General features: G+C 45.1%; 1 protein-coding gene across 1 annotated transcript; it reads left to right on the top strand.

Annotated features, from left to right (window-relative positions):
- Window positions 1-18,880: 18,880 nt before the first annotated feature.
- Window positions 18,881-66,920, top strand: LOC147737381 (uncharacterized). The gene is given in 8 exon segments (XM_086923775.1): window positions 18,881-19,106; window positions 19,109-21,128; window positions 21,130-21,400; window positions 21,449-21,623; window positions 56,044-56,919; window positions 57,084-58,528; window positions 65,555-66,678; window positions 66,680-66,920. Coding segments are annotated over 8 exon segments (6,321 nt in total). The 3' UTR covers window positions 66,864-66,920.
- Window positions 66,921-72,089: the final 5,169 nt, after the last annotated feature.

Below are 72,089 nucleotides of genomic sequence, written 5' to 3'. Positions count from 1 at the left end.
AGGCGGCTGGGCCAGCAGAGGTAGAAGTCATCTATACTGCCACTATGGATCAGATTGGTAAGTTGTTTACGGTCCCAGCCAAAAAGAGTCTGGCAACTATCAAACCAGCCCAGAATTGGTTTGATAGTAACTGTAGAAGGAGGAAAAACAATCTAATTATTGCCATCAAATCTTCTAATCCAGTATCTGTCCGGTTGGCCAGACTGTACTATAGACAGGCTATAATAGCCGCCAGAAGGGCTTGGGAAGAATCCCATTGGGTAAACCTCAGAGATGCAAGCCAAACTAAGAATGGTAATTTATTCTGGGGATTAGTCAGAAAATCGACTGGCTGCGACTCGAACCAAATTCCAAATCATATTACAGATAGTGAATGGTTTGAACATTTTGCTAAACTCTATGGTGGGAATGAGCTGCCCGGAGTCCCAGGGCATTTGAGCGGTGCTCTGGATGTTGGTTCCCGGCGGCTCATACCCACTAGGGTTGCCAAAAAAGAGGTCCTTACGGCAATAGCTAAAATAGTATCTGCTAAAGCCCCAGGACAGGACGGTGTGCCAGGTGACCTTTTTAAAGCCAATCCTGACGGTTGGGCAACTTATTTTACTACTTTGATAAATGCACTGCTAGCAGGTTCACCTGTTCCTAGTTCATGGAAGGCGGCTGAGGTGATCCCTATCTACAAGAAGGGCCCTAGGAAGGATCCTGCCAACTATCGTCCAATTAGTCTTATAGACGCTGGGCAGAAATTGGTTGGCAGGGTTCTCCTCGAGAGGATCCTCTTGTGGGTAGAGGAGAATAACATCATCTCTCCTTTTCAGGCAGGCTTCTGGGCATGCACAGGTACGGTGGATCAAGCATTTAGGTTGTTACTCCTTCACTGGAAGGTAGTTACAATTGGCAAAGGCGGTCTTTATTTGGCATTTATTGACTTAAAGACCGCCTTTGACCTGGTCCCCCGAGACCGCCTGTGGTTAATCTTGGAGGGGATGGGGATCCCCCTACCAATCTTAAATCTTTTGGCCCGCGTGCACGATGGCACTTATGCCCGTATTAGATGGGGATCCCAAGGGCAAAAAACGGATCGAATACCCGTGAACCGAGGGGTACGCCAGGGCTGCGTGTTAGCCCCAACACTTTTTTCATTATTTGTGAATGGTGTGGTCTCTTTTTTGCTTGAAATAGACTCAGATGCTCCGGTTCTGGCGGGTGATAAAGTGCCCACCCTACTCTTTGCAGACCACCGTTGTTGGTCTCAAAAACTCCTGTGGGTCTGCAAAAGTTGTTGAATCGCTTCTGTTTGTTTTGTAAGCTTAGGGGCCTTGTCCTAAACACCATGAAAACTAAGCTCCTTTACTTTAACCCAAGTAAGTCTTCCAGATCCACCCTCTCCCTTGATAGAGAATCACTGGAGCGTGTAAAAGAATTTGACTACCTGGGAATTAGAATTTCACAAATCTTAAAGTGGCAGCCTCACATTGATAAAATGGTTTTAAATCATAAAAGGGTGGTAGGTGCATTAGGGCGAGAACATCGTATGTCCATCTCCAAGCCCATTGCTCCTGCCCTGGATATTTATGCTGCAAAAGCTGTGGGCAGCGCCCTTTATGGTGCAGAGTTGTGGGGTTTCGATTGCATCAACAGCCTGACCACCTCTGAGAATAAGTTCCTTAGGGAGCTGGTATCTCTTCCAAGGGGCACCCCCATTAAACCATTATTGAGTGATCTGGGTCGCCGCTCCATACAGGACCTAGCCAGGTTACGGCCTCTTTTATACTGGGCTAGGTTATGGCGGACCCCAGAGCTCTCAAAGTACCTAGATGGTTTGCAAGAGGTCATGAATCTTAATGGTTCCCATAAAATTAACTGGATCCGCAATATAAAGAAGCTTCTGCATGAAACTGGCTTGCCAATTGATTGGGAGCTCGGAGTTGCTTTATCTGAGGCCGAAACTAAGCGAGTTTACTGGAATTGGGTTGATGAGCAAGACCTAAGGGACCCAAATCAAGGAAGGTTGACTGAAGCGTTTAAACAGCACAAACCTAAGCCTCGCTTGGAGCCTTACTTGGATTTTATCAAGAAACCAAGAGACAGATCCCTATTCATTCAGTTCAGGTTGGGAAACCTCCCCCTCCATGATTATACCTGTAAGTGGAAGCCCCTGTACCAAACTTCACCTGACTGCCCAATTTGTGAAGGTGTCACTGAAAGTATCGCTCACGTCTTCTTTGTATGCCCAGCCTATGTAAATCCCAGACAGAAATGGCTAAAACCCGTATGTTTATTGCTCGGAACTTGGGACCATTCCTCAGCACTTAGAATATTGAAGGCTGACACTAGCACAAGCGTGGGGTTGCCAAATTTCTGAGCTGGGCTTGGATAATCAGATCAAAGGCTACGAGATGACCTTAGTTTTAGCTAAATTATTAATATTCACAAAGCTGCTAATGTTTAATATGCCTTTTAAACTATTTATTGTAATATGAATGTTTCTATTGTAACTTACTTTGTAAAATGTAATACCTATGAATTGTGGTTTTTATACTTTGTATGTGCTTTTATGATATTTTGTATATCGAAATAAAGCTTTGATGATGATGAATCACAGACCCAGAAACCAATCAGAACCCTCAAATACCCAACCAATGAAGACACTAACCCTAATCCAATAGAAACATCAGATACAACCACCAATCAGTGTACACATGTACCAAACATTATCAGACTATATTAGGTCCCAGATACCTCAGACAAGGTTTGCTGGCCAGGGAGTTAGAAGCTGCTCCTCTATTCAGAAATCTCCTAGGAGACAGACAGGCTCAATCCACACGTTGTACTTCTGCAGGTAAGGCCCTAACAAACTTGTCCTCTAACAACACTATTTGTATAAAACTTTACTCCCTCTCCTGGCCAAAAAACGAAGTGCACAGTCCCTATTAAACACAGTTTAAACATCTTACGGCAGATTACTGCTGTCTCATGGGGGAAGGGGGGCTGGTTTCACTTACTTGTTATCACAAAATGGTTACGGGGGGTGCACTGCTTAAAATGCTGGTCTTAGCACAGAGCAAAGGAGACATTTGGAGGGAAAAACTGATAGTCACAGGGAATGAGAGGGAAATACTACAGAGCTTGGACTGCAAATCCCACAATTGAACAGGTTAAATGCTTCTAGTCACAGGCAGGAAAAACCACAAGCATTGCGGGACACCTGGTTCACAAGCACCCTCACAGACATGCGGGATCTGCCTATGTCAAGCGGATCGGTCACAAGACACTAAAGAACACTACAAGATGACATGCCAAAAATTATTTTGATGGTGAGGGGGAAATAAGGAAGGGACTATAGTTGTAATTCACAGATACAAGTGGAACACTGCCCTCAAACATGTTATGATTTCACTCCATTAATGGCACACTCAAAATGATACACAGGACTGACCCAGGAAAGACAAACATGTGGCAAAATCATGCCTTGGCATGGGCTATGTTCTTCTATACAGTATGGTCATGTCCACGGATAATGAAGTACTGGGAGAACGCATCTGACAGCTAAATAAAACAGACCTGTAGATTTCATAACGTAGCTTCCAAACAAAATGAAATCCTGCCTTTTTTATTCGGGAACTTGTATTCTGTGCCCTAATATAAGAGGGTATAACTTTTATGTGATAAATATACTTTGTTTTGTGGTATCGGAAACGCACAATCTGTTGATTACTCATCTGAAGCAAAACACAAGCTGTTGAATGAATTACTTTATTTATTTAACTATTGATGATTAGTGTTGAATTAGTATAGTGATTTATTTAACTTGACTCCCCAAGCCACGAGACAAATACACTGCACTCCCAATTCCAATTGAAAAGAAATCCCATTCAGTATTATTATGAAATAAAGAAAGGGAAACACTTAAACACGAGTGCATTATATGTTGTTTTACTTATCAAATGAATGGAAAGTGCCTGTTAGAGGAGGCTGTTTGCAGGGTGGGTGTTTTTGTTGTTGTTATTAATAATCAGTCTGGGCTGGTTTTAAATCATATGCAGACCCTGTGCTCTATTATTCGCCCCCCTTTCAGAGGCCATGCCTCTTCCATTGCAGGGTGGGTGTTTTTGTTGTTGTTATTAATAATCAGTCTGGCTGGTTTTAAATCATATGCAGACCCTGTGCTCTATTGTTCGCCCCCTTTCAGAGGCCATGCCTCTTCCATTGCAGGGTGGGTGTTTTTGTTGTTGTTATTAATAATCAGTCTCGGCCGGTTTAAAATCATATGCAGACCCTGTGCTCTATTGTTCGCCTCTTTCAGAGACCATGCCTCTTCCATTGCAGGGTGGGTGTTTTTGTTGTTGTTATTAATAATCAGTCTCGGCTGGTTTAAAATCATATGGAGACCCTGTGCTCTATTGTTCGCCCCCCTTTCAGAGACCCTGCCTCTTCCATTGCAGGGTGGGTGTTTTTGTTGTTGTTATTAATAATCAGTCTCGGCCGGTTTAAAATCATATGCAGACCCTGTGCTCTATTGTTCGCCTCTTTCAGAGACCATGCCTCTTCCATTGTCTGGCCTAGGGTTGTTTTCTAAACAACACAAATATCCATGGGTCTGATAAGCAAGATAAATGCAAGAAACTAGCAACAGGACTAATCTGGTTTCTACAACTCAGTGAAGGAAAATTCTATTAAAAGGACGGATTCCCATAAATCACTAGTGGTGACATGCTTCATCATCTGGGTCTCCTCCTAATGCCACACTAGGGGCACTAAGGGCTGCAACCCATGCTTCAAGAAAGGGGAGCTCATAGATGTTTTGACCTATTTCGATAAAACACGCTGTATTTGGACCTCTAGATGCGAGTACTCGATTATGTGGGAATCGTGAAAGCAGTGCAGTAGTGTGCATGTGATGTGAATTAAAATTACCAATGGGAAGCAAAATTATTTATTCGTGCCTCTCAGAGATCAAGACATAAAAACAGTGGAAAACGACAGTCTTAAACAAGTAACTGTCTAGATGTGAAGGGTCAACATGTTTCAGCAAGTAATGGATAACGTGTCCTATGCCTTCGTCAGGACCTTAAGTATTGCTACTGCAAGTGAGTGTTATAAATACACAATATATAATGTGTGTAAAGAGTTGGAACTGATACAACATCTTTACCTGTAAATAAGGATAACAGTTCCTCTGTAAATGACGATTTCCTGTCTTTTGAGAGGATCAGACCTCGCCTCACCTGGCCACTGATCAGGACATAGGAGGCACCGCTCTCTCCGTCGGTACCTCTGACGGATCCAAAAGCCCCAGACGGCTTTTGGGACCGCCAGAGGTACTGACAGAGAGCAGTAGCAATACTTAAGGTCCTGATGAAGCCATAGGATAAGTTATCCATTAATTGGGCAATTGTGCCCGCTTGTTTGCATTTGCAGCGGGCCCTGCACGCCCCCACTGCAAGAACAGCCCCCGCCCCACACAGCACTTGCAGGACACGCATGCTGTGTGGGGCGGCAGCCGCTCCCAAAGTGAAATCCTGCATGGCGCTGCAAATACAAACAAGCGGCGTCCCACGAGTGCTGTGTGGGCTGCATTTCAAATAAGCGACAGGCGTTATTAAAGTGGAAGGGCTCATGGCACGCTGCTGCAAATACAAAGAAGAAGGGCGCCAATGCTGTGCACTTTGCCGTGCCTGCTTTAGCAAGACTTGAATTAATATGTGAGAAGTTGGCCTGGCATATGCTGTCCACTATTCTAGTGGGCACCTTGCACCAGTCCAAACAACCCTTATTGATGATAGTTTACATGCAACCTTTATTGAAAGCTATCCTTGAGGTAACTATGGAGCAGCCTTCAGGCTATGTATTGGAGGAATGTGAAGCAGCTTGTTTTACCAGTCTATAATCTCGTGAATGACCAAATGAAAGGAGGACCACTCAAGGAATATATATAAAATATATGTATTTATTCTAAACACATCTCTCTAGTCTCTTTATGAGGCTAGAGGCAAAAGTACATACAGAAAACTTAATAGCACACAGTAAATTAACACAATATATGTTGAGCCCTAGGGGCGTACCAAACCATATATCAATAAAGTCGTATAAGAACCACGACTTTGATAGACACAAGGACTAGAGCCTGTAGAAGTGCTGGGGCCACCAGGAACCACCCAAGGTAGTGACGCAGGGGACCCACAGGGGACACGCTTTCAGTGTCTGAACACAGCCGCGGATCACCGTTAAACTTCAATTGGGAATGTCGCGGTTGGAAAATTAAAGAAAATGTACACTTAGGGGAGGACTTTGAGCAAACCCCTTTAGACTTAAGGGGTTCTAGAGCCAACACCCACAGGAGCAATGTAGTACTCGAGTTACCTCACCCAGGGAAGCCGGGTGCATAGGTGTCTTTTGGTGTTGGGAATCGTCGCTGTATCCAACGGCGATCTGCTGCAAAGTGCTACTGCTGTCGAAGTGGAAAGTGTCCGCATTGATCCAAGCCTGGATTGAAGATGAGAAGAACCTGAAAGAAGAGGGGACAGAGTCTGGGTCACTTGCTAGTGACCAGGGGTACGATAGGCAGATGCCCACCGATGTCGGGTGATTTCAGGTGAAGGAGGTGAAGATTGACTCTTCAGCCACGAGGACCAGGAGGCGTCGACGACAACCAGGAGCTAGATTCGAGCTGACCCACGAAGTATGCAGAGTGCTGCAGTATCGGTGCCCGGATTAGACCCATCAAGCCTTGGCAACAGCAACCCATGCAGAAAGGAGAAAGATGCTTGGGTGTGGGCCAGCAAGGTCCGAGGGACTCACCACTTGGTGGGGAGTCAGGGCACATCTAAAGCAAGAGGTGTCAAGAAGTCAATGCACTTGCAAATGTGCAGGGTGTCCAGGAGTTCTAGTTCCACGTCACTCACTAGGGCTGTGGGTCTCAGCTTTGCTGGGGACTCGGGTCAACCTCTGAGAAGTCTGGAAATCCTCTTCCTGGGCTGCAGATACTCCAGAGTTCGTCGGGAGCTTCGGAGATGCAGACCAGCAAATGCTTTGTTGGTGACTGCCAAGCAGGGGAGTTACTCCTTGACCCCAAGGGAGATTTCTTTAGTCCTCTAGTCTTGAGTAGAGCATCAAAGTTCCAGGATTCAGTTTCAGAGTTTCCTCCAGGGATATCTAAAGTCCTGTTGCCAGGGGTTCCTTACTTATACCTCAGAAAGGGGTTGGACTAACTCTGGGGACCCACCTATGGGAGGGTTTGGAAAGAGGGATGGCTACACCCATTTCCTTTGTCCAGTTTCGTGCCAGAGCAGGGGCTGGTAGCCCCTGCAACTGGTTTGAGCTGGACTATGCACATGGACACCAAATGTGCCCCCAGTGCAGACTTCAAAGCACTCCTGGAGTGTAACCACCCAGCCCCAATACACTAAAGCCTGTCTGAGAGGTGGTTACGCCTCCCTGTGACAGGAAACCTATTGTCCAGGCCTCCCCTGCCGGAGTTTCGGTCAGCAGCAAGAGGCCAGACTTGTGTCTGTGGCTGCAGCATCCATTTTGTGATGCCAGAGCTCTCTAAACTGGTTACCGGGTAGACCGGTGTGTAAATGTCTCTCCCTCAAGAAGGGTGGAATTCTACCCCCGCCACCAGGACTGGAGGGGGGTAGGATTCCAAAGTGTTTGACACCAAACACAACATGTTTCCGTACAACCATCCCAAAGTTAGCATTTACCGCGAGGATATAATGCAGAGTATATGGTCAGGCTGCATCACAGAACAGCCCCAGAGAATGGTTCCGAAAGCTGCAGAGGGGCTCTGCTCATACATGGGCACCCTCTCACATGAAACCAAGCACCCTGCCTTCAAGATTGATAAGGCCTGACATAGGGGTGACTGATAGGTCTCTATGTGTAGTGATTTAAGGTAGATATAGGTAACCTATATCTCAGTAAGGGGTGCATGTCATTTTGGAAGGCTTCTCAGGGGTGGCATAATACATGCTGCAGCCCCTGGTATGCCTCTGGGGTACCTATTCCCTTAGTACCTAGTCTACTATGTACTAGGGACTCACAAGGGTACCACAGTAACCAAACTGGAGTGTACCTATTGTACATGGAATCAATTTTAGGGAGAAGGCAGATAGGCTGGGGTCCTGAATAGCAGGATCCCAGCCAAACTAAGTCGAAAACCAGCAAAACACCAGGAAAAAAGTGGGGGAAACCATGCAGTCAGATGACACCTTCCTACAATAATGTTCAAGAGTGAGGGGCTCAAAAGTCACATTAAAATCCACCAGAATCAGAATGTTTGAACCACGGTAGATCTAATAAGTTTTCTAAAGCCGCTATAACTTTAGACTTCTTCCCCTTTGAGCCCCTGGCATAAACGTTAGAAACGTCCACAGCCCCTTGTTGGCCCCACTTCAACCTGATCGCACCGATATCATTACTCTGTGTATCAAGGACCCAACATTAAAACCGCCAACTTGGCGCACCCAGATTACCAATTCACCTGAGGGTCGACCCTTACTCCCACATGTTGCAGGGGTATAGTAACTTAAGCAACCTAAGCAGTATAGGGGGTCTATTGCCCAGGTTTCTTGAAAACAACAGACATCAAACTGATCAATAAAAGTGAACCAATCAGGGAAGACGGTCTTCGTCTTAAATCCTGCTACATTCCAGGATAACATGGATGTCCCATGGGCAGCAGGTGAACGTAGCCGCAGTCCGCTTGTAACATCAATAAGTACATCATTTGGGCCCGATACTCCTACAGGTAAGGAGGGTGCTTCCCGAGAGGCAGTAGCCTCACGTCCTGGATGAAGACAAGGGAGTTGAGTACCAGCTAAGGGTAAGAGAGCGGATTTCTTAATCATATGGGGAGCAAAAAGACCATCTAGTTTGTTCTGGGTATTACAAAGCAGTCAATCATTAGCCTCAAGAGAGGAAAAACCTCTTAACCTAGAAAGTGTATTTTCTAGTGTTTAGTGGCACGTACTTGTTCTGTAAGAACCGTCTGAATGGGATCAAGGAACTTTCTGGGGGAAAGTACGATATTCCAGGGAAAGAAGATTTTCTGCAACATCAATCTCATTCAGTGTAAGCTCGATACAATCTAGTGATTAGGTTCAGAAGGTAAACCTAGAAGCCCTTGAGATGTCTTTGCGAATTACAGAGCGACAGCCGCTAACATGGCGTATCCAGTGTATGACCTTGTTGGTCAGGGAATCATTATTTTCATGGCCCTTGCTTGGGTCATATTTGGGTACGTTAATCATGTAAATTTTGGGAGGAAAATGGATATTAGACTGCGCGGGCAGTCGTGCGTTATGGTTTTGTGTAAAGCGCTGAGATGGGGGTGGTTCGGTGGGTCCAGTGGCTAGTGGGTGTGCCAACTTTGGGGGTATACTACTGCAATTTGCATGTATTGGGCATGACTAGGGGCTATTGGGCGCTCGGTCCTGGAGGGTGCTGGAACCACTATATGGTTGAGGGGGCTAGCTTGCAAAAAGATGCCAACTTGGGAGCTTTACCTACAGTGGGTATCTCCCGCTTTGGATAAACCACCTGATGAGATGTAGAGTCAGTGGGTACGGGGCGAGAAGGACAGGAAGGGTCCTTATTCAATATCTGATTTGCCAGGGAAGTAAGACCCTCAATCATGGTTCTCATATCCTTGACTTCTAGTCAGAGAGTATTAATGTGGCTAAGTATTTCTTGGGGAACATTGGTAGATCTACAATCTGGCTCTCGGTTTCATGTCTCGGGATGCTGTGTTTGATGAGGGGGGTGACACCTAGCCCCCGTTTCGGTGTCCTCCTCCAGCAACTCCACCAGTGGTAGAAACCTATTAGTGTACGGGATTTCCGACCCTGTCTTCTTTATGTCACTCCCAGATGACTTATTTGAGGATCGGCTGTCGCTTCCAGGATCTAGGTTTCCCTCACCGCCTATGTCTGGGCACCCTTTTTAGGTCAAGCCTAGAGCAGCGCATGTGCTGCTCTAGGAAAACGACCTTTTGGAATTGCTGTGGACTTTTCACACGCTTGTGCGTGAGAAAAGGCCTACGGCTTGCGGTGGCGCGCAGTGTGCCATCTGTTTTGTGTCTGATTTCACACAGCGCACGCGCACCACTTGCAATAGACTCGCAACAGCAATGTCTGGTAAGTGAGACCTAAAATGGAAAGTGCCCCCTTCAAACATCTACAACTTTCACTTTTCTGTACTTTAAATCCATTAAAATTGTATATTTGAAGTGTAGGGATACATTGTAAGGGAGTATTTGGTTGATACCGATTTTTACTTTATTAGCTGAACCTTTTGAAATGTAATTCACTAAAAGGGCAACCTGAGCCAGAGTCTCGGAAGAAAACAAACACAAAGGATAGTGCCTGAAGTGCTGATGTGGAAGAGGCTATCCGCAGCCTTCTGTGAATGGAAATGGGGCAGGACAGTGAGTCGGCGTTCATCCTCTGGTGGCCAATAATTTGTTTACTAATTTGCCCTTACCTACATGGGGATTATCCCTTTGGCTGGTGGAGGGTGATTTTTGCTTGCCCTTTCCTCCTGTTCTGCTTGCTGGATTGACAAACTTGGAAGTGATTGTCCGGGCATCATTAGGCCATCAAGTATTTCGGAGCTTCTTCCTCTGATGTTGCCCATGAGCCAAGAGCATGGAATGAGATCAGGCCCTGGTGGCAGCCAATGTGCTTCATTCCGTTCTCTTTTTATCTAAAATTCTGGTGCCAGTCACATCCTTTGTTTTCTTTCTAGAGTTTGACTTAAGGTGTTTCTTATTCACTATTTTCAAAGTCAGTAGAGTGTGATAGAAAAAGTTGCTTCAAGCAAGCCTTCACAGCTTATTTGATCATCCGAGTAATACGCACCATTATGTTCAGGGATATCTCATGTTGTTCCCTACTTAAATTAAAGTATCAAACAGTGATGTGCAAAGGGGAATAAATGTAGGAGCTATCTTACTGGATCACTCTCGGTTTTGGGACCGACGCTGTTGGTTTTTAAACTATACACTGGTACCCTGTCAACCATGACCGTTGAAACCATGTGCGCATGCGTTGCTCTAGGAAAACGACCTCATGGAATTGCTCTGGAAGCATGTGAAAAGGCCTACGGCTTGCGGTTACGAGCAGCGGAGGCAGTATGCCATCTGTTTTGTGTCAGATTTCACACAAGCGCGTGCACCACTCGCGGGACGCTGCAGCTTTTAAAAGTTCTGAGTTTGTTCCTGAAACTGATGCTTAAGGGGCGATCATTCTTACCCCAGTTTCACCCTTTCTTCCACCCTGTTCCTTAAACCTTCTCTTCTGTGTTACTTATAATGTTCTATTATCTCTTTCCATCTCTTGTCCTTTATTCGAACTAAGCCCCCTCTCTCTCTAGTTCACACGTTTAGTAATTAGACGCATTTGGTTTGAATTCACTGTAAATCGAGTCAAATGATTTGATTCAGTCACTGTGCCGCAGAAGGAGTCACACACCAGAGTTTGTATTCTGTAAGAACACAGTCAGTTCAGTAAATGAATGAGAATTGGTCACCCCATCCACCCGACGAGAGGCTGCGCACAATGCTCGTGCAAGTGAAATGCATTCATTGCTGACATATTTAGCACTGAACATCCCTGATTGGCTTTGGTACAATATTTATGTACATATGTGGTATCTGTAGAGCGCAAACCTACCCTAAAGGCAGCTGAGCACTGTACACGGGCAAAGGTAAAGGAAAGTCCATGAGTGATCGGAGGGGTGTCAGGGTTCAGGGAACAGAAGCCTATTGTTACTGCATCGTGATGTAGTGTTATTTTTTAAGGTGACTTGTGTTCTGCACTATGCTAAACTCGAGCAGAATTAAGGGTGTTGTCCCCAGATCCCGGGTGCATGGATAGATGGAGTCCGCTTTGGGGTATCACGATAATTACCACATAATTATATTCTACATAGTTACACTGCACTAAATGCAACATACACTCCAAATAATAGCACTTAGTGCCACATGATTACATGCCACATAATTACACGCCACATAATTACACTCTACTGAATAGAACATACACTCCACACAATACCACTAAGTGCCACATAATTATATGCTACAAAATTACACTGCACTCAATGCAACATACACTCCAAATACCACTCAGTGCCACATAATTACACACCACATAATCACACTCTACTGAATTCAACATACACTCCACACAATACCACTCAGTGCCACATAATTACACACCACATAATTACACTCTACTAAATGCAACATACACCCCACACAATACCACTCAGTGCCACATAACGATTTGCTACATAATTACACTGTACTCAATGCAACACACACTCCAAATAATACCACTCAGTGCCACATAATTACACTCTACTGAATGCAATATACACTCCATACAATACCACTCAGTGCCACATAATTATATGCTACATATATACACTGCACTTAATGCAACATACACTCCAAATATTACCACTCAATGCCACATAATTACACACCACATATTTACTCTACTGAATACAACATACACGCCGCATAATTCCACTCAGTGCCCTATAATTACACACCACATACTTACACTCCACTCAATGCAACATACATACACTCCACATAATACCACACAGTGCCACATAATTATTTGATACATGATTACACTGCACTCAATGCAACATACACTCCAAATACCACTCAGTGCCACATAATTACACGCCACATAATTACACTTTACTGAATGCAACATACACTTCACACAATACCACTCAGTGCCACATAAGTATTTTCTACAAAACTACACTGCACTCAATGCAACATACACTCCAAATAATACCACTCAGTGCCACATAATGACACGCCACATAATTACACTCTATTGAATAAAACATACACTCTCCATAATACCACTCAGTGCCACATAATTACACGCCACATAATTACACTCTACTCTATGCAACATAAATACACTCCACATAATACCACACAGTGCCACATACTTATATGCTACAAAATTAAATTGCACTCAATGCAACATGTGCTTCAAATAATACCACTCAGTGCCACATAATTACACACCACATAATTACACAACTGAATGAAACATGCACTCCAAACAATACCACTCAGTGCCACATAATTATATGCTACATAATTACACTACACTCAATGCAACATACACTCCAATTAATGCCACAAAATTACACTCCACTGAATACAACGTACACTCCCCATAATACCACTCAGTGCCACATAATTGCACGCCCATAATTACACTACTCAATGTAACATAAATACACTCCACATACCACTCAGTACCACATAATTGCAAGCCACTTAATTGCACTCTACTCAATGCAACATAAATACACTCCACATATTACCACTCAGTGCCACATAATTACACGCCACATAATAACACTCTACTCAATGCAACATAAATACACTCCATATAATACCACTCAGTGCCACATAATTACACGACATAATAACACTCTACTCAATGCAACATAAATACACTCCATATAATACCACTCAGTGCCAGATAATTACACACCATTTAATTGCACTGTAATCAATGCATCATAAATACACTCCACATAAATGCACTCTATACCACATACCACCAACCAACATAAATGCACTCCACACCATGACACAATTTTACTAAGCATAATTTCACTCAACACCACAGTTCCAGGCCACACATTTCAACTCCGCATTTCCAAAACACACTGCATAACTACTCACCAAACACCATGTTTCAACTCCACAATCCACAATGTACCTCCAATCCACACCATATATTGTCACCACCTGAGCACTAATCCTCATTCACCACCACCATTTTGTATCAGCGCACCACCTAATCATCACATCAGTCTCCCTTGGAATCTGGCATCTGTTGATTCTCCCCTGGTGTCCGTCCACTGCTCGTGTTCTAATTAAATTACTGTTTTCCAACCTACACTCCCCCGTTATTTATGTCCCGCTTTCTCATAATTTTTTTTTTATAACCAACAAGAATGAGAACAGGCAGGAAAAAGTTGCCAGCAGTGCAATTACAAAAAAAGTTATGTTAAAATCTTTTTTTATCAGGTTTTTCAGTTGTATATAATGTTGTCTTTGTTTGTATAGACGTAACAAAAATGCTTAACACTTTTTACTATAAGTTTTCAACAAAATTCACAGCAGCCACAATGCTCTACAACATAGCCAAAAGCTATGGCTAAACACATAAGGTCCCAAAGGCGAGACCCATTGGCTATGCCAACGCTTGTTTTAGTGGGTTATGAAACATAGCTCGATTAGCTAATTGGCGGGTCGTAGTAGGGTTGTTTAAACTAGCTGGTTGGGTAGAGCGTTGTGGGGATTTAGTATTTGCTACCTGGGTGGTTGTATCTGTCACTAATATGTCCTCGCACTTGCTAATGCAGGTGTCTATCCTATCCAGTACACAATTACTCCCTCCATGTTTCTGTATCTTCCCAGCCTTTTTCCCTTTACTATCCCTCCCCGCCCCTCCCCCACTGCCCTCCATAGTTTTCCTTTTCCCTATGCTACCTCTATAGTGCAAGTTAAGTCTAAAGCAAGCTGTCTACAAAATCAGCAATGAACAGGCCTCTTGGTCCCGTGGACAATGAGAACCCTCAGGCCACCCTTATACCGGCCCCGCAAACCCCTCAGGAGAGAGATCGTAATTATTTAGAATCAAAGAGAGTAGTTTGGGCAATGCTGGGAGATAACCGCGGTAACAGTACCTTGACTAGTCCATGACAGTTCTTGAATGTCCAGCAAATCTGAGTAGGCAAGATGCCTAATGCCAGTGGAAAGGAGGGTAGCCCTGCCCTGCCTCTTCCTGGCAATGAGGCCAAGGACGGGACAGCCCTTGGCCCGGGCTTCTCCCGCGCGTGTCCCGGGGGGAGAGGCAGCACTATAAGCGTGGTGACAACAAGCACCTCGCCCTCACCGCTGCGCCTGCGGTGAAAGCAAGGGATGCTGGGGCAGGCAGTCCTCACACTGAGGTTGAGCGCCTGGATGGGCTGATGGCGCTAGCGGCGTTTCCTACATGGACCCTGGGAGCTTGTGGTGTCCCTTGCTGGTGATAAGATAGCTTGCTGCCCTAGTGCCTGGCCTGTGTTATTGTATTGTTTGCATCAGATTCACCTAGTGCCTGGCCTGTGTTATTACATTGTTGGCATTAGATTCTCCTTGTGCCTGGCCTGTGTTATTGCATTGTTTGCGTCGGATTCACCTAATGCCTGACCTGTGATATTGCATTGTTTGCGTCGGATTCACCTAATGCCTGGCCTGTGATATTGCATTGTTTGCATCAGATTCACCTAGTGCCTGGCCTGTGTTATTATATTGTTTGCATCAGATGCTCCTTGTGCCTGGCCTGTGTTATTGCATTGTTTCCGTCGGGTTCTCCTAATGCCTGGCATGTGATATTGCATTGTTTGCGCTGGATTCTACAGTGGTTGAATTAAACCTTGGAGCAGCACTTGTAGCGTGGACTCTTGGAGTCTTGTAGTATGTGTTAGATGCGGTAGAACTGTTTTAATGTTCTACGGAGCTCAGAAAATCCAGATTCTCCTTCATCTCAGAGCTCGAGCTCTGTGGCTTGACCAGTTGAACTCCAATAAAGAAGATGACCTAGACCAGTTCCACCTCTCCTGACCTTTGAACTGATCATTGAGGAATGAAGCCCTTGTCTGGAAGGAAGAGCTCCCAAAGGCACAGCTGACAGAAGTCCCGCCTGGAAGGAAGATCCACACAAGGCGCAGTTGACAGAAGTCCTGCCTAGAAAGGAAGATCTGAACAAGGCACGGTTGACAGAAGTTCTGCCTGACTGTGACCTTAAAGCAGTGAGAGACCCACAAACCACAAGATCCTTCAAGCCCAGCTAGCCACAATGGACACCATGTACATCAAATGCCTGATTTAGATTTCAGCGGATGCTTTATTCCATCACAAATGTCACAGGTATCCTGCCCGCCCCATTAAAAATGCATAACATCTTGTGGCAATTATAATAAGGCAGACAGGATATGTGTCACGTTTTGATTAGGCCTTTGTGTAGTTCACAAAGTTTTACCCTGCCGAACTCCACGAAGCGCCAGGGAAACTCTGCCGTACTCCGCTGACTTCCGCTAGTGGCAGAGTTATTTAAGCTGCGCTGCTCTCACTGATTTTTAGTGCCAGGAGTTTGTCCCGCACTGTAAAATCAGCACGAACAGCACTACCCTTCGTGTCAGAGGGCGCTGCTGCCTCTGTCTCTCTAATTGACATTCTAATCGAGTGGCAGCTTCATCAACGAGAATGACAGAGTTCTACCCTCGAGTGGTCGCAACCTGCCGTGACCTCCCGCAATGAGAACTATTACCAGCAGGAGGTCTAGCACGTTATATTTTCTCACAAGCGCTCGCCACCTTACCGTTGGTGCATCACGAGCTACGCCGGCAGAGTGGAATTCTTCACCAACTCCTAGTTTTGAGGCAATAATCTGTTGGAAAAACTCTAAACTAGGCCCTAAGTCGGCAATAAGTGTTGTAGAAGAAGTGAGATCCATGGCCTTGTGACTATCAGGCTATCTGACTTCTTATGAACCCCACAGAGTGAGAGAGCAGTCAGAGGGTAGTAGGGGGGTCGCAGGACAAGAAATTAGTAAACTTGAATATGAGAAATATGGAAAGGTAGAAATGTCACATCACCCGTAGATAACTGACACCTCCTTCCGCTCTGCCAAATGCCGATCCAGTCACAAAGTGGCATCCTGAACCCCAAACGGACAACATCATGCCAGATGCCATGTAATGGTGGAAAAGGGGGAAAAAGAGTAATATCAACACATCTGATGCGGGGATATGTCAGGTAAATTAGTGGTTGTGATGGATTCTCTATAAGTACTAAATGACTGATATAGTTGAATTTTAAATTATATGAATCAATGTTTGTTTGCCTTATCTGCACTTATAATGTAAAGGACGGGCCTTACAGTGTACCCCTCGCTCTGTTTTACACAAAACCCCCCGAAGGTGCTGCATCTTACAGAACTTTATCTACTAATGACTTGCTTTTTAAAGTTGTCTTTCAGTGCCAGAACCGGGTGCTGTAAGCTGCACTAGTTTCAGGGAGATGGACAGATGTTATGGAGATAGGAAACCCCCTCAAATCACAATAATGTTCCAGTCTTCCAGTTTAGACGAAACCAAAAATGCTTGAACCAAGGGAGCTGTTGAAAGTGTCAAAGGTGACCTATGAACAGCAAGGTAAAGAGAGGAGTTGGTATTTGAGATGATCTTAAGTGAATAGGAAAGAAATGAGAAGTGTGTGAATGGAGTTACTTCGTTGTATACTTCGCAAAGAGTTACTGGAAATTTTGCAGCCCGCCTGATCCATCTCTTTTTCTAAACTCTATTGTTGTTTGAATTAAATCTTGACCTTATGCATCTATCTTAAGCAAAACCTTAAGCACTTGGGTGCTCCGAGCACCCTTACTTTGCTAAGTTACTCTGTGAACACTATTAAATCACCTCGTTTTGTGACATTAATAAGATTTCACCTGATCACCAGAACATTTAGTTAAATATCTGTGTGTGATGAAATATTCCCTACTAAGTTTCAAAGGCAGTAAAGAAGAAGGGGGTGATTTACTAAGATTTTGCGTTGTGTGTGCGTCACAAAAGTGGCACAAAACAGTGCAAAATCTTTTTTTCCTAATTTTCTTTCCAGCAAATAACGTAAAAGTAATGTGAAGCATCGCATTGCACTGCTTCGCGTTACTTTGCACCATGGGGCCTGTCAAGGGTGGTGCATGGGCGTTCCCGTGCAACCACCCATTTTTTCTCACGCTAAACCCAATTTACCAAATACAGTAGATTGGGTTTAGCATGAGAAAACTGTCCTTCCTGTACAAAGCCTATGCTGGACTCACACACACAAACACCCTAGCGCTCTGGTGCTAAGGGAAGGAGAGAGCCATATCTTTGAAAATATGGTGCTCTCCTGCTCCCTCCCTGTCACGCAGCGCAGCCTCGCAGGGGGAGGCCTGCGCCGCATTGCGTGAAGATTTGGTAAATCTCCCCAGAAATTTTGTTTACAACCAGTTAAATATTTTGAATTCTCATTCCATTTTGTTTCAATTTAGTAATTTTAAATATCTTTACATCCAACAGAAAACAAGCCTTGAATGTATGAATTGACCATCAATAATGAAGTGAATGCTGTAAATCTTCAATAATAGCAGAAATATTGAGCTACAGTATTCAGGAAAACATCAGAGCAGTCGGCGACAGAGGAACCTGCACACAAACTGACAGATCCCGGATGAAGCATCAAGGGCATTTCAGTGATTGTAAGACGCTGAGCTGTGCACCTCCACGCCAAAAGACAAATAAATTACCTTAGGAAAATTAAGGCAACAACAATAACAAACCACCTCCTGTTTAAACAAGTGTCAAATACTAACTTTGATCAATGTATCGGTATGATGTGAATACCGCAGTGCTCTGTTTTCTAAAATGAAGACAAGCCATCATTCCGTGCTCTAGGTGAATTGTAATCTCTTTCTGGCCAAACCACAGTAACAAGCGAAATGCACTACAGAGCTGAGCCAGACAACTGACGGGCAATGGAAAGAGGAGCTCTTCTATCTACAATACAACAGACTGTGCAAATTTGCACCGGCCAGAAGGAAGATACATCTTTACCTGCAAGCGGGGACAGCCATAATCCAATCTAAAGGCACAATCCCCTACAAAGAGACATTCTACGTATTAGGTGTGTGGCAAATGTTTGGTGGCTATTGTATTTTATTGTTAAAACAGAATTCAAACGTGCAAAATACTGCACACATATAAAGTGTGTGAGAAAAACACAAGTGCTTTAACAGCCATGTTGGCCCATCAGGAAATACAGTCATGGGATGTAGATGAATATATTCTCGACCCACAGACACTAACTAAGAAAGAAGAATCATACACCTGCAGCAAGAGCTTTAGTTTGTCATCACAACTCAAGCTTCATCAGCACACGTACACAGGACAAAAACCATTCAAGTGCAGTGAATGTGTAAAGTGCTTTAGTCAGTTATCACACCTTCAAAGACATAATCAAACACACACAGGGAAAAAGCATTTAAATGCAGTGAATGTGTGAAGTGCTTTAGTCGATTATCAAAGCTACAAAGTCATCAGCGAACACACACGGGGGAAAAACCCTATCATTGTAGTGAATGTGACAGTAGTTTTAGTTACTCTTCAGCATTAAGGATTCATCAGCGAACGCACACAGGAGATAAACCATTCAAGTGCAGTGAATGTGTCAAGAGCTTTAGTCGGTTATCAAACCTCCAAACACATCAGCAAACACACACAAGGGAAAAGCCATTCAAGTGCAGTGAATGTGTGAAGAGCTTTAGTCAATTATCAAATCTACGAAGACATCAACAAACACACACAAGGGAAAAACCATTCAAGTGCAGTGAATGTGCAAAGTGTTTTACTTTCTCGTCACACCTACAAAGCCATCTGTGGAACCACATAGGAGAAAAGAAATTCAAGTGCAGTGAATGTGCAAAGTGCTTCAGTAAGTCATCACACCTACAAAATCATCTGCGGACACACACAGGAGAAAAGCCATTTAAATGCAGTGAATGTGGGAAGAGCTTTAGTCGATTAGATCACCTACAAAGACATCAGCGAACACACTCTGAAGAAAAACCATACCAGTGCAGTGAATGTGGGATGAGCTGTAATCGATTAGAAAATCTACAAACACATCAGCGAACACACACAGGGGAAAAACCATACCATTGCAATGAATGTGAAAGCATTTTTAGTCGTTACTCAACATTAAGGATTCATCAGCGAACACACACAGGGGAAAATCCATTCAAGTGCAGTGAATGTGCAAAGTGCTTTAGTCGGTTATCAGACCTAAAAAGTCATCAGCGAACACACACAGGGGAAAAACCCTATCATTGTAGTGAATGTGACAGTAGTTTTCACAGCTCTTCAGTATTAAGGTATCATCAGCGAACTCACACAGGAGAAAAACCATTCAAGTGCAATGCATGTCTAAAGAGCTTTAGTAAATTATCAGTACTACAAGGTCATCAGCGAACACACACAGGGGAGAAACCATTCAAGTGCAGTGAATGTGCAAAGTGCTTTATTCGGTTATCAGACCTAAAAAGTCATCAGCGAACACACACGGGGGAAAAACCCTATCATTGTACTGAATGTGACCGTAGTTTTCACGTCTCTTCAGCATTAAGGTATCATGAGCGAACTCACACAGGAGAAAAACCATTCAAGTGCAATGAATGTCTAAAGAGCTTTAGTAAATTATCAGTACTACAAGGTCATCAGCGAACTCACACAGGGGAGAAACCATTCAACTGCAGTGAATGTGGGAAGAGCTTTGGTCACTTATCAAACCTCCAAACACATCAGCGAACACACACAGGGGAGAAACCCTATCATTGTAGTGAATGTGACAGTAGTTTTCGCGGCTCTTCAGCATTAAGGATTCATCAGCGAACTCACACAGGAGAAAAACCATTCAAGTGCAATGAATGTGTCAAGAGCTTTAGTCAATCATCAGTGCTACAAAGACATCAGCGAACACACACAGGGGAAAAACTTTTCAATTGCAGTGAATGTGGGAAGAGTTTTAGTCACTTATCAAACCTTCAAACACATCAGCGAACACACACAGGGGAGAAACCCTATCATTGTAGTGAATGTGGCAGTAGTTTTCATGGCTCTTCAGCACTAAGGTATCATCAGCGAACTCACACAGGAAAAAAAACATTACAGTGCAGTGAATGTCCAAAGAGCTTTAGCCGATTGTCACATCTACAAAGCCATCAGCGAACACACACAGGGGAAAAACCCTATCATTGTAGTGAATGTGACAGTAGTTTTCGCAGCTCTTCAGCATTACGGTATCATCAGCGAACACACACAGGGGAAAAACCCTATCATTGTAGTGAATGTGGCAGCAGTTTTCGCAGCTCTTCAGCATTAAGGTATCATCAGCTAACTCACGCAGGAGAAAAACCATTCAAGTGCAATGAATGTCTAAAGAGCTTTAGTCAATTATCAGTGCTACAAAATCATCAGCGAACACACACGGGAAAAACCCTAACACTGTAGTGAATGTGACAGTACTTTTCGCGGCTCTTCAGCATTAAGGATTCATCAGAGAACTCGCACAGGGGAAAAACCATTCAACTGCAGTGAATGTGGGAAGAGCTTTAGTCACTTATCAAGCCTCCAAACACATCAGCTAACACACACAGGGGGAAAACCCTATCATTGTAGTGAATGCGAAAGTAGTTTTCGCGACTCTTCAGTATTAAGGATTCATCAGCGAAAACACACAGGAGAAAAACCATTGAAGTGCTGTGAATGTGCAAAGTGCTTTAGTCAGTTATCACACCTTCAAAGTCATCAGCGAACACACACGGGGGAAGAACTATTCAGCGGCAGTGAATGCGGGAAGAGCTTTAGTCACTTATCAAACCTCCAAACACACCAGCGAACACAGAGACTCTGGAAACAACTTAAGAACATCAAAATAATATTGACCCATCTGAGGACAAAGACAAGAGCAGAACAGTGCAGTTATTGTGAGAGGAATGAATTACGGAAAAAAATTAAATTCAAATTATGTGGGACATTGAAATGCCAGATGATAGAAGACCAGACTAGCAGTAAAGAAGGAAAACAGATAACAGTATTTGCAGAATTATAAAAGTGTTTGTTTCCAGTGATTGTTCACTTCTGTACACATAGCAAAGCGACATGATGTACCAGGATACACAGTGGGAGGCTATCACAATGTGGACTAAAAGAAAAGAAAAATTGTTGATTTTTATTTGGTGAAGAAGAGATACAAAGAACAACATTCAATCGCACCTGATCACACTATCTGTAAAAGCAACACTGAACAATACTGGGACTAGCAACGATATTTTCAGCTAACTTGTCGGATTAGTGATAAAACCTATAAACCAAACATACCCAGAGTAAACACGTTGTCAGGGCTCTGGAGATGGGAAACTTCTTTGGTAAAATGTAGATATTACTATTAACAAATGCCGCAGTAGTATATGTGATGAACTAAAGTGAAGCACAGGTGTTCAAGAAATAACCTGTTTTTAGATATAAAAGAGCATATAAGTTTTTTTAAGTAATGTTTGCTGCATCTTTTACACTCTGTTATCGGTTGATGGATCAGCTTGTGCCTGGGGCCTTATAACTAAGTGTGACCCGTGGCTCCTCTCCGACTTGGCTCTCCCTATTCAGTTTGTGACTTCCCAAACTCTACTTTTTACCAGAATTGAGCCATTGTAAGCAGTAGACTCTGTTTGAAGAATGTGGTGATATAGCGAAATCCCACATCAAAAGTATATATGTGCCAGGACAATCAGTTGCACTCCCAGCAACTAGTCTTCCACACTTGATTGTCCCTTGTCCTCAAATGTTCTAAAGGATTTGTCGTATGAATTCCAGAAGTGGCAGTGACATTCATGAAGCTAACGCTAACAGGACAATTGTCAATTTATTAATGAACTGCATGATTACTTAAAATCTTTACAGTATAAGATAAATAACTTGATGAACGTCCCATCCCCCCCCACGTGTCCCATACACTCATAAAAGTTAATATCACTTTAAGTTAAAATACTAACATATTAGTACTGTTTAGTTGTCCAAAACAGAATTCTTTTAAAAGGAGTGGAGTATAGGTTGCACCAATGTTTCCCAACTGGTAAGGGGAGGCACATGAAAGTTCGGTAAAGTCAATTCGTGCACCAAGGGCGGTTGGCGATAGATGGATTCCTCGTGGAGCTTTAAAGCAGCCCAGGTTAGATGACGGGGCCGAAGGATTCCAGCTACTTTGCAGGCACAGCCGTTAGGTGGGAGTCGAGTGCCATTTTTACCTGGTGTATGAATTTCCCAACTCTGGCTATCAAACAGGTCGTGGAGACAGAGAGGCACCAGTTCGAAGCCTCTCTGCAAGTTCTATAGTCCGTGTTCCGTAAAATCGGAAGCAACAAACGATGGCGGTCATTGACCAAATTTGTGCAGCAACACAACAAGTGTAGCCAGGATTCTCTGCGGTAGTTGCAGAGACGACAAGCTATGTTGCCATCCGTACGGGCCCATTTGGGGTTAAAGTCCACGATCCTGAGGGTCAGAAGGCGAAAGTACAAAATTTTCTTTCTCGCATAAGTGGATACTGGTTCTTGCAGGTAAGGTTGGGGTTTACCTGGAATATATGATTTGTCCAGGGCCAGAGTTAGTGGGTTTTGCCAAAGAGATGGAAGGTCAAGCCCAAAAGAAATGATCTGGACTTGGCGCTTAACAGCTTGAGCCCAGGCTGAGAATGGAATTTCGTGCAGGGGCAAACTCCTCTCGATTTTCAATGCTTCAATTGCGTGTTCTATAATGTAAGTAACAAGGACCCCCAGAAGAGTTTGATAGTTTTTGGTTCAGGGAAAAAACAATATGTGCATAAAATCAAACCATTTAAAATAGGTGTAGTTACAATAAAGGAATTCTTAACAAGAAAATTAAAAAAGGTTCATATATCATTTTAATAGTTGTTCAAATATAAAAACAAATTTGACAATACAGAAATATTCAATCAGAAATTAATATAAAACAACATCACAATTTTACAATAAAACAATACCTAAAAAAACATAAGCATTAATGTTCAACACAGACATCTAAAATTTTCCAAAAAACGTGGCAATTCAATTTGAGGTACTGTCCAAGCGATGACTTAGGCGTCTTAGCGACAAAATGGTTTTGTCAGTTTTTGGTTTAAGCTCCTTCAGGTGTTTAACTGCAGTGGCACTCTCAGAGACCTAGGTGCCCAGATAGTTGTAGGATGGGGCAGTGACGATACGGTGCTCCCCCAGAGTCCATGAAGCTTCTTTTTTATGGGGGTATTTGCCATAAATCACGATTTTAGTCTTGCACACGTTGATCCGTAAGTCATTTGCCTTATTATATGAGGCCAAGCTACTTAAGGCTCTTTGGAGCCCCACCCTAGTGTGGTCCATGATCACCGTGTCGTCTGCATACTGGAGCGTTCCCAAAGCAAGCTTCCCCAATTTTGGGGGTACTAAGTTGGCATCTTTCAGAGCTGTCCCCATGTCCGCAGTATACAAATTAAAAAGCATGGTGGCCAAGACGCAACTCTGCTTAAGGCCAGAGTTGGTGTCAATTCTAGAAGTTGTTATTGTAGGACTTAGCTTCACTTTGACCCAGGTACCCTCATAGAGCGCTTTTATGGCTTTTAGCAGCGCCTGTGGAAGCCCCCGGGAATCAAGTTTTGCCCAGAGCCGGCCAAAGGCTGTGGAGTAGTCTATGAAACAGCAGAACAGGGGCGGCTTGTTCCTCGTATTGGCCTTCTTCGCAAGGTAGGAAAGGGCTAAGATGTTGTCGAGGGTGGAGCTATGAGCCCTAAAGCCGGTCTGTGTGGGCAACAGGAGTGTGTGGGAGATAGAGAGGGTGAGAGATAAAGAGAGTGAGAGAGACAAAGAAAGGGGCGAGAAATAGAGAGAAATGGAAGGAGGGGGAACGGCACGTTATATGTACTCACCTAAAAATAGAAGCAGCCAAATACATGTCAATGTGTCACATCACCAGCGAAATGGTCTGAACACCTGTGAATGTATATGTTTATTTTTAATACCTATAGACCCATGTCATGCCAATAAACAGCGCACAAGTAAGGAAAATAGTAAAGGAGCCCATTATCATATGCAAATTACAGTGACGTCACATGTAGTGACATCACAAGAAGTGATGTCAGGCCCTTATACTAATTTTCACGTGAAAGGTTGACGGACAGTTTTAAAAACACAAAACAAGAAACATAAAATAATGTAAAAATACGGTTTCAGTTTATATACATCATGTGTTTTTCCCACTATTAGTTTGTAACTAAACTCGGAAATGACTGAAAGTGTAAATATTTTTAAACAGATATGTGAAACTTTGAAATTACATTTTTAAACAATTTTCAGCAAATAAATGAAATGTGCTTTTAATTTGCGTTTGTTTCCTGATGTTATTCTTTATCCAGCCCCTAAGCCCCAAAGTGGTTCACATTTACTGTGTATTAAGCAAAAGAAGGGCTAATTTTGTCAAGTTCTCTGTTCCTCTCTTGCACCACTCACACAAACAAACAGTCGCAGGCTAAGGAGCTAGATGGAACTGAGTCAAGTTTCTAGATAATAGTGGGGGGACCCCTTCAAACTGTGGCTACCCCCACTTGTGCCGTGCTGATAAAGCAATAGTGAATTTGAGTAATTTATGATGAATGAAATGAGAGAAAGAGAAGAAGAGAGCGAGGTGCAGGATATATTAAAGAAAATGAAAAAAAGAGACACAAGACTTTACCCTGTTCTGTGTACAAGCACTTTACGTAAACAAGCTGTGCTGTGCGTTGTGAACAGGTTGTCACCCCCTTTGTATGTAAATGAGCTTCTGTGACCAGACACACCAGGCTCCCATCTCTTCTAGCACGGATGATAATGTGAGCACTGTAAGGTAATCATAAACTAGGGCTATATTGAGAAATAATCGACTTCCAGGTCTCACAGCTGTGGATATGTAGTACTTTTATTAGTTTTTTGTAATTTACTTTAGCTTGCAGCAATTCTCAAGGTTACTTTTTCTCAGTATATCGCTTTCTATCGCTCTTTGCGCTCCATCAGTTAAACGTGAGGTTTGATGTAGGATTTGTTGTCAGTGTCCCTAGACCATGGTCCAATCCCTTTGTCCTTGATTTGTCGGCATGTGTTTTGTCCACACACTGGTCTAGGATGGGCCTTCTCAAGGTTGAAAGCGCGGTAATAGGAATAATAAATCAGACATATTTGAAATTGTATGTAAACAAATGTGTGCCTTTCAGTTATCAGGCACCACCAGACACATCTACACATGTAATTGAGCACCAGACTAAAGTGACTCCTCCCTATATGTAAGGGGGGAGAAGGTGTGACGTCCTGTGTCATGATATTCTGGACTGTGGGGATAGTTGCTAGGCCGTGAGCTGGAATAGAGACATTTGTCCGTTGGTCTTAGCTTGATGATGGAAAGGGTCTCTGCATCTGTGATACTTATATAAAACTTTCTTGAGCCCCACCGTATGATGTACTCTGATTTCTGGAGGGACACACTTCCACAGACGACCATGTTAAATCTAGCTTCGCACAACCCACTGAGCATTCCTGCAGGTGTGGTACTTGATAGCAAAGGTTTATTGTCAGCGTTATTTACAGCAGATAATAAAACAATCACAATTCTTGTTGATTTAAAACGACTTAAGCACAGTTCATACAAATACTACACTTTGCGCATAATCCATGATCTGACGTAAAATGCTAGTGCAAATGGATGACGTACATCACTTTTAAAACCAATCAATTAGATAGAGCGGTCATTAGATCTTACAAAGCGTACCAGCTAACAAGCACGTACATAGGGGCAGATACCGGTATCTCCGTCTGCTTGTTGCCTACTCAGAGCAAGTAAACCCCTAGCAAGCCTGACAGCTGTCTTATAAACATCAGAAATAAAAGAAGAGCACAAGCCTGCTGCGCAGACGTTACCTAGTGTGTTAAAAAAAACGAGGATTGTCCAAATAATTACAGTTTTGCTGACAGCCGGGTGGAAATTAAACCCTCAGATATACGCCAATAGACGGCCAACACCTAAGCAAGCATTTTCTAAAGTGCAGGTACAAGAAGAAATGTGCAACAATACCTCTTGATACTCTGTCCAGTCCATAAGGTTCTCCAGTGCCTTTCATGTTATGAATTAAACAACAGGGGGTGGTGATGGACAGAGTTTCTGAATTAAGCAGAATACTCTCACCCAGTCAAGAGATCAGGGCTTAATCCAACACCGTTTTTTAGCTCACTGCACCATCCCAGCTCAGAACCTGGCTACATGCAAATTAGTCTGTCCCTGGCCCAGTGTATCATGGGAACAGGGCAAACCAAACTACCAAGCCAATTCTTTCACTGGGAAGGAAACAAGCTACCCCGGAAGCTTGTTTCCTTCCCAGTGTAAGAATTGGCTTAGTAGTTTGGTTTGCCCTGTTCCCATCATGCACTGGGACAGGAACAGACTATTTTGCATATAGCCAGGTTCTGAGCTGGGATGGTGCAGTGAGCTAAAAAACGGTGTTGGATCTAGCCCTGATCTCTTGAGTGGGTGAGAGTATTCTGCTTAATTCAGAGACTCTGTCCATCACCACCCCTTGTTGTTAAATATTTTGTTCACCCTAAGCGTGGAAGGGTATACTCCGACGTGAGTCCCTTGCTCATTGCACCATCAGGATTCAAGCAAGCCGGGCCGACGACGGCTAAAATGCCAGAAACCGGTCCCCGGAAGCTTGTTTCCTTCCCAGTGTAAGAATTGGCTTAGTAGTTTGGTTTGCCCTGTTCCCATCATGCACTGGGACAGGAACAGACTAATTTGCATATAGCCAGGTTCTGAGCTGGGATGGTGCAGTGAGCTAAAAAACGGTGTTGGATCTAGCCCTGATCTCTTGAGTGGGTGAGAGTATTCTGCTTAATTCAGAGACTCTGTCCATCACCACCCCTTGTTGTTAAATATTTTGTCCACCCTAAGCGTGGAAGGGTATACTCAGACATGAGTCCCTTGCTCATTGCACCATCAGGATTCAAGCAAGCCAGGCCGACGACGGCTGAAATGCTAGAAACCGGTCCCCGGAAGCTTGTTTCCTTCCCAGTGTAAGAATTGGCTTAGTAGTTTGGTTTGCCCTGTTCCCATCTTGCACTGGGACAGGAACAGACTAATTTGCATATAGCCAGGTTCTGAGCTGGGATGGTGCAGTGAGCTAACAAACGGTGTTGGATCTAGCCCTGATCTCTTGAGTGGGTGAGAGTATTCTGCTTAATTCAGAGACTCTGTCCATCACCACCCCTTGTTGTTAAATATTTCATGTTATGAAGGCAAATATGTCAAAGGACGAGTACAGCCCCCAGAGATAAACGGAAAATTTCAAAACCATCACTACAGTTGGTTTATGGTTTGAACCCACTTCCTTCGCTGCTGTCTATAGCAGGTCTGCATATACGAAGCAACTGCCTGGCAAATCTCCATACGATCAGTTCTATAACATAAGAAAAGTACTGCACTGCAGCATCTCAGATTACGTGTTAGAAAAAGTGGACGTAGGTAGTACCTTCGGATTTTATGCGACATATAACCCAGCAGCTTAAAATGCATAAATGACTCAGGGCCCCCTTATGTACGGGGACATGTGTCAGATCCGCCTCCAGGGGCTATACCCATAATTTAGTTAAGGTCCGCACCTGAAGAGTTCCTAATCTGAACATGAAATATAAAGCCATTTTCTCAACAGGGAACAGCAAGTCCATGAACTGCTCCTGGCGCGGTTCACATTTTACTTTCTGGTAATTAGTCGGAAGGATGCCTTTCCTTGCTTCTTGCTTGCTCCACATGAATGCACAATATTTTTTTTAACCAGTTCTAGTGTTGCCTTATTCATCAGTTCCAGATGATTCTATTTCTCTACTCAACTAGTGTATGTTAGAATGTTCTCAGCATGCTTGAACCGGAGTAAATTATTGTAATCCTGCATCGGCGCAGTTCCTGCGGAACCATACTATATGATGCAAAGGATAGATTTGACCACATTCGCCTCCATTATTTTACGGGGTGAGATCCTCCGGTGAACCCCAGCTCAGCTCTTAATACTGTCATTGGGGTACCGGGACCCAGGTTTAGTACATGTTACAAGAAGATGTTTCCCAGTTTAAGAAGAGCCTGAACTTTCGTAAAATCCCACAGTTCAGCACCATAAGGGCAGGCCACACGTGCATTTGTCTTGAATGCGTCAGTGCTAGTTTTATTGGTCTCTTGCTGCTTGAGTTATCAAAATGTAGAATAGTGGCGTCAAGTTTGTTTCCGCCTTCGCCATATGAGCTTTCCAATATAAATGGTCATCTATTCGTATGCAGAGGTAGTCATGTTTTAAGTCGCTTAGTTGGTTTACCATTAATCCTGAATGTCAACAATACCTTTGATTTAGGAATAATTATCATATATTTTTCTCTTTATTGATTATTAACTTCTGTACTTTACAGAATAGCTCGAAGCCTTCCAAAAGCTGATGCATTGATTTTTCAGTACGCGCTAATATAACTGCATCATCTGCAACCAGCGGGATCGAAATATTTTCCTTCTCCAATATCGGAACATCAAGACGAAGATTCCAGAGAGAATCAGTTCCACTGATATGAATGTTGAATAAAGCTGGGGCAAGTACGCAACCCTGCCCAACGCCAATGTTTATTTCAAACTTCTCTGTGCATTCTGCTTTTACACCAAATCTTACTCTGGAATGATTGCCGCTGCAGATCCTTTCGGATACTCAAATAGTTGCTTGGGATCCTCCTTCCTGTAGAAGACTCAGAAGGACGGAGCGGCGACAGAATCGAATGCTGTTTTTACGTCTCTTAAGACTAAGTAGAGCGGGTAGTTTCCAGGGACACAAACTTCATACAGATCATGTACAACCTCAGAGCCTGTTCGATTCTACTTTGGCCTTTTCAGGCTCCAGCCTGAGGGCTAGAGGCAATATTCTCCTCCTCTGTCCAGGTCTTGAGTCATGACTGTAATAGTTTCCCAAAGATTTTCCTGATGTTGCCTAATTGGGAAATTAGCCGATAGTTGGAGGGGTCATCTCTCCACCCCTTTCTTGTGAATCGCCACAGTTATGGAAGACTTCCATGATTCTGGAACCACACCAAGAGTCATAAATAATGCTGTTAAAGACCCTGAAGCACTGAACGTCTGAACTGGCCATCCCTCCGCTCCTCTGAATCCATGCAATAACGCTTAGTGAAGGTGTGGAGGATAAGCCCATGTCACTGCACAGTAAATCTCAGCCACAGGAACACCCCTGACAAGTACTGATGCGGGGGACTCTGCTCTGGGAACTGTCTAGATGTGAAGGGTCAACATGTTTCAGCAATTAACGGATAACTTGTCCTATGCCTTCGTCAGGACCTTAAGTATTGCTACTGCAAGTGAGTGTTATAAATACACAATATATAACATGTGTAAAGAGTTGGAACTGATACAATCTCTTTACCTGTAAATAAGGATAATAGTTCCTCTGTAAATAACAATTTACCGTCTTTTGAGAGGACAAGACCTCGCATCACCTGGCCACGGATCAGGACATAGGAGGCACCACTCTCTCCGTTGGTACCTCTGGCAGGTCGAAAAGCCCCAGGCGTCTTTTGGAACCGCCAGATGTACCGACGGAGAGCAGTAGCAATACTTAAGGTCCTGACGAAGGCGTAGGATAAGTTATCCATTAATTGGGCATGGGTGCCCGCTTGTTTGCATTTGCAGAGGGCCCTACATGTTCCCACTTCAAGAACAGCCGCCACCCCACACAGCACTTGCAGGACATGCATGCTGTGCGGGGCGGCAGCCGCTCCCAAAGATAAATCCTGCATGGCGCTGCAAATACAAACAAGCGGCGTCCCGCGAATGCTGTGTGGGCTGCATTTCAAATAAGCAACAGGCATTATTAAAGTGGAAGGGCGCATGGCATGCTGCTGCAAATACAAAGAAGAAGGGCACCAATGCTGTGCACTTTGTCGTGCCTGCTTTAGCAAGACTTGAATTAATATGTGAGAAGTTGGCCTGACATATTCTGTCCACTATTCTTGCACCTTGCACCAATCCAAACGACCCTTATTGATGATAGGTTACAGACAACCTTTATTGAAAGCTATCCTTGTGGTAGCTATGGAGAGCAGGCTTCAGGCTAAGTCTTGGAGGAATGTAAAGCAGCTTGTTTTACCAGTCTATAATCTCGTGAATGACCAAATGAAAGGAGAACCACACAAGGAATATATATAACATATATGTATTTATTCTAAACACATCCCTCTAGTCTCTTTATGAGGCTAGAAGCAAAAGTACATACAGAAAACTTAATAGTACACAGTAAATTAACACATTATATGTTGAGCCCTAGGGGCGTACCAAACCATATATCAATAAAGTGGTATAAGAACCACAACTTTGATAGACACAAGGCCTGGAGCCTGTAGAAGTGCCGGGGCCACCAGGAACCACCCAAGGTAGTGACGCAGGGGACCCACAGGGGACACGTGCAGTGTCTGAACACAGCCACGGATCGCCGTTAACTTCAATAGGGAATGTCGCGGTTGGAAATTTAAAGAAAAGGAACACTTAGAGGAGGACTTTGAGCAAATCCCTTTAGACTTAAGTGGTTCTAAAGCCAACACCCACAGGAGCAATGGATTACTCGAGTTACCTCACCCAGGGAAGCCGGGTGCATAGGTATCTTTAGGTGTCGGGAATCGTCACTGTTCCAATGGCGATCTGCTGCAAAGTGCTACTGCAGTTGAAGTGGAAAGTGTCCACAGTGATCCAAGCCTGGATGTAAGATGAGAAGAACCTGAAAGCAGAGGGGAAAGAGTCTGGGTCACTAGCCAGTGACATGGGGCACGATAGGCAGATGCCCACCGATGTTGGGTTATTTCAGGTGAAGGAGGTGAAGCTTGACTTTTTAGCCACGAGGACCAGGAGGCGTCGACGACAACCAGGAGCTAGATTTGTGCTGTCCCACGAAGGATGTCAAGAGCTGCTGTATCGGTGCCCGAATTGGACCCAACAAGCCTTGGCAACAGCAACCCATGCAGAAAGGAGAAAGATGCTTCGGTGCGGGCCAGCAAGGTCCGAGGGACTCACCAGTTGGTGGGGAGTCAGGGCACATCTAAAGCAATCAGAGAAGCCCAAGGAAAATCAGAGTTGACTTCATAGGGACCCACCAGTCAATGGACTAGGAGCCTCAAGTGGAAATTCAAGAAGCGGGCCCACGGAACACTCATGGAGTGTGGGCCCACAATCTTTAGTGCAGATGGTGATCGGGGCTAGGGCTACAAGTAGCCTAAAGCACGACTTCAAGAGATGTCGAGAAGTCAGTGCACTTGCAAATGTGCACGGTGTCCATGCGTTCCCGTTCCACGTCACTCACGTCGGCTGCAGGTCCCAGCTATGCAGGGGACTCGGGTCGACCTCTGAGAAGTTTGGAAATCCTCTTCCTTGGCTGCAGATACTTCAGAGTCTGTCGGGAGCTTCGGAGATGCAGACTGGCAAATGCTTTGTTGGTGCCTGCCAAGCAGGGGAATCACTCCTTGACCCAAAGGGAGATTTCTTCAGTTCTCTAGCCTTGAGTAGAGCGTTGAAGTTCCAGGATTCAGTTGCAGAGTTTTGTCAAGGGATATCTAAAGTCCTCTGCCAGGGGTTCCTTACTTATATGTAAGAAAGGGCTTGGACTAACTCTGGGGACCCACCTAAGGGAGGGTTTGAAAAGAGGGGTGGCTACACCCATTTCCTTTGTCCAGTTTCTTGCCAGAGCAGGGGCTCATAGCCCAGTGCCACCAGTTTGAACTGGACTATGCATAGGGACACCCAGCCCCAATACACAAAAGCCTCTCTGGGAGGTGGTTACACCTCCCTGTGACAGGAAACCTATTGTCCATGCCTCCCTTGCCAGAGTTTCATCCAGCAGCAGGAGGCCGAACTCGTGTCTGTGGCTGCAGCATCCATTTTGTGATGTCAGGGATCTTTAAACTGGTTACCGGGTAGACCGGTGTGTACATGTCTCTCCCTCTAGAATGGTGGAATTCTACCCCCACCGCCAGGACTGGCGGGGGGGTAGGATTCCAAAGTGTTTGACACCAAAGACAACATGTTTCCGTGCACCCATCCCAAAGTTAGCATTTACCGCGAGGATATAATGCACTTAAGAGTATATGGTCAGGCTGCATCACAGAACAGCCCCAGAGAATAGGTTCCGAGGCTACAGAGGTGCTCTGCTCATGCATAGGCACTCTCTCACATGAAACCCAGCACCCTGCCTTCAGGATTGATAAGGACTGCCATAGGAGTGACTGATAGGTCTTTATGTGAAGTGATTTAAGGTAGATATAGGTAACCTATATCTCAGTACAGGGTGCATGCACCACCATACCCAGGCTGCGTCACCAGTCCTGTGGTGTAATTTTGGAAGGCTTCCCAGGGGTGGCATAATACATGCTGCAGCCTCTGGTAGGCCTCTGCGGTACCTATGCCCTTAGTACCTATTGTACCATATACTAGGGACTCACAAGGGTACCCCAGTAACCAAACTGGAGTGTTCCCTATTGTACATGGAATCCATTTTAGGGAGAAAACAGATAGACTGGGGTCCTGAATAGCAGGATCCCAGCCAAACTAAGTTGAAAACCAGCAAAACACCAGGAAAAAAGTGGGTGCAACCATGCAGTCAGATGACACCTTCCTACAACAATGTTCAAGAGTGAGGGGCTCAAAAGTCACATTAAAATCTCCCGCGATCAGCATGTTTAAACCACGGGAGTGTAGATCTAATAAGTCGTCCAAAGCCGCTATAACGTCCGACTTCTTCCACTTTGAGCCCCCACTCCCCCACACGCCACCTCCGATCGACCAGCCAAGCCCTCGCCGCCGTCCCCCGCATCCGAAGAGCCACAACAGGAGGAAGATCCTTCTCCTACCTGGCCGCCAAGACTTGGAACTCCCTCCCGACCCACCTCCGCCTGACCCAAGACCACCTCGCCTTCAGGAAGCAGCTCAAGACCTGGCTGTTCGAGCAGTAGCAGACCCCCCTCCCGAAGCGCCTTGAGACCCTCCGGGTGAGTAGTGCGCTATATAAATGCAATGATTGATTGATTGATTGGCATAAGCGCTAGAAACGTCCACAACCCCTTGTTGGCCCCACTTCAACCTGATCGCACCGATATCATTACTCTGTGTTTCAAGGACCTCCATATTAAAACCGCCAGCTTGGCGCACCTAGATTACCAATCCCTCTGAGGGTCGACCCTTACCCACACATGTTGCAGGGGTATAATCATTTAAGTAACCTAAGCAGAATAGGGGGACTACTGCCCAGTTTTCTTGAAAACAACAGACATCAAACTGATCAATAGAAGCGAACCAATCAGGGGAGACGGTCTTCATCTTCAATCCTGCTACATTCCAGGATAACATGGACGTCCCATGGGTAGCAGGTGAATGTAGCCACTGTCCGCTTGTAACATCAATAAGTACATCATTTGGGCCCGATACTCCAACAGGTAAGGAGGGTGCTTCCCGAGAGGCAGTAGCCTCCCTTCCTGGATGAAGACAAGGAAGTTGAGTACCAGCTAAGGGTAAGAGAGGGCATTCCTTAATCATATGGGGAGCAAAAAGACCATCTAGTTTGTTCTGGGTATTACAAAGCAGTCAGTTATTAGCCTCAAGAGAGAAAAAGCCTCTTAACCCAGGCAGTGTTTTTTTTTTTAATAAAATTTTTATTTTGCAAGGTTTTAAGTAGAAAAAAGGGAGGAAAAGAAGGCGAGAGAAAGAAGGAGGATGAAAATAAAAGGACAGGCGACATTCCACCATAAATCCCCACACAGGGGGTGCTAGAGAACATTGCTGCAAAGAAAAAGACCAGAATTACATCAGGGGGGACGGCAACTAGCGTAGTCAGATGCAATGCAAGTGTTATTGTTCGCCATTCTCCATCGATTGGGGGGAGCACCCATATCTCAGCAAACAGTTCGAAGTTCTCAGGAGTAAGAGGTGTCCCAATCATGATCACAATCATATAGGAAGGCCGTGCAGTCCGTCTTCACATGTGATTCGTGTCGCAACCAAAAGTAGATCAACAACCCCAACCCAACACCCCACCCACCCCACTTCCCCTCCACCCCCCCCACCCTTTCCCTAGTGGTGGCGACCATCATGCATTCAGAACATTGTCATATAAGCAGGTGATTAAATTTGGAAGAGATGTAGTGCACGAAGAGCTGAGGGGCAAACTGCAGATGGCAAACCTCGAGACAGAAACCTAACCAAGGGTCCCCAGTTGAACATGAAGTTTTTAAAATTCCCCAGAAAGATATCCGACAGTCTCTCCATACTCAGTAGTCGCCATAGCCATGCATGCCATAAAGAAATGGCTTGAGCTGTCAGGCTTTTCCAAGCTGCTGCCAAAGTCAATTTGGCCGCCCCTAGGCACAGCCATATAATGCGTTTATCGGCTCTAGTTTGATGTTCAAACTGCGGGTCTCTAAGCCCCAACAGGACATACTCCATTGAATCCAGAATTGGATAGTCCATCACATCCTTGATGTAGGATAGGATCTTGGACCAGAATGGCCGGATGGTGGGGCAGTCCCACCAGATGTGGCGGAAGTCACCCAGCATACCGCAGCCTCGCCAGCACTTATCTGAGGCCGTCGGGAATATCCGATGTAGCTTGGATGGATACAGATACCAATCAAATATAAGCTTCATATGAGCCTCTCTAAGATCTGTGGAATGATTATGTGCCGCTACATCACGACAGAGGCTCCTCCATTCGCTGTCAGAAATGTCCCTCCCCAATGCAGTCTCCCAGTGGTCCATGTATCGAGGTCCGGGGGACACCGCGGTGTCTAGTAACAACCCATAGATGAAGGAGATCGTCCCCTTCATGGTGGACGTGCGAAGAATAAAGGCTTCAAACTTCGTCAATGGTCTAGTAGCGGCATCCACCACCCCAGGTGACGTCGCCCAGTGTAGGAGCTGGAGGTGACGAAAGCGCTCAGTGGGCAGGACACCATAATCCCGCATACAATTATGGAAGGTAAGATGCGCCGTACCGTGAAACAGATGAGTGAGGGCCCTATAACCACCCTCTCTCCAGACACCAAAGGGTCCATCTGTCAGGGCCGGAGGAAAGGTCGGGTTGAAATGGATAGGAGTAAATGGGGACGGGAAGGTGGTCCACCGGTCGTCGCCACTGATCGTGTCCCAGACCTTCAACACCGTGCTGGTGGGGGTGCTAATATACGCGCTTCTGTGCCGGTCCGCCTTAGGTTTCCAGGCCAGGTCCCAAATGGATCTTCCGGCCACACTCCGATCCATGTGGAGCCAGTGCTTCTCTGAGAGCTGTTGGGACCATTCCACCAGCACTCTTAATTGGGCAGCCTTATAATACAAGTGCATGTCCGGGAACCCCACCCACCCTTCCACCCGTGGACGTCGAAGAACCGCATATGAAAGTCGCGCCCGGCCGCCTTGCCACACAAATTTCAACATCAGGGTCTTAAGCCGACGGAAATAGTCCATCCCTACTGGAATGGGCAGTGCCAGGAAGAGATATAGGAGTCTAGGTAGGAGAACCATTTTAAGCGCGTGAATCCTACACAAATACGAGATGTACTTCGGTTTCCATCTCTCCAGCTACGTACGTATCGCCGCCAGCATCGGGGGAAAGTTGGCCGGAAACAGTGCGCCCAGGGTAGAGGTCAGTCTCACACCCAGATGTAACAGGGATGAAGTCGACCATGAGAGTGGAGTAAGCGCTCGAATCCGGTGCACCTCTTCGGGAGGTAGAGTCAGGTTCAGAATATACGATTTGTCGAAGTTGACTCTGAATCCTGCCACCGCCTCAAAATCAGAGAGCACTGTATGGACATGGGGTAACGATAGCGCCGGATCCCGAACCGAAAGTAACACCACGTCCGCGAAGAGCGAAATCTTGTGTTGTTCACCTGAGAAGGGGAGGCCCAAGATCTGTTCGTTCTCCCGAATCGCTAGGGCCAACGGTTCGATGCTTAAAGCAAATAGAAGTGGTGAGAGCGGGCAACCCTGACGCGTTCCGCGGGAATGGTGGGAACTCCCGGACCTATGTCCATTAATCAGTACCCGAGAGGTGGGGTTGTTATAATTAGCCTCAAGCATTCTTATGAATTGGGGTGAAAACCCTAAGGCTTCCAGGGTGCGATGTAAAAAGCCCCAGTCAACGCGATCAAAAGCTTTTTCCGCGTCGAGCCCTACTAACACCGCCGGTATGCGAAATCTATTAGCCTTCTCGATCAGATGGATCACGCGCCTCAAGTTGTCGTGAGTTTGTCGACCTTTTATAAACCCGGACTGGTCCGGGTGGACCAGGGCCTGCATCAAATCCTGTAACCTGCCAGCAAGTATAGATGAATACAACTTAGCGTCTAGATTGAGGAGCGCTATCGGGCGATAAGATGCGCATTTGGTAAGATCCTTCCCCGGTTTGGGGAGGACGGTAATCAGAGCCTCAGCCATAGTGTCAGAGGTTCTTCCCTCAGACGCCATTGCGTTAAAAAGGGAAACCAGGTAATCGCAGATGTCCGACGCGAATGTCTTGTAAAACAGGGCCGTGTAACCGTCAGGGCCCGGGGCCTTGTGGAGTTTCAGAACCTTAATGGCGTCCAATACCTCCTCCCTAGTGATGGGGGAAGACAGCAAGTCATTCCATTCCCTGGAGACCTGTGGGATAGGGAGACCACCCAAGAACGCAGACTGGGCCTCTGGATCAAGGGCATCGCTCGAATAAAGATCTGCATAAAAGCGGCCAAAGAGGGCTGCCTTGTCTGCATCTCTGTGCCTAACAGAACCTGTGTGGTCCTGTATGCCCCCAATGTAATCCTTCTCACGCTTATCTCGAAGCTGCCGGGCCAGGTGACGTCCCACCTTGTTCCCCTGGGAGTAGGAGACGCGTCGAAGACGCAGAAGGGTAAACTCAGCCCGGTTGTTGTAGTGGGCTCTCAGTTTCCCTCGCACCGCCGTAAGTGGATGGAGGGTCACCCTAGAAGGGTTTGACTTGTGCGCCTGTTCTAAAGTAGCAAGCTCCGCCTCCAGGGCCTCCCTTTCCTTCCGCCGAAGCTTGTTAAGATTCGCATTGAGGGCGAGGCATGTACCCCGTATTGAAGCCTTGCACGCATCCCATGTGGTATATACTGATGTATCGGAGGGCGGGTTAAGAGCGAAAAACTGTCCCATAGCTCTTCGCAGCTCCTTGCAAGACACCTCATCCTGTACCAACGCTGCTGGGAAGTACCACTTCTGCCAACCGTCCCCCCCCACGGACCAGTGTAACCCAAGCACCACTAGGCTATGATCAGACACTGAGAGTGGAAAAACACTAGCCATTCGGACATCCCCCCTGAGGGCCTGGCTAATAAAAATATGATCTATACGAGAGTACGAGCGATGGAAATGAGAAAAAAATGTATAATCCTTGGTCTGAGGGTGTAAGAAGCGCCAGCTGTCCACCAATCCCAATTCGCCTATTTGTCGCTGCGTTTCTTCCAAAAAGACCCCAGCATCTGCCCTGCGCGCCCCCGAGCTATCCATATCCCTGTCCCACACCATGTTGAAGTCCCCCAATAGTAACAGGTGCCCTTTTACAAAGTCCCCCATCTTGTCCATCAGGCCTTGTAAAAAAACATTCTGTCCAGCATTAGGAGCATAAACCACCACAAACGTACATTGGCAGCCATATAATGACCCCTTCACCGTTAGCCAATGACCCTCCTTTTCACTACTCACCCCCATAGGCGGAAAGTGTAGAGAGGCCCGGAACAGGAGGGCCACCCCCCTATGCTTGGTGGATGCTGACGCCCTATAAATAAGGGGGAAATGTCTATGCCGGAGTCTCAGTTCATCTTTCCTAGCCAAGTGGGTTTCCTGGAGGGCAACCACATCAAGATGGTGATCTGATAGGTACTTCCAGAGCTTCTGGCGCTTCTGTGGGGAATTGAGACCCTTCACATTCCAGGTACCTATACTAACAGGCATAATGATGGCGTGAGACTCCGCTCTGTGTGCGTGTTAAGATGATCAGAGCCCAGTCCCCGGCCCCCACCAACCACCACTCTACACACCCCTGGACCAGACCCATCTCCCAACAACCTCCACCAGACCCTAGATCTCCCCCTCCCTCCAGCAACTCCCCATCATCGGACCTCCCAGAGCCAATCAAACAAGATGACCCGCTGAGCACTGTATACTGAGAGCAATCGGATAGAGACACCAAGAACAATGTCCCAAGCACCCTCCGTCCACGGGGAACAGTACACACCCCTCCCCAGCACTCCAAACATCTCCCACCCATGCAAACATCAAAAATTGTATAATCCTCAGTACGGCTCAAGATAGCGACTGCAATGGAGCACACCACTAGCGCCAACAATACCTCACACATACAGTTTTCGGTCACCACCACTCTCCCCCCTCCCCCCGACCCCAACCCCAACACTCCCACTGTGTCCCCGACCCCCAAAACTCCCCACCTCCCACCCCCCCTGCAAACAAAAAAAAACAAGAAAACATAACTCAAGGCACTGAACCTGAACAAAGTACTCAGCAGTTCCAATGGGCCACAGTTCACAAGGTTCTCACCGGACTGGAATCGGGTGGGGGCACCAATTCAGGGACCCCCAGGGCCACGGTCCGGGGTGTCTTCTCCAAAAGTACAATAGTACCCCGGGACCTTAGGGCCAGAGTCCCCCTGGCGCCCAACCATCATGGAATCGGGGATCACGCTGCTCCAGAGCTTTGTTGAGAATCTGCTATTGTAGCCGAGGCCACCGATGCCACTGCATTACCCCTTTCTTGCAAGCTAGCAGCACGATCCGGCCACCCCCGGTTCGGGGATGAACCAATTCTATGCCATGAGGAGGATCGGTGTCGTCTCCTCGATGGGGAGGGATGTGTCGCTTGGGAGGGAGGAACGTCCTCCAGGCCCAGAAGATCCTTCGCCACCTGCAGGGAGCGAATTTGCGCCAGCCTATTCTGCCATCTGAATATGATGCGGAAGGGGTGCCCCAGGAGTACGAGATGTTGCGTTCCTGCAAAAAGGAAGTTACCGGGCGGAATTCTCTCCCCTTCTGGAGTGTTGATGCCGCCAAGTCCTGGTAGAGCTGCGGACGGTGGTCCCTGAATTGCAAGGAGGAGATGGCTCTAGCTTTCCGCAGGATACACTCCTTCACCTGAAAGTCATGCACACAAACAAGGATGTCTGGAGGGGGGCCCCCTCCTCTTCGAGGCAGACCGACTCTGTGCACCCTATCCATTTTAATTTCCTGCACATCCTCTTCGTCTAAGATCTGTAAGAACAAGGCTTGGACATAACCTCGCAGGTCTCCAGCTTCTCCGTCCCATGGGACCGCCCTCATGCGAATGTTGTTCCTCCGGGAACGATTCTCTAAGTCCTCTGCGTGGGCCTGCAGGTCCAAATTCTGTTCAGTAAGACGAAGAATGTCCTGTTGTAGTTGGTGCACATCATTTGTTACACTCAAGTCGTGATCTTCCAGCGTCGCTACACGTTCACCAATTCCATCTACCTCTCTCCGCACCTCCCGGAGATCTGACGCCAACTGGGCGCGAAGCTCAGAAATGTCCTCTTTGATAGAGGTGAACAGCTCAGTCATGAAGGCCTTGGTGGCGGGTGCTTCATCATCCGATTGCCTGGATGAACCACTGGCCCCGGGGGAAGATGGCTGCTGCGAAGACTTGGAGGTGCCGTCCTTTCCCGGCCTTCCCTTGCGAAGCGTGGTGGACATCTTGAAGTTCCGGCTGTGGCGCGGAACCAGGGCTATTGTACACTCTCCAGGGACAAGGAGTGCTCAGGTGCAGCGCAAGACCTCACCAGGTATTCAGTCTCTGTCCCCGCGTATCTGAGCCACAGTCAATGGCTGCCCAGCCAAGATGGCGTCATAAAAGCTTCCCGCCAGAAGGCGCCTTCCAGAGCCAATGCAGTGACACTTTCGTCAAACAACCCGATCCCGGGTCCTCCGCTATTGTAGATCGGGGCCACCAGTCCGGACCCCCCGGCTCCGGCAATGCTCCTCCGCACTCCTCTCAAGGCTATGGCACGGCTGCAGCCGAGGGAACAGATCAGGCCAGCCTTTCAGTCCGCAAGGCGAAGTAGGCCGTACCACCTCCGTTGGCTTCGTCGTGTCTCTGGTCTCCGGACCCACCAGCACCTGTCTCCCGGCTCCCCCAGGGAACCACAGGCCGTACCTCGGCCCCAGACGGCATGCAATCCAGCCAGGAGACCCCGCGGTCGTGGCAGTCTTCTTACCGTGGAGCTCCGCGGCGGCCTCAAGGCCTAGATCCGCCCACTCGCCGGGCCGGTGCCCACAGTGCAGGGCTTGTTCCCTCGACCCCAGCCGCTTCAGGCTGCAGTCAGTACTTCAGAGAGCACCAAGTCGCTCTCCATTGCGGTAGGGTCGTCCCCCTCCATCAGCGGCTGTAATCAGCTCCTTCGGTACACTCCACTAATGGCCTCTCCCAGCCTCTCTCAGCTCCGCCGATAGCCCGAGTTGCCCTCTCCACGCGGTCACCAAGTCCCCTTGGTCGGCTGCAACAGAGCGTCCTATACCGCCTTCAATGCTTCGATGTTGTGCCGCAGTACTGGCATGCGTTAGGGAGGGCAGGAGAGACCCGCGGCTCCGCGACACCACGCCCAGCCGGCGTCGGGCGCCTCCGTGCTCTGCACGCGAGGCCGGTGCTTACGAGGCCGGGAATCGACTCTCCCCCAATGGCGTTCTCCGGTCTCCCGCAGCCCCGCCGGCAGCGCCGCACCGCACCACTCGATGTCAGTGGCCCCTGCTAGTATCTGGAGGCCGGTCAGCACCCCGTGGGCGATGCTATACAACGCTAAGCTGGTCGGGCGCCGGAGGGACTCGAAAGTGCGTCTTACTCTGACGCCATCTTGGCCACGCCCCCAGGCAGTGTGTTTTTTTAGTGTTTGGTGGCACGCACTGCTTGGTAAGAACCGTCTGAATTGGATCGAGGAACCTTCTGGGAACAAGTACGATATTCCAGTGAAAGAAGATTTTCCGCAACATCGACCTCATTCAGTGTAAGCTCAATACAATCTAGTGATTGGGTTCGGGAGGTAAGTCTGGAAGCCCTTGAGATGTCTTCGCAAATTACAAAGCTAATTACTCGGTCCTGGAGGCTGCTTGAACCACTATACGTTGCATGGCTGCGGGGGGGGCTAGCTTGCAAAAAGATGCCAACTTGGGAGCCTTACCTACAGTGGGTATCTCCCACTCTGGATAAACCACCTGATGAGATGTAGAGTCAGTGGGTACAGGGCGAGAGAGACAGGAAGGGTCCTTATTCAATAGCTGATTTACCAGGGAAGTAAGACCTCAAGCATGGTTCTCATATCCTCGTCCTCTAGTCTGAGAGTATTAATGAGGCTAAGTATTTCTTGGGGAACATTGGTAGATCTACAATCTGGCTCTCGGTTTCATGTCTCAGGATGCTGTTTTTGATGAGGGGGTTGACACCTAGGCCCCCTTTCGGTGTCCTCCTCCAACAACTCCACCAGTGGTAGAAACCTATTAGTGTACGGGATTTCCGACCCTGTCTTCTGTATGTCATTCCCAGATGATGTATTTGAGGATTGGCTATCGCTTCCAGCATCTAGGTTTCCCTCACAGCCTATGTCTGGGCACCCTTTTTAGGTCAAGCCTAGAGCAGCCCATGCACTGCTCTAGCAAAACAACCTTTTGGAATTGCTGTGGACTTTTCTCGCCCTTGTGCGTGAGAAAAGGCCTACGGCTTTCGGTCACGAGCGGCGGCGTGCAGTGTGCCATCTGTTTTGTGTCACTTTTCACACCAGCGCACACGCACCACTCGCAATAGACTCGCACCAGCAATGTCTGGTAAGTGAGACCTAAAAAGGAAAGTGCCCCACTTCAAACATCTACAACTTTCACTTTTCTGTACTTTAAAACCATTAAAATTGTATATTTGAAGTGTAGGGATACACTATAAGGGAGTATTTGCTTGATACCGATTTTTACTTTATTGGGTTTTTATAGCGTACTAAATAAATAGCTGAACCTTTTGAAATGTAATTCACTAAAAGGGAAACCTAAGCCAGAGTCTCATAAGAAAACAAACATAACAGGACAGTGTCTGAAGTGCTGATGGAAGAGGCTATCCGCAGCCTTCTGTGAATGGAAATGGGGCAGGACAGTGAGTCGGCGTTCATCCTCTGGTGGCCAATCATTCTTTTACTAATTTTCCCTTATCACTTTGGCTGGTGGAGGGTGATTTTTGCTTGCCCTTTCCTCCTGTCCTGCTTGCTGGATTGACAAACTTGGAAGTGATTGTCCGGATATCATTAGGCCATCAAGTATTTTGGGAGCGTCTTCCTCTGATGTTGCCCATAAGCCAAGAGCATGGAATGAGATCAGGCCCTGGTGGCAGCCAAAGTGCTTCATTCCTTTCTCTTTTTAGCTAAAAGTCTGGTGCCAGTCACATCCTTTGTTTTCTTCCTAGAGTTTGACTTACTGTGTTTCTTATTCACTATTTTCAAAGTCAGTAGAGTGTGACAGAAAAAGTTGCTTCAAGCACGCCTTCACAGCTTCTTTGATCATCAGAGTAATATGCACCATTATGTTCAGGGATATCTCATGTTGTTCCCTACTTAAATTGAACTATCAAACAGTGATGTGCAAAGGGGAATAAATGTAGGAGTTATCTTACTGGATCACTCCCGGTTTTGGGACTGACGCTGTTGGTTTTTAAACTATCCACTGGTACCCTGTCAACCATGACACAGTGGATGTGCGTTGACCTTTGAAACCATGTGCGCATGCGCTGCTCTAGGAAAACAACCCCTTGGAATCGCTCTGGAAGCGTGTGAAAAGGCCTACGGCTTGCGGTTACGAGCAGCGGCGCGCAGTGTGCCATCTGTTTTGTGTCAGATTTCACACGAGCGCGCGCACCACTCGCGGGACGCTGCAGCTTCCAAAATTTCTGAGTTTGCTCCTGAAACTGATGCTCAAGGGGCGATCTATCTTACCCCGGTTTTACCCTTTCTTCCACCCTGTTCCTTAAACCTGCTCTTCTGTGTTCCTTATAATGTTCTATTATCTCTTCCCATCTCTTGTCCTTTATTTGAAGTAAGCCCCCCTCTCTCTCTCTAGTTCTCACGTTTACTAATTAGAGGCATTTGGTTTGAATTCACTGTAAATGGAGTCAAATGATTCGATTCAGTCACTGTGCTGCAGAAGGAGTCACACACCAGAGTTAGTATTCTGTAAGAACACAGTCAGTTCAGTAAATGAAATAAACCCAACAACACAGAGAATTGGTCACCCCATCCACCCGACGAGAGGCTGCGCACAATGCTCGCACAAGTGAAATGCACTCATTGTCTGACATACTTAGCACTGAACCTCCCTGATTGGCTTTGGTACAATATTTATGTACATATGTGGTATCTGTAGAGCGCAAACCTACCCTACAGGCAGCTGAGCACTATACAAGGGGAAAGGTAAAGGAAAGTCCATGAGTGATCGGAGGGGTGTCTGGGTTTAGGGAACAGAAGTCTATTGTTACTGCATTGTGATGTAGTGTTATTTTTTTAAGGTGACTTGTGTTCTGCACTATGCTAAACTGGAGCAGAATTAAGGGTGTTGTCCCCAGATACTGGGTGCATGCATAGATGGAGTCCGCTTTGGGGTGTCATAATAATTACCACATAATTATATGCTACATAATTACATTGCACTAAATGCAACATTCACTCCAAATAATACCGCTTAGTGCCACATGATTACATGCCACATAATTACACGCCACATATTTACACTCTACTGAATAAAACATACACTCCACACAATACCACTGAGTGCCACATAATTATATGCTGCATAATTACACTGCACTCAATGCAACAAACACTCCAGATAGCACTCAGTGCCACATAATTACACACAACATAATCACACTCTACTGAATGCAACATACACTCCACACAATACCACTCAGTGCCACATATTTATATGCTACATAATAACACTTCACTCAATGCAACATACACTCCAAATTATACCACTCAGTGACACTTAATTACATACAACATACTTACACTCCACTCAATGCAACATAAATACACTCCACATAATATCACTCAGTGCCACATTATTATATGCTTTTTAGAACAACAGTGGTCCCATGCATTCAAAAATATATGAAGCAATAAATATAGACAAAATCAAATCTATATTTTGAGTGACATGTCCAGCCGGACAGAGGTCATTCAAGTTTACTCTATAAACAGTTAATCCATACAGCGAGAATACCTTCCACAATACACCCGTGTGGTGCACAAGCCTGTGCCCAACACTAACGGGGTGAGTACAGAAGGTGGATTAGAAACATAGAAGGGTTTTTTAAGGCAAGCAAACGTTTTTATGTTTAAATTCAAATTATACAGAAGTGTCAAAAAGCACCATTACAATACAATACATAGAAATCAAGTTTTGTATGGGGTGCTAGACAGGTCGACGGCGTTTCGGTCCCCCTATTAGGTCATGGGGACCATCATCAGGACAATCAATAGTTGCCTTAGCGTTATAAAACCTCAAATTGCCTGAAAAAGGAAAGGAAATAAGGAGAAAATATGTACATTTTAGAAACAAAATATTCATTATGTTTAATCAAGTGACTGGAAGTGAAACGTGCATCCGAACGCTTTAGAGGTGAAATGCCTCGCGATTTCAAGTGGTATTACCACAAGGCGAGTGAGTTCGAACGTGCTTTAGAGGTGAATTGCCTCGTGATTTCAGGTGGTGAGTTCGAACATGCTTTCAGATGGGCGGAAGGCAGGGGCTGTGCCGAGGTGGGGATCAGGCTGGGAGCATATGTTTAATATGACCGAGCTGCCGGCAGCCGAGTGCGAACATGCTTCAACGTCCAAGGACGTGTCAATGCGTGGTAATTAAAAGTGAGCAATCGCAATTTGTGCCTATTCCGAGGAAGCGTGAGCGATCTCACAGTCATGAGCGTGGTGATACGAGGAACGTTTATGTGACTATCGGGGGTGAACATACACGAAAAGTGCCTATCTTGGGGAAACTTTAAAAATGGTTCGCACGGTGCGTCAAGTGCCAATGTAGGCTGGACGGATAGGCTTACCAGGGCAGCGCACTGGTACTAGATTGGCAGGGAGGATTAGCCCGTGTCTGAAACAGCAGCCCTACGGAGGGAAGGCAATACTTAAATTAATTTAAGAAAATGAACAGGGCAGAGACCTGGTGATCGCGGCCATGCACAGCTCCTTACCGGAATCAGCCGCGAGTTGCCGCGTTACATTAGCGTAATTGGGCGGCGCCAGGGTAGTACCTATCGGGAAAAACGGGACATAAGAAACTTGCATATATCTCTCTTTCGGGGTAGAGGAGCTGCAGGTTGCTAATAACTTACCGGTTTAGTCGGTCTTCCGATGTGTTCCCTGGCGTACTCGGGCAATGGGTCGGGGGAGTGAAGAGTGGGTGAAAAGGAGCTGATTGGCCTGTGATAGTGACGCCTTTAAGGGCATAGACATAGACGAAGGGTGCATGCCGCGGCGGCCATCTTGGACGAGGTGTTATTAAAAAGGAGGTGCATAGTGTTTAGTGCAAGTGATAACTATTAAAAAAACATATTAATTACATTTGACCAAGGGGGTCACAGAAGAACACAATGAAAGGCACAAGGTTGCCGGAGCAGACTGTGATTTCAAGAGTGTGAAGCAGATTTCAAATTAGAGCAGTCCATTCCTCCTGCAGGTTCAATCCAGAGTTCAGACTGTCCGTTTTTAATATCCATTTTAGTTCCTCTCTGTTGAGCATACGGGTCAGGTCACCGCCCCTGGGTGGGATGATGACTTGAGTGATCACAGTCCAGCGGATTTCATTTTCCGTATGTCCTTTATTGACAAAATGTTCAACCAGAGGAGCATTTGGTGTTTTGCACCGGATCCGACTGCGATGTTGAGATATTCGCAGTTTAATTTTCTGTTTGGTCTGGCCCACATATATTAAGTCGCAGGGACAAAAAATGGCATAAATGATGTTACAACTATTGCAATTAGTAAAGGTTCGCAATTCATTTTTCACTTCTTAATATACAAACTCTTTACAATCAATTGAGAAATCGCATACAACACAAGACGCACACTTAAAGTGACCTCGAACAGGGGGAAATGACCAATGGTCATGGAGTGTGGTGTTTTTTCGTACTTGCAAGGGGTAAGGCTGCCCTCACCAGCTGATCTTTCAAATTATTGCTTTTCTTGAAAGCGAAGAGGGGAGTTTCCCAGTCGAGTAGGCCTGAATTCAATATGTGCCAGTTCTTTTTAATACTTTGCTTGACACAGTTGGAGACGCTCGAAAAAGTAGTGACACATACCATCTTTTCAGAGGTTTGTTTAGGTTTGGGCTCCAGAAGAGTATCATTAATTACATACAACATACTTACACTCCACTCAATGCAACATAATTCCACACCACATAATTACACTCTACTGAATGCAACATACACTCCAAATAATACCACTCAGTGCCACATAATTACACACCACATAATTACACTCTACTAAATGCAACATACACCCCACACAATACCACTCAGTACCACATAACGATTTGCTACATAACTACACTGTACTCAATGCCACACACACTCCAAATAATACCACTCAATGCCACATAATTATACTCTACTGAATTTAACATACACTCCACACAATACCACTCAGTGCCACATAATTATATGCTACATACTTACACTGCACTTAATGCAACATACACTCCAAATATTACCGCTCAATGCCACATAATTACACGCCACATATTTACTCTACTGAATACAACATACACTCCCCATAATACCACTCACTGCCACATAATTACATGGCACATAATACCACTCAGTGCCATATAATTACACACCACATACTTACACTCCACTCAATGCAACATACATACACTCCACATAATACCACACAGTCCCACATAATTATTTGATACATAATTACACTGCACTCAATGCAACATACACTCCAAATACCACTCAGTGCCACATAATTACACGCCACCTCAGTCAGTCAGTCAAATATCTTTTATTCGGTTTCCAAAATTTTTTAGGAACCATAAAAAGTACATTGCAATGAACAGTATATAAAAGTGGGACGGCAAAACGAGTTATACGAAAAGACAGAATTTACATAAACAAGATACATTTTTAAGTTAAAAACAGACAGAGTTATTAGAAAAGGTAAGTTAATCATAGTTACACCGATATTTTAATCAAGATTCAAGAAAACCAGCTACACGTTTAGGAACATATTCAGAATCTAAAAGTTGCAAAGCATGAAAACCGGGACGACAAGATCTCAAACCCATTGATAACAATAGGGGAATAATCCAACGCTTTCGAGGTAAATCATAAAATCTGCAAAAAAGGGTAACATGGATTGTGGATTGTTCCGCGGTATTGTCACATGGGCACTTGGTGATGGATTTTGACCAGTCTTGTTTTTTCAGAAAAGAAACAATACGAAAAAATGTATTAAAGAGAAACCGGGTCAGGAGATATTTTTCGTGAGCGATCAAATAATATTTCAGGTAGGGTTGGATGCCTAAGGAAGATTGAACACTTAAGATCTGGATATTAGAGATCTTAGTGATTTCCTGAGATATTCGAAGTTCCCTCAGATGTGATATGCATAGGACTTTTAGATTTTTCCTTGACAAACTTAATAGGGATGACGGCTCTAAAAAATATGCCACCTAATTACACTTTACTGAATGCAACATACACTTCACACAATACCACTTAGTGCCACATAAGTATTTGCTACAAAATTACACTGCACTCAATGCAACATACACTCCAAATATTACCACTCGGTGCCACATAATTACACGCCACATAATTACACTCTACTGAATAAAACATAAACTCCCCATAATACCACTCAGTGCCACATAATTGCAAGCCACATAATTACACTCTACTCTATGCAACATAAATACGCTCCACATAATACCACTCAGTGCCATAATTACACGCCTCATATTTATACTCTACTCAAGTATTTGCTACATAATTACACTGCACTCAATGCAACATACACTCCAAATAATACCACTCGGTGCCACATAATTACACGCCACATAATTACATTATACTGAATAAAACATACACACCTCATAGTACCACTCAGTGCCACATAATTACACACCACATAATTACACTACTGAATGCAACATGCACTCCAAACAATACCACTCAGTGCCACATAATTATATGCTACATAATCACACCGCACTCAATGCAACATACACTCCAATTAATGCCACAAAATTACACTCCACTGAATACAACATACACTCCCCATAATACCACTCAGTGCCACATAATTACAGGCCCATAATTACACTACTCAATGCAACATAATACACTCCACATACAACTCAGTACCACATAATTACAAGCCACATAATTGCACTCTACTCAATGCAACATAAATACACTCCACATATTACCACTCAGTGCCACATAATTACACGCCACATAATAACACTCTACTCAATGCAACATAAATACACTCCATATAATACCACTCAGTGCCACATAATTACACGACATAATAACACTCTACTCAACGCAACATAAATACACTCCATATAATACTACTCAGTGCCAGATAATTACACGCCATATAATTGCACTGTACTCAATGCATCATAAATACACTCCACATAATTGCACTCTATACCACATACCACCAATCAACATAAATGCACTCCACACCATGACACAATTTTCCTAAGCATAATTTCACTCAACACCACAGTTCCAGGCCACACATTTCAACTCCACATTTCCAAAACACACTGCCTAATTACACACCAAACAACATGTTTCAACTCCACAAACCACAACGTACCTCCAATCCACACTATATATTGTCACCACCTGAGCACTAATCATCATTCACCACCACCATTTTGTATCAGCGCACCACCTAATCATCACATCAGTCTCCCTTGGAATCTGGCATCTGTTGATTCTCCCCTGGTGTCCGTCCACTGCTCGTGTTCTAATTAAATTATTGTTTTCCAACCTACACTCCCCCGTTATTTATGTCCCCCTTTACCATAACAAAAAAAATTATAACAAGCAAGCATGAGAACAGGCAGGAAAAAGTTGCCAGCATTGCAAGTACAAAAAAAGTAGAAGACATTTTTTATGTTAAAATCTTTTTTTATCAGGTTTTTCAGTTGTATATAATGTTGTCTTTGTTTGTATAGACGTAACAAAAATGCTTAACACTTTTTATTATAACTTTTCAACAGAATTCACAGCAGCCACAATGCTCTACAACATAGCCAAAAGTTCTGGCTAAAAACATAAGGTCCCAAAGACGTGACCCATTGGCTATGGCAACGCTTGTTTTACTGGGTTATGAAACATAGCTGGAATAGCTAATTGGCGGGCCGTAGTAGGGTTGTTTAAACTAGCTGGTTGGGTAGAGCGTTGTGGGGATTTAGTATTTGTAACGAAACAGTGTGTTACGTGATACGTAAGCACATCCCTGTATACGGGCACACTTGTAGAGTTCAGCCTCGCTGATTCAAAAAATAGTTCAAATTGGAAGGTTTTCAAAGTTTATATATATTTAGTGCATATTCAAGATATCCATTGTACAGTGGCGTTACATCACGCCATATGTTCCATTGACAGTAATCCAATGAATAGTATTGCAAGGTATGCTCCAATGCATTTCGGACTCGTATAGTCCTTTATCAAGGAGCACTGTGGGAAGGATACAATAACTGCATGTTAGATCAACGGAAAAATGAGCAATTAACAAGTTGTGTGCGTGCAGTCAAAAACGCGTGGGTGAAGGAACACCAAGAAAAAACACCAAGAAAGAAGTCGGTGCATGCGGTTCAAGAAATGGACATTAAGGCATGCGATCAAAAAAACGGCAGTTTGTGAGCCGGTTTGTCTAGGTGGGGGAAGGTGATATTCAGAGTGACCATGCATGGGGGTAACTACCATTGTGTGAAGCGTTAAATAAATCCTAAAGGCAGCGCTAGTTGGGAGAGTGATCGAAGACCAGGACGACGATGAAACGAGGGTGATTGAACAAAATGGAAAGAGTCTTACACTTCCACTTTTAACGAGCGGCTCACGTAGTGCTGCAAACAAGGGGGAAATCAATCAGCAGTTGTCACAAGCGGAGACGCTTGTAAAAGGATAAACAAGCCGTCAAGCGGTCACAATAACTTACTGTGTGGGGTTCGAAGAGGTGGACTACATGACTCGAGCTTCACGGAGGTACTGCGAAGTTCGTGGTGAGGGTAAAGAATGTTAGAAATAAAGAACAGACACCCGAGTGAACGTGAAACCGTGGTGGCCATCTTGTAAAGGTGAAATAAGCCGTAAAATGAATAAAAAAGTAATAGCAGGTACAAGTCACAATATACATGTAGAACGGGGGTTCAATATATCAAGCAATCAGGTTATAGATAACAACTCAGTTCGGTTCTGTCATTGAGCCCAAAGGGCTTGAGAGATTGGAGTTTGTAAATCCACGATGTCTCCCGTTGTAGGAGGGTTTTGTTGTTGTCTCTACCCTCACAGTGGGTGACCATTTCCAGTACCAAATATTTCAACTGGGCTATGCTGTGTTGTGCCTCGTTGAAATGAGTAGCCACAATGGACTTAGTGTTCTTAGTTCGGATGTTTGACTTGTGCTCATTGAGTCTGATTTTTATTTTTCTGCTGGTTTTGCCTACGTAGATCTTCCCACATGGGCATTTCAGCAAGTAAATCAGGTTAGCCGAATCGCAGGTGGCATCAACTTTTAGAGGAATCTCAAAACCTTTCATGGGATGATGTATGACGTTGCCCACTATGACATTATTGCAGTTGCTGCAGTGATGACAGGGACGCGTGCCTGTGTGTTTCCTTGGTGTATCAGTGGGTCTTGATAAGATTTCTCTGATGTTCATAGGACAGTTGTAAGCAAAGATGGGGGGATCTTTGAAAAGGTTTCCAAAATCCGGTTCCGACGATAAGATGCGCCAGTGTCTTAATATGATTTTTTTGTAACATTTACTCACAGTGGAGAATTTGGAGACCAATGTCAATCTAGGATTGAGATCCTTTTTTCTGCTTTGCAAAGCTTCAGTCCTTGGGATGGTGAGTGCTCTGTTTTGTGCATCCTTAATGATGTTGTCGGGATAACCTCTAGTGGAAAACCTAGAGGCCATGGTTTGAATTTGGGAGTCTCTCCTATGTTCATCTGATACTATCCGGGTAACTCTCAACATCTGGCTGAATGGAAGATGTCTTTTTAAAGATTCTTGATGGAAACTACTATACAGTAGAGTATTGTTGCGGTCCGTTTCCTTGCGGTATAAATCGGTTTCAATGCCATCTGTGGTGATTTTTACAAGTACATCCAAGAATGTAATTTCTGTGGCTGAAATATTCCAGGTGAACTCAATACGGTCATCTCTGGTGTTCAGTGTAGATAAGGCTAATTCCAGGTGTTCTCGGGATTCTTTCCAAATAAAGAAAAGGTCATCTATATATCGTGCATATAGTATGAGGTTGTCTTTCCAATCCGTGTGGTTTTCAATGTAGTTTGCTTCAAAGTTGCCCATGTAGATATTGGCGTATGTCGGCGCGGCGCAATTGCCCATTGCCATCCCAGACATTTGTAAATACCAATGATCCTCAAAACAAAAATAGCTGTGATACAAAGTAAAGATCATGAGCTCTAAAATGAATGTTTTCAAAGAATCTGCAATGTCCGATTTTAGTAAGGCTGATTCAATAGCCTCGATGCCCCCAGCGTGGGGAATAGAGGTGTATAGACTCTTAACGTCAGCGGTACATAGTAGTATTCGTTCATCTTTCTTGATTTCAACAGAGTTTAATTTATTGATGAAGTCAGTGGTGTCACGAATGTAACTTTTCAAATTGGTAACCATGGGTTGCAAGTGGCGGTCAATAAATTTGCCTGTGGGTTCGTGGATTGACCCCCGTGTAGACACGATGGGCCGGAATGGAGGATCCATTAAGTTCTTGTGTATCTTTGGCAGCATGGTGAGAGTAGGACTTTTGGGATAGTCCACGGTCAGATATCGCTTGGTTCTATCATCAATGATATTGTTTTCTCTTGCTGTGTCGACAATATTGAGTAGCATGGTTTTGTACTCTTTTGTCGGGTTGCTCTCAAGTGGCTGGTATGTTTGGACGTCTAAAACGTGTTCTCTGGCTCTGCAGGTGTAGAGATCCGCATTGAGGATGACTAAGGCACCACCCTTGTCAGCTTTCAAACATTTGATCATAGTGTTATTAGCGATGTTCTTCAATGTGTCATGTTCCTTGTTAGTGATGTTCCTTCTTTTGGTTTTTTTGAAATTAATCTTGGCGATGTCCTGACGGACTAAAGTTTCGAAATTGTCAATACTCTTGTGGCTGCTTGGAGGCATATAGTTGCTTTTAGGTCGTAGGCCCAATAATTGATCAGGTTTAGTTTCCACAACTGGTTCCAAAACTTTTTCGAAAAAGTGCTTTAAGCGTAGTTTTCTAGTGAGCTTAAATGTACTGACTTCTAATTCAAGGAGGTTGGTGTTGTTGGTTGGGATGAATGACATACCCTTTTGTAATGTTTTAATTTCGAAAGGTGTAAGATTGGTATCAGAAATGTTTATGACTAACGATTCTTTCTTGTCTTGGGTTTGTTCTGAGGTTGGCTCTTCTCGTTGTCTTTTCTTTGATCTTTTGCCCCGTCTGGGTCGTCGATTCTGTCTGGGCCTAATTCTAAAAAAGGCTCCGTGGTGGTTGTCGATGAGGTGGATGCTTGAGCTGGACGCTCTTTGGAGGTTGTTCGTTCACTTGGTTGAGGTCTTGGGGGACGGTTGGTGGTATCGCTATCAGATAATGAGGTGTCAGTGTTCTGGGAATATGGTTTGTTTCTTCGTCGTTGGGCGTAAACTTCCGCCCAAGTATAAACTTCCCCAAGTTTGTAGTCTAAAATGTCACGCCTAAATTTGCGTAACTTACGTTCGTTGATTTCCCTGGTGTGACGGTCAATTTGTCGATTGATGTCTTCCAATGTGGTGTTTAGTTCCTCAGGGGTCATAAGATCTTTAAGTTCGCTTTCGGTGGTGGTGATTTCCAAAGATAGTTCTTGGAGGATTCCTGACAGTTCCTCTATAATTAACAAGATTAAATCCAAGCTACACTTGTTTAGGATAGCGTACCATCTATCAAGGAAGGTTTTAGAATTCTTGCATAGGGAAGGTTTTAACGCAATGCGTAGGCCGCGGGGAATACGGAGTGATTTGTGATACTTGATGAGGGTATTCGCGTGGAGTTTTTGGTTCACACGACGTTTCGATAAGTACAGTAGTTGCTTGAGACATTGTTCCTTCGTTCTACTCGAAGGTGTTTGAGTTAAATCATCGTTGATCAATGCATATATCCTTTCCGTTGCGTCAGAATCAAATGCCAATGTTTCGGCATGGGCTTCAGTGGATTTAGATATATCTTCGTATTGCATCTTAAAGATGATCCGGAGGGCGTGCTGCCAGCCTACAAGGCAGTGGGATATAGATATAGAACTAGAGAAGAGGCTTGGGCGCACAGCAAACGTGGGATAAACACAAATTGTGAAGGGCGGTTGATGAGATGGGACAAGTAAAGGTGCTCCAACAGGTGACGTAACTAGCCAATGTGATACGTAAGCACATCCCTGTATACGGGCACACTTGTAGAGTTCAGCCTCGCTGATTCAAAAAATAGTTCAAATTGGAAGGTTTTCAAAGTTTATATATATTTAGTGCATATTCAAGATATCCATTGTACAGTGGCGTTACATCACGCCATATGTTCCATTGACAGTAATCCAATGAATAGTATTGCAAGGTATGCTCCAATGCATTTCGGACTCGTATAGTCCTTTATCAAGGAGCACTGTGGGAAGGATACAATAACTGCATGTTAGATCAACGGAAAAATGAGCAATTAACAAGTTGTGTGCGTGCAGTCAAAAACGCGTGGGTGAAGGAACACCAAGAAAAAACACCAAGAAAGAAGTCGGTGCATGCGGTTCAAGAAATGGACATTAAGGCATGCGATCAAAAAAACGGCAGTTTGTGAGCCGGTTTGTCTAGGTGGGGGAAGGTGATATTCAGAGTGACCATGCATGGGGGTAACTACCATTGTGTGAAGCGTTAAATAAATCCTAAAGGCAGCGCTAGTTGGGAGAGTGATCGAAGACCAGGACGACGATGAAACGAGGGTGATTGAACAAAATGGAAAGAGTCTTACACTTCCACTTTTAACGAGCGGCTCACGTAGTGCTGCAAACAAGGGGGAAATCAATCAGCAGTTGTCACAAGCGGAGACGCTTGTAAAAGGATAAACAAGCCGTCAAGCGGTCACAATAACTTACTGTGTGGGGTTCGAAGAGGTGGACTACATGACTCGAGCTTCACGGAGGTACTGCGAAGTTCGTGGTGAGGGTAAAGAATGTTAGAAATAAAGAACAGACACCCGAGTGAACGTGAAACCGTGGTGGCCATCTTGTAAAGGTGAAATAAGCCGTAAAATGAATAAAAAAGTAATAGCAGGTACAAGTCACAATATACATGTAGAACGGGGGTTCAATATATCAAGCAATCAGGTTATAGATAACAACTCAGTTCGGTTCTGTCATTGAGCCCAAAGGGCTTGAGAGATTGGAGTTTGTAAATCCACGATGTCTTTCTTGGTGTTCCTTCACCCACGCGTTTTTGACTGCACGCACACAACTTGTTAATTGCTCATTTTTCCGTTGATCTAACATGCAGTTATTGTATCCTTCCCACAGTGCTCCTTGATAAAGGACTATACGAGTCCGAAATGCATTGGAGCATACCTTGCAATACTATTCATTGGATTACTGTCAATGGAACATATGGCGTGATGTAACGCCACTGTACAATGGATATCTTGAATATGCACTAAATATATATAAACTTTGAAAACCTTCCAATTTGAACTATTTTTTGAATCAGCGAGGCTGAACTCTACAAGTGTGCCCGTATACAGGGATGTGCTTACGTATCACGTAACACACTGTTTCGTTATATTTCTGGACGTATTGGCTAGTTACGTCACCTGTTGGAGCACCTTTACTTGTCCCATCTCATCAACCGCCCTTCACAATTTGTGTTTATCCCACGTTTGCTGTGCGCCCAAGCCTCTTCTCTAGTTCTATATCTATATCCCACTGCCTTGTAGGCTGGCAGCACGCCCTCCGGATCATCTTTAAGATGCAATACGAAGATATATCTAAATCCACTGAAGCCCATGCCGAAACATTGGCATTTGATTCTGACGCAACGGAAAGGATATATGCATTGATCAACGATGATTTAACTCAAACACCTTCGAGTAGAACGAAGGAACAATGTCTCAAGCAACTACTGTACTTATCGAAACGTCGTGTGAACCAAAAACTCCACGCGAATACCCTCATCAAGTATCACAAATCACTCCGTATTCCCCGCGGCCTACGCATTGCGTTAAAACCTTCCCTATGCAAGAATTCTAAAACCTTCCTTGATAGATGGTACGCTATCCTAAACAAGTGTAGCTTGGATTTAATCTTGTTAATTATAGAGGAACTGTCAGGAATCCTCCAAGAACTATCTTTGGAAATCACCACCACCGAAAGCGAACTTAAAGATCTTATGACCCCTGAGGAACTAAACACCACATTGGAAGACATCAATCGACAAATTGACCGTCACACCAGGGAAATCAACGAACGTAAGTTACGCAAATTTAGGCGTGACATTTTAGACTACAAACTTGGGGAAGTTTATACTTGGGCGGAAGTTTACGCCCAACGACGAAGAAACAAACCATATTCCCAGAACACTGACACCTCATTATCTGATAGCGATACCACCAACCGTCCCCCAAGACCTCAACCAAGTGAACGAACAACCTCCAAAGAGCGTCCAGCTCAAGCATCCACCTCATCGACAACCACCACGGAGCCTTTTTTAGAATTAGGCCCAGACAGAATCGACGACCCAGACGGGGCAAAAGATCAAAGAAAAGACAACGAGAAGAGCCAACCTCAGAACAAACCCAAGACAAGAAAGAATCGTTAGTCATAAACATTTCTGATACCAATCTTACACCTTTCGAAATTAAAACATTACAAAAGGGTATGTCATTCATCCCAACCAACAACACCAACCTCCTTGAATTAGAAGTCAGTACATTTAAGCTCACTAGAAAACTACGCTTAAAGCACTTTTTCGAAAAAGTTTTGGAACCAGTTGTGGAAACTAAACCTGATCAATTATTGGGCCTACGACCTAAAAGCAACTATATGCCTCCAAGCAGCCACAAGAGTATTGACAATTTCGAAACTTTAGTCCGTCAGGACATCGCCAAGATTAATTTCAAAAAAACCAAAAGAAGGAACATCACTAACAAGGAACATGACACATTGAAGAACATCGCTAATAACACTATGATCAAATGTTTGAAAGCTGACAAGGGTGGTGCCTTAGTCATCCTCAATGCGGATCTCTACACCTGCAGAGCCAGAGAACACGTTTTAGACGTCCAAACATACCAGCCACTTGAGAGCAACCCGACAAAAGAGTACAAAACCATGCTACTCAATATTGTCGACACAGCAAGAGAAAACAATATCATTGATGATAGAACCAAGCGATATCTGACCGTGGACTATCCCAAAAGTCCTACTCTCACCATGCTGCCAAAGATACACAAGAACTTAATGGATCCTCCATTCCGGCCCATCGTGTCTACACGGGGGTCAATCCACGAACCCACAGGCAAATTTATTGACCGCCACTTGCAACCCATGGTTACCAATTTGAAAAGTTACATTCGTGACACCACTGACTTCATCAATAAATTAAACTCTGTTGAAATCAAGAAAGATGAACGAATACTACTATGTACCGCTGACGTTAAGAGTCTATACACCTCTATTCCCCACGCTGGGGGCATCGAGGCTATTGAATCAGCCTTACTAAAATCGGACATTGCAGATTCTTTGAAAACATTCATTTTAGAGCTCATGATCTTTACTTTGTATCACAGCTATTTTTGTTTTGAGGATCATTGGTATTTACAAATGTCTGGGATGGCAATGGGCAATTGCGCCGCGCCGACATACGCCAATATCTACATGGGCAACTTTGAAGCAAACTACATTGAAAACCACACGGATTGGAAAGACAACCTCATACTATATGCACGATATATAGATGACCTTTTCTTTATTTGGAAAGAATCCCGAGAACACCTGGAATTAGCCTTATCTACACTGAACACCAGAGATGACCGTATTGAGTTCACCTGGAATATTTCAGCCACAGAAATTACATTCTTGGATGTACTTGTAAAAATCACCACAGATGGCATTGAAACCGATTTATACCGCAAGGAAACGGACCGCAACAATACTCTACTGTATAGTAGTTTCCATCAAGAATCTTTAAAAAGACATCTTCCATTCAGCCAGATGTTGAGAGTTACCCGGATAGTATCAGATGAACATAGGAGAGACTCCCAAATTCAAACCATGGCCTCTAGGTTTTCCACTAGAGGTTATCCCGACAACATCATTAAGGATGCACAAAACAGAGCACTCACCATCCCAAGGACTGAAGCTTTGCAAAGCAGAAAAAAGGATCTCAATCCTAGATTGACATTGGTCTCCAAATTCTCCACTGTGAGTAAATGTTACAAAAAAATCATATTAAGACACTGGCGCATCTTATCGTCGGAACCGGATTTTGGAAACCTTTTCAAAGATCCCCCCATCTTTGCTTACAACTGTCCTATGAACATCAGAGAAATCTTATCAAGACCCACTGATACACCAAGGAAACACACAGGCACGCGTCCCTGTCATCACTGCAGCAACTGCAATAATGTCATAGTGGGCAACGTCATACATCATCCCATGAAAGGTTTTGAGATTCCTCTAAAAGTTGATGCCACCTGCGATTCGGCTAACCTGATTTACTTGCTGAAATGCCCATGTGGGAAGATCTACGTAGGCAAAACCAGCAGAAAAATAAAAATCAGACTCAATGAGCACAAGTCAAACATCCGAACTAAGAACACTAAGTCCATTGTGGCTACTCATTTCAACGAGGCACAACACAGCATAGCCCAGTTGAAATATTTGGTACTGGAAATGGTCACCCACTGTGAGGGTAGAGACAACAACAAAACCCTCCTACAACGGGAGACATCGTGGATTTACAAACTCCAATCTCTCAAGCCCTTTGGGCTCAATGACAGAACCGAACTGAGTTGTTATCTATAACCTGATTGCTTGATATATTGAACCCCCGTTCTACATGTATATTGTGACTTGTACCTGCTATTACTTTTTTATTCATTTTACGGCTTATTTCACCTTTACAAGATGGCCACCACGGTTTCACGTTCACTCGGGTGTCTGTTCTTTATTTCTAACATTCTTTACCCTCACCACGAACTTCGCAGTACCTCCGTGAAGCTCGAGTCATGTAGTCCACCTCTTCGAACCCCACACAGTAAGTTATTGTGACCGCTTGACGGCTTGTTTATCCTTTTACAAGCGTCTCCGCTTGTGACAACTGCTGATTGATTTCCCCCTTGTTTGCAGCACTACGTGAGCCGCTCGTTAAAAGTGGAAGTGTAAGACTCTTTCCATTTTGTTCAATCACCCTCGTTTCATCGTCGTCCTGGTCTTCGATCACTCTCCCAACTAGCGCTGCCTTTAGGATTTATTTAACGCTTCACACAATGGTAGTTACCCCCATGCATGGTCACTCTGAATATCACCTTCCCCCACCTAGACAAACCGGCTCACAAACTGCCGTTTTTTTGATCGCATGCCTTAATGTCCATTTCTTGAACCGCATGCACCGACTTCTTTCTTGGTGTTTTTTCTTGGTGTTCCTTCACCCACGCGTTTTTGACTGCACGCACACAACTTGTTAATTGCTCATTTTTCCGTTGATCTAACATGCAGTTATTGTATCCTTCCCACAGTGCTCCTTGATAAAGGACTATACGAGTCCGAAATGCATTGGAGCATACCTTGCAATACTATTCATTGGATTACTGTCAATGGAACATATGGCGTGATGTAACGCCACTGTACAATGGATATCTTGAATATGCACTAAATATATATAAACTTTGAAAACCTTCCAATTTGAACTATTTTTTGAATCAGCGAGGCTGAACTCTACAAGTGTGCCCGTATACAGGGATGTGCTTACGTATCACGTAACACACTGTTTCGTTATATTTCTGGACGTATTGGCTAGTTACGTCACCTGTTGGAGCACCTTTACTTGTCCCATCTCATCAACCGCCCTTCACAATTTGTGTTTATCCCACGTTTGCTGTGCGCCCAAGCCTCTTCTCTAGATTTAGTATTTGTTACATAGGTGGTTGTATCTGTCACTAATATGTCCTCGCACTCGGTAATGCGGGTGTCTATCCTATCCAGTACACAATTACTCCCTGAATGTTTCTGTATCTTCCTAGCCTTTTTCCCTTTACTATCCCTCCCGCCCCTCCCCCACTGCCCGCCATAGTTTTCCTTTTCCCCATGCTACCTCTATAGTGCAAGTTAAGTCTAAAGCAACCTGTCTACACAATCAGCAATGAACAGGCCTCTTGGTCCCGTGGACAATGAGAACCCTCAGGCCACCCTTATACCGGCCCCACAAACCCCTCAGGAGAGAGAGCGTAATTATTTAGAATCAAAGAGAGTAGTTTGGGCAATGCTGGGAGATACCCGCGTTAACAGTACCTTGACTAGTCCACGACAGTTCTTGAATGTCCAGTAAATCTGAGTAGGCAAGATGCCTAATGCCAGTGGAAAGGGAGTAGCCCTGCCCTGCCTCTTCCTGGCAATGAGGGCAAGGACGGGACAGCCCTTGGCCCGGGCTTCGCCTGCGCACGTCCCGTGCTGCAGGGGGAGAGGCAGCACTATAAGCGCGGTGACATCAAGAGATGCTGGGGCAGGCAGTCCTCACACTGAGGTTGAGCACCTGGATGGGCTGATGGCACTAGCGGCGTTTCGGACGTGGACCATGAAACTCCTGTGCCACCAGGGTGCTGCACAGAGCTTGTGGTGTCCCTTGCTGTTGATAAGATAGCTTGCTCCCCTAGTGCCTGGCCTGTGTTATTGCATTGTTTGCATCAGATTCACCTAGTGCCTGGCCTGTGTTATTAAATTGTTTGCGTCGGATTCTCCTAATGCCTGGTCTGTGATATTGCATTGTTTGCATTCCGTTTTCCTAGTGCCTGGCCTGTGTTATTGCATTGTTTGCCTCAGATTCACCCAGTGCCTGGCTTGTGTTACTGCATTGTTTGCATCAGAATCTCCTAGTGCCTGGCCTGTGTTATTAAATTGTTTGCATCAGATTCTACTTGTGTCTGGCCTGTGATATTACATTGTTTGAGTCCCGTTTTCCTAGTACCTGGCCTGTGTTATTGCACTGATTGTGTCATATTCTTCCAATGCCTGGCTTGTGTTATTGCATTGTTTGCATCACGTTTTTCTAGTACCTGGTCTGTGTTATTGCACTGTATGCGTGGCTTTTGGTATGTTATTATTCTAATAGTTGCAGCTTTTCTACCAAACATGGTACCTTTTATCCCAATCAAGTGCATCTGACTGCAAGGACACTTCCTGCAATAACAATCTACTTCCTATTTATGTGGCAACAGACAGCACAACATGTCTGCCAGAGATGTTGTAAGGTCAGAAACAGTACATAGGTAAGTAGGTATGATGGAAAACAAACTATTGGGTAGAATTTTAAACGTTGAAGCTGCTGTGATAGACGGCAAAAAATTCATGTCAAAACATCAGCATTAGGACAATAGTACATGGAACAATAATGGTAGATATATTTACACTTCTGTGCAGTGCGTGTCACTTAATGTTCTTTTCTTCCACTCTCATGAGATGGTTTTGCAAGGCAACTCTGAGCTCACTGAGTGTGGAGCTTCCACGAATCTCAGAGACGGGCTGTTCCAAAGACGGTAACAGAGAAGGTTGAAATATCTGAGTCTTGATCCTGGCAGATGGATGGGTGATCCCTGAGAGGGTATGGGTGGTCTGTGTGTTGCCACGGCTCTTCAGGGAGTTTAAGAAAATGTCAGCAATTTGTGGAGGGCCCTATTTTGCGTGAGAAACACCCAGCTTCATGCAATACAGACTTGAGGGCTTGTGTCTGCGCAGGATGATTTATCAAGAATTAACATCTTCAATTACGACAGATAGAGAAAGTCAATGTACCTTGGGGTGCTTCAAAAGCTTGCTGCACTCTGCTGGTGCAGGCAGGATGTTTATTCTCTAGTTGGCATTTGCCAGGGGATGTTCAGATACAGTGGAGTCTTGTAGTATGTGTTAGATGCGGTAGAACTGTCTCAATGCTCTACGGAGCTCAGAAAATCCAGACTCTCATTCATCTCAGAGCTCGAGCTCTGTGGCTTGACCAGTTGAACTCCAATAAAGAAGATGACATAGACCAGTTCTACCTCTCCCGACCTTTGAACTAATCATTGAGGAAAGAAGCCCTTGTCTGGAAGGAAGATCCGCACAAGGCACCGCTGGCAGAAGCACTGCCTGGAAGGAAGATCTGTAAAAGGCACGGCTGACAGAAGTTATGCCTGACTGTGACCTCAAAGCAGTGAGAGACCCACAAACTACAAGATCCTTCAAGCCCAGCTAGCCACACTGGACACCGCTAGTGGCAGAGTTTGTTAAGCTGCGCTGCTCTCACTGATTTTTAGTGCCAGGAGTTTTTCCCGCACTGTAAAATCAGCACGAACAGCACTTTCCTTCGTGCCAGAGGCCGCTGCTGCCTCTGCCTCTCTAATTGACATTCTAATCGAGTGGTAGCTTCATCAACGAGATTGACAGAGTTCTACCCTCGAGTGGTCGCGACCTGCCGTGACCTCCCGCAGTGAGAACTATTACCAGCAGGAAGTCTAGCACGTTATATTTTCCCACAAGCACTCGTCACCTTACCGTTGGCGAACAACTTGAGAAAAAACCTCAGTTCTGCATCACGAGCTACGCCAGCAGAGTGGAATTCTTCATCAACTCCTAGTTTTGAGGCAATAATCTGTTGGAAAAACTCTAAACTAGGCCCTAAGTCGGTAATAAGTGTTGTAGAAGAAGTGAGATCCATGGCCTTGTGACTATCAGGCTGTTATCTGACTTCTTATGAACCCCACAGAGTGAGTGCGCAGTCAGAGGGCAGTAGGGGGGTCGCAGGACAAGAAATTAGTAAACTTGAATATGAGAAATATGGAAAGGTAGAAATGTCGCATCACCTGTGGATAACTGACACCTCCTCCCGCGATGCCAAATGCCGATCCAGTCACTAATTGGCATCCTGAACCCCAAATGGACAACATCATGCCAGATGCCATGTAATAGTGGAAAAGGGGGAAAAAAGAGTAATATGCACACATCTGATGCGGGGATATGTCAGGTAAATTAGTGGTTGTGATGGATTCTCTATAAGTTCTAAATGACTGATATCGTTGAATATTAAATTATATGAATCAATGTTTGTTTGCCTTATCTGCGCTTACAATGTAAAGTACGGGCCTTACAGTAAACCCCTCGCTCTGTTTTACACAAAAACCCCCGAAGGAGCTGCATCTTACAGAACTTTATATACTTTAGAAAAAACTAATGACTTGCTTTTTAAAGTTGTCTTTCAGGGCCAGAACCGGGTGCTGTTATCTGCACTAGTTTCAGGGAGATGGACAGATGTTATGGTGATAGGAAACCCCCCTCAACCCACACTAATGTTACAATCTTCCAGGTTAGAAGAAACCAGGAATGCTTGAACCACTGGGAGCTGTTGAAAGTGTCAAAGGTGACTTATGAACAGCAAGGTAAAGACAGGAGTTAGTATTTGAGATGATCTTAAGTGGATAGGAAAGAAATGAGAAGTGTGTGAATGGAGTTACTTTCGTTGTATACTTCATAAAGAGTTACTGAAAATTTTGCAGCCCCGCCTGATCCATCTCTTTTTCTCAACTCTATTGTTGTTTTAATGAAATCTTGACCGTATGCATCTATCTTAAGCAAAACCTTAAGCACTTGGGTGCTTCGAGCACCCTTACTTTGCTAAGTTACTCTGTGAACACTGTTAAATCACCTCGTTTTCAGACATTAATAAGATGTCACCTGATTACCAGAACTTTTAGTTAAATATTTGTGTATGATGAAATATTCCCTACTAAGTTTCAAAGGCAGTAAAGAAGAAGGGGGCGATTTACTAAGATTTTGCGTCGTGTTTGCGTCACAAAAGTGGCACAAAACAGTACAAAATCTTTTTTTCCTAATTTTCTTTCCAGCAAATAATATAAAAGTAATGTGAAGCATCGCATAGCACTGCTTCGCGTTACTTTGCACCATGGGGCCTGTCAAGGGTGGTGCCTGGGCATTCCCTTGCAAACACCCATTATTTCTCACGCTAAACCCAATTTACCAAATACAGTAGATTGGGTTTAGCGTGAGAAAACTGCGCCCTTTTAAACTAGGTGCTTGGAAGGAGAAATGCTTTCATTTCTCCTTCCTTTTCTGACTTTGCATGCATGGTGCACTGTGCATCATGCATACAAAGTTGGAAAAGGTTTCCCTCATGTCTAGGCATAGTATTTTGTACAGGAAGGGTGTCCTTCCTGTACAAAACCTATGCTGGACTCACACACACAAACACCCTAGCGCTCTGGTGCGTGCATGGCGCAGGGCTGCTGTAATCAGTGCTGGCGCAAGTGAAAGGGAAGGAGAGAGCCATATCTTTGAAAATATGGCGCTTTCCTGCTCCCTCCCTGTTGAGCAGCGCAGCCTCATGGGGGGGGGAGGGGCGTTGCGCTGCATTGTGTGTAGATTTGGTAAATCTCCCCCAAAATGTCTTTTACAACCAGTTAACATTGTGAATTATAATTCCAATATGTTTCAATATAGTAATTTTCAATATCTTTACATCCAACAGAAAACAAGCATCGACTGTATGAAATGGCCATCTATAATGAAGCTAATGCTATAAATCTTCAATAATAGCAGAAATAATGAGCTACAGTATTCAGCAAAACATCAGCGCAGTCGGCGACAGATGAACCTGCACACAAACTGACAGATCCCGGATGAAGCATCAAGGGCAGTTCAGTGATTATAAGAGGCTGAGCTGTGCACCTCCACGCCACAGGACGAAGAAATGACCTTAGGAAAATTAAGGCAACAACAATAACAAACCGCCTCCCGTATAAACAAGTGTCCAATACCAACTTTGATCATGGGATCTGTATGGTGAGATTACCGCAGTGCTCTGTTTTCTAATATGATGACAAGCCATCATTCCGTGCTCTAGGTGTATTGTAAACTCTTTCTGGACAAACAACAGTAACCAGAGAGGAGCACAACAGAGCGGAGCCAGACAACTGACAGGTAAAGGAAAGAGGAGTTCTTCTATCTACAATACAATAGACTATCCTAATTTGCACCGGTCAGAAGGAAGATACATCTTTACCCTCAAGCGTGCATAGCCATAATCCAATCTAAAGGCACAATCGGCTACAAAGACACCTTCTACGTATTAGGAGTGTGGCAAATATTTGGTGGCTATTGCATTTATTGTTAAAACAGAAATCAAATGTGCAAAATACTGCACGCATATAAAGTGTGTGTGCATAATCAGCCATGTTGACCCATCAGGAAATACAGTCATGGGATGTAGACAAATATATACCCGACCCACAGACACTAACCATGAAAGAAGAATCATACACATGCAGCAAGAGCTTTAGTTTGTCATCACCACTCAAGCTTCATCAGCACACGTACACAGGACAAAAACCATTCAAGTGCAGTGAATGTGTCAAGAGCTTTAGTAGGTTATCAGAACTACAAAGACACCAGCGAACACACACAGGAGAAAAGCCATTCAAGTGCAGTGAATGTGTCAAGAGCTTTAGTAGGTTATCAGAACTACAAAGACACCATCGAAAACACAGAGGGGAAAAGCCATACCATTGCATTGAATGTGGGAAGAGCTTTAGTCAGTTATCAAGCCTTCAAAGTCATCAGCGAATACACACAGGGGAAAAACCATTCAAGTGCAGTGAATGTGCAAAGAGCTTTAGTCGGTTATCACACATTCATAATCAGACACACCGAGGGGAAAAACCATTCAAGTGCAGTGAATGTGCAAAGTGCTTTCGTCAGTTATCAGAACTAAAAAGTCATCAGCGAACACACATGGGGGGAAAACCATTCAAGTGCAGTGAATGTGCAAAGTGCTTTAGTGAGTTATCAAGCCTTTAAAGACATCAGCAAACCCACGCAAGGGAAAAGCCATTGAAGTGCAGTGAATGTGTGAAAAGCTTTATTCACTTATCAGACCTACAAAGACATCAACGAACACACACAGGGGAAAAACCATTCAAGTGCAGCGAATGTGCAAAGTGCTTTAGTCAGTTATCAGACCTATATAGTAATCAGCGAACACACACTGGGGAAAAACCCTATCATTGTAGTGAATGTGACAGTAGTTTTCGCAGCTCTTCAGCATTAAGGAATCATCAGCGAACTCACACAGGAGAAAAAGCATTCAAGTGCAGTGAATGTGGGAAGAGCTTTAGTCGATTATCAAACCTCAAAGCACATCAGCGGACACACACAGGGGAAAAACCCTATCATTGCAGTAAATGTGATAGTAGTTTTCGCTTCTCTTCAATATTAAGAAATCATCAGCGAACACACACAGGAGAAAAACCATTCAAGTGCAGTTAATGTGCAAAGTGCTTCAGTAAGTCTTCACACCAACAAAATCATCAGCGAACACACAGGAGAAAAGCCATTTAAATGCTGTGAATGTGGGAAGAGCTTTAGTAAATTAGAAAATCTAGAAACACATAATCGAACTCACACAGGGGAAAAACCATATCATTGCAATGAATGTGAAAGCATTTTTAGTCGTTACTCAACATTAAGGATTCATCAGCGAACACACACAGGGGAATAGCAATTCAAGTGCAGTGAATGTGCAAAGTGCTTTAGTCACTTATCAAACCTCCAAACATATCAGCGAATGCACACAGGGGAAAAACCCTATAATTGTAGTGAATGTGACAGTAGTTTTCACTTCTCTTCAGCATTAAGGTATCATCAACGAACTCACAAAGGGGAAAAAGAATTCAAGTTCTATGAATGTGGGAAGAGTTTTAGTCGATTATCAGAGCTACAAAGCCATCAGCAAACACACACAGGGAAAACATAGAAGGGCACTGAAAGTGTGAAGGGCTTTTATCAATGTTCAATCCCACACAACCCTCTGTGAATACACTGATTCATTTAAGTGAAAGGAAATAATCCTAGAGATGCAGAGACTCCGAAAAGATTTTAAGAACATCAAAAATAATATTGACCCATCGGAGAACATAGACAAGAGCTGAACAGTGCAAGTATTATGAGAGGAATGAATTACGGAAAAAGATTAAATTCAAATTATGTAGGACATTGAAATACCAGATTATAGAAGACTGGACTAGCAGTAAAGAAGAAAAGCAGATAACAGTATGTGCAGAATTATAAAAGTGTTTGTGTTCAGTGATTGTTCACTTCTGTAAACATAGCAAAGCAACATGATGTATCAGGATACACAATGGTAGATGAGCAAATTGTGGAGTAAAAGAAAAGAAACATTCTTGATTTTTATTTGGTGAAGAAGAGATATAAAGAAACACATTCAATTGCATCTGATCACACTACCTGTAAAAGCAACACTGAACAATACTGGGACTAACAACGGTAATTTCAGCTAACTTGTCGGATTAAAACCTGTAAACCCAACGCATCCAGAGTGGACATGTTGTCAGGGCTCTGGAGATGGAAGCTTCATTGATAAAATGTATGTATTACTATTAACAAATGCCACTGCAGTATATGTAATGAACTAAAGCGAAGCAACGGTGTTCAAGAAATAACCTATTTTTAGATATTAAAGAGCATATACCTTGTTTTTAAGTAAAGTTTGCTGCACCTTTTACACACTGTTATTGGTTGATGGATCAGCTTGTGCCTCAGGCCTTTTAACACAGTGTGACATGTGGCTCCTCTCAAGCTTGGCTCTCTCTATTCATTTGCTGACTTGCCATACTCTACTTTTTACCAGAATTGAGCCACTGTAAGCAGCAGAATAATGTGGTGAAATAGTGAAATCTCACATTAAAAGCATATATGTCTTAGGGCAATCAGTTGCACTCCCAGTAACTCGTCTTCCACACTGATTGTCCCTTGGTCTCAAATGTTCTGAAGGATTTGTTGTATGAATGCCAGAATGCCAGAAGTGAAAGTGACATTCATGAAGCTAAAGCTAACAGGAGTGTGTGGGAGATAGAGAGGGGGGAGATAAAGAGAGCGAGAGAAACAAAGAAAGGGGATAAAAAGAGAGAAATGGAAGGGGGGAGCAGCCAGTGATCTTTATTCACCTAAAAATAGAAGAAGCAGCCGAATACATGTCAAGTGTGACATCACCAGAAAAAACGGGCTGAATACCTGTGAATTTGTATATTTATTTTTAATACCCATAGACCCATGTCATGCCAATAAACAGGGCACAAGTAAGGAAAATAGTGAAGGAGCCCATTATCATATGCAAATCACAATGACGTCAGATGTAGTGCGTCACAAGAAGTGATGTCAGGCCCTTATAATAATTTTCACATGAAAAGTCGACGGTCTGATTTAAAAACAAGAAACATAAAATAATGTAAAAAGGTTTTGGTATCAGTTTTTATACATCATGTGTTTTTCCCACTATCAGTTTGTAACTAAACTCGGAAATGGCTGAAAGTGTAAACATTTTTAAACAGATATATAGAACTTGGAAATTACATTTTTAAACAGTTTTTAGTGAATAAATAAAATGTGCTTTAAATTTGCATTTGTTTCCTGATGTTGTTCTTTATCCAGCTCCCAAGCCCCAAAGTATTTCACATTTACGGTGTATTAAGCAATAGAAAAGCTAATTTTGTCTAGATCTCTATTCCTCTCTTGCATCACTCACACAAAAAATAAAAGGGACTAATGGGCTCTGTTCCGGTCTGGCATGCTCAAACCGGCAGGCCGGACCAGAACAGAGCCCATTAGTAGGAGTCTTGCCGACGTCTGTCCGTGGTAATAAACACAGTGGAGCTGGTAAAGTTTTTTACGGATAGAACCTTGGCGAGAGGATGCGCAACACATACAGCCATTTGATTCTACTCCTATTTGTGCAAAAGAAATGACACGAAAAGGCCTGTTATAGGATAATAATTCGCTTCCCTGCACAAACAGTATGCCGTTCCAATATTTGGAGGCATTGCTAAAGGCTGCACGAAGGCTGTTCGACTTGTCGGACTTGAAATTATTTCTCCACTGGCTTGGTAGCTACAGATTAACCCATTTTGGTTTGTTGTTTGAGATTCATTTTATAACAAGTATTGGTCCTGAAGAAGGTGGTGTTGCCACTGAAATGTGCGTAGACCAACACATCACCCCTGAGGAACGGCCCCTGAGAGGCAGTGACATCACAAACAACTGATGTTTAAGACCTTCCAGTAGTGAACTGTTTGCTCTTTAGGCATTTGTGGGACCCGTCATAGGGTTGAAACTCTTCTTCTTTCAACTATGAATGGAAGTGGGGGGGCGCTAGGTGGCGCCAAACCAGGATGGCCGCACTGATGTGAGGCTCTCGCTCGATCGAGCACAATATCCCATCCTACATGCATCCTGACCCTACCACTGCGCCTAAACACCTCACCGCTGGCTTCGTGAAGGTGTCTCGAACCGATCGGTACCTTACAGCTGAGCGGAGGCCGCCTGGGTGCAGAAATCTCCGCCTGGAAACTCGGAACGGATCGGACTGCTGGTACGTGGCCTGCTGCCTGTCCGCTACACTTGCTGTGTGAGACCGGGGATCCGTGGCCTATCCAACGCTTCGGAGGGGGGCCGACGCTGGGACTGCCGGACGACCTGAGCTGTCCCGCTGCCCCCCCCCCCGGGGGACTTTGCTTCAGCGTGGTCGGAGGTGAGTTGCGCCGGGGGCACCACACTGGCGTGAATCGTGCTCGGCTGCCCCCCCTCACCCCCCCCTTCTGGGCCTTACTGTTTGCTGGGCCCGAGCGCGGGAGAGACTTTCCTGCTCTGGTGCCGGTGGAGGCCACATCGCTCTGCCCGGGGGGCCTGCCTGCTTGCCGATACTGTGCATCTCCCGCCCGCAGCCTGCTGCCAATTACGAGACGGCGTGCTCTTCCCGGTAGTGCCTGGACCCGCCTGGAGGACTTCTGGCGCTGGCCTGTTCTAACCTGGGCCTGCTCCGTTCGTTTGGAGCCCAGCTCACACGCAGTCGGATTGTGGCCGTCCTCCCTTCGGCCAGGGCTTGCTACCTCCTTACCTTCTTCCCCACTCTGCTGAAACGATCTCCTCCCTGCAGTGGTCACAACCCCATCGCCATTGGTGTGGAGACACAGGTGCTGGAGGCGGTTGGTTGTTCCCTGGTCGGTTGGTGTTCGGATAATTACTGTGCAGGTACCTGGAGGTTATTCTGGCCTGCAGTGTGGCTGGACCTCGCCACTCCACGCCTGTCCAGAACCTGCCTGTGGACTCCGGCCGGCGCTACAGGACCCCCGCACCCCTCGCTGTGCATTTCAGAACTGTGCAGTGGGGTGGTCACCCATCCGCTATCAACGCGCTAGCCTACTACCAGGAGGTCCGGTTCATCTCCTCACCTCCATTCGCGACCTGGCGGCCATTTCGCCCACCGCCACGCGGACGCCCAGGCGAGACATGGGCCGCAACGACGCCAGGCAGTCGAAAATCCCATTCGAGTCCAAGAAGTCATCTAAATCGACTCCTGGAACGGAGGAGAGCCCCCCTCCCCCGGACCCCCAGGGAGAAGACTGGAGGACACTCCTTTTGGGCATGAAGCAAAGCCTCTCGTCTATCGACGCCAAAGTAGACGCCATTAACACACGTATGGACAGCGTCGTGGCGAAGCTGGAACAACACGACACGCGTATTAAAGAAACTGAGGACAGAATTTCGACACTGGAAGATGGAGCCTCCTCCAATGCCCGGCAAGTGACTCAGATGGATAGACTTCTTAGAGTTATCGCCGAAAAGAACGAGGATTTGGAAGCGAGGTCTCGTCGCAATAACGTTCGCATTTTGGGCCTTGCGGAAACGGCAAATACAGGGAAGATGGAGATCTTCGTGGAGAATCTTGTGATTGAACTGTTTGGGAAAGAAGCCTTCTCATCCCATCTCATCGTTGAAAGAGCCCACCGGTCCCTCGCTGCGCGCCCCCCCCCCTGGAGCCCAGCCGAGACCCATCATAGCGCGCTTCCTTAACTACAGAGACCGGGATGCGGTGCTGAGGCGCGCCCGAGAGCTGGGCTCAGTGAAATATGGCAATACTACGCTCTCCTTCTTCCCGGATTTCACTCCGGCGGTCCAGGAGGCCAGGCGCAAATTTGCAGGCGTAAAAAAGAAACTTCTTGCCCAGGAGATCCCGTACGCCATGCTCTACCCAGCCAAACTGAAGGTGTCACTTCAAGGTAAACAGCACTTGTTCCGAAACCCGCAGCAGGTGGAGGATTTTCTCAAACACCTGAGAAAAGGCCACTCTGGAGCGGATGCGGAGAGGAGACGCTCCCGATCGCCGTCGCCTATGTCCCAACAGGACTGATGTACTATGCTGCATGCTGCCCATAGTCACCACTAACTCTAACCAGGCTCTGATGTGTAACTCTAACTTCATTGGCATACATGTCTGGGTCACATTTCGTGGGTGGCCCCTTGCTTCCATACCAGGGTATCGCATGGCCCGTGTTCTAGCGGGCGTTGCCGGGATGCTGTCCATACACCATGAACCCCGGTGAGGTGCCCTTACTGTTTTAATTTCTTAAGGTCTATACTGTCTAATTGTGCTTGATCACCCACCTCCGTCCCGCAATGCCGACTGGGCTAGCGCCTAGTTGTCAGCGGGTGCAAGTAGGGAGGTGGAAGGCGGGTCTGGTGCCCCTAGATTCAATCCCCAATGGGTGAGCCCCCTAATGTCTCTTCCCTCCTTAGGGCGAGAGTAATTTCTTTGCTAGTTCTAGTTGTGGGTATGTTTGGGTACTGGGTGGGTGGGTGGGATCCTAATTCTCGGCCAGTTTGGGTTGCCGTAGTGGGTGGGCGGGCTCTTCGATTTCATGCTGAAATGCCT

This window comes from Lissotriton vulgaris, chromosome 1_1 (genome assembly GCF_964263255.1).
Source record: "Lissotriton vulgaris chromosome 1_1, aLisVul1.2, whole genome shotgun sequence".
NCBI lineage: Eukaryota > Metazoa > Chordata > Amphibia > Caudata > Salamandridae > Lissotriton > Lissotriton vulgaris.
Note: the sequence above shows the minus strand (reverse complement) of the source record. Positions and strands in the feature narration are given on the sequence as shown.